General features: G+C 42.1%; 1 long non-coding RNA gene across 1 annotated transcript; it reads left to right on the top strand.

The window, feature by feature from the left end:
* The first annotated feature begins 40674 nt into the window (after positions 1 to 40674).
* LOC140730542 (uncharacterized) lies at positions 40675 to 58044 on the top strand. Its single transcript, XR_012099627.1, has 7 exons — positions 40675 to 40778; positions 43436 to 43593; positions 45454 to 45599; positions 49170 to 49212; positions 52315 to 52456; positions 53049 to 53227; positions 57193 to 58044. It is a non-coding gene; the product is annotated as an uncharacterized lncRNA (long non-coding RNA).
* The last annotated feature ends 14045 nt before the right edge of the window (positions 58045 to 72089 follow it).

Below are 72089 nucleotides of genomic sequence, written 5' to 3'. Positions count from 1 at the left end.
GTTTGGAGGAAGTGGGAGGAGCCAAAGGAGAAATTATTGAGAGTAAGAACTAATTCCGCTAGACGGAGGAGAGTGGTGGTAGAGGGGAATTGGTTAGGTCTGGAATCCAAAAAAAAAAGCGAAGAGCTTTGAGACCATCTTGGTGGGGGATGGAGGTATATAGGGACTGGACGTCCATGGTGAAAATAAGATGGTGGGGGCCAGGGAACTTAAAATCCTTGAAAAAATTCAAAGCATGAGAAGTGTCACGATCATAGGTGGGAAGAGATTGAACAAGGGGGGATAAGACAGTGTCAAGGTATGCAGAAATGAGTTCAGTGGGGCAGGAGCAAGCTGAGACAATAGGTCTACCTGGACAGGCAGGTTTGTGGATCTTGGGTAGGAGGTAGAAACGGGAAGTGCGGGGTGTGGGAACTATGAGGTTGGTGGCAGTGGATGGGAGATCCCCAGAGCTGATAAGGTTGGTGATGGTATAGGAGACAATGGCCTGGTGCTCCTTAGTGGGGTCATGATTCACTGCACATATTTCACTTCCCTGACACTCTTGAATGTCTGGTATACCGCAGATGTCTTCCACTGTGAAGACTGATGCAAAATACACATTCAGTTCCTCTGCCATCTCTGTGTCTCTCATTACAATATCTCCAGCATCATTTTTCTATTTGTCCTATATCTACCCTCAACTCTCTTTTACCCTTTATATACTTAAAAAAGCTTTTAGTATCTTCTTTGATATTAATCGACATATCATCTTGTACACCTCTATTAAGTCATCTCTCACCCTCCTTCACCCCAGGGAGAAAAGCCCGAGCTCACTCAACCTTTCCTTGTAAGACATGCTCTTTAATCCAGGCAGCATCCTGATAAATTTCTTCTGCACTCTCTCCAAAGCTTCCACATCCTTCCTATAATGAGGTGACCAGAACAGAACTCAGTACTCCAAGGATAGTCAAACCAGGGTTTTATGGATCTGCAACATTACCTCACCACTTTTGAACTCAATCCCACAACTAATGAAGGTCAACACACCATACACCTTCTTGACCACCCTATCAACTTGTGTGGCAACTTTGAGTAGGCTATGGATCTGGATCCCAAGATCCCTCCATTCCTCCACACTGCTAAGAATCCTGCCATTAGCTCTGTACTCTGCCTTCAAGATCAATTTTTCAAAGTGTATTGCTTCACACTTTTCCAGATTGAACACCATCCTCTACTTAGCCCAGTTCTGCTTCCTATCAATGTTCCATTGTAACCTATGGAAACCTTCTATACTCTTCACAACACCACCAACCATATATTGTCTCTTAAGAGAGTTGGGGGAGTCACGTTCTTGTTTAAGTTTATGTTGCGGTTTATGTTTCAAGACAGTGGTTCTCCACTATTTGAATCTGAAACTGTCAACAAAAAATACTGTGTAGACTGAATTAAAACTAGACAGCAAGACAATAGCAGATGTACCAAACATATACAACATTTTCATTTTCAAATTTGTGAAGAGGAAAATTTCAGTAATGCTGTTTCTGGAAAAAAAACCATGGACAGAAACTTGTTGAATATTTATTAAGCAAGTAGGTGGTTCTGATGAAAATAATAAGAAATATAGGAAAATCCACAAGACCCAATGTTTTGGACTCCTGATGTTGAAAGTAGAGTACTCTAGGGGAAAAAACCTCTTCTACTCAATAACTTGATTTGGAATGCACTGAAGCTTTGAGGAAGAAATAATTGCAACTTTTAAGAAAATGGAATGAACTAAACTGTTTTACAAAAGAGACTTCATAGTTTGATTAGGAGAGTGGTCATCTCTCTTGGATTCAGGATCTATATACTTCCATTGGAAAGTTGCTGATCTCACTCTGTAATCTAGGATTGGTGGACTGGTAAACCAGCTAACCACGGTTCGGTCAGATTAATTATGCCTGTCAGAAAGCTGCCAAATCAACCCTTAAGGAGAGAGTTGTTTAGCATTTTGGCATTATTTAGCATTTTAAAGGCTATGACTAATTTAGATGAATTTGTTGAATCCCTGATTAATAGAATAGATCCTGCTTCATCTCTGAATGTTATGATTTGGAACTTTCTGGTCTTTAATGAAATGTAACCTGCAGGATATTCACACATAGTCACATTTTTTGAAAAGTTGATGGCAAAGTCAAAGTCAACAAGAAAGCAGTGGTGAAATATGGTGTTACAGGTAATTAATTTTCATTATATTTATTAATATCCCAAATGAATAGAAACGTGTCCTGTCTATGTTGTAAATGAACATGCTAATAGAAAATGCACATTATACTTCTGATTTCTAAACCTGAGCTCCATTAAATGACTTGGAACCACATTTAATGGTCACAATAAGGGGAAATTTCTTACTAATGACAGTTAGTTAAAAAGGATTGTAAGTATAACTAGTATAAATTAGTAAGTATAAATAGATGCTGCCTGGCCTGCTGTGTTCCACCAGCATTTTGTGTGTGTTGTTGTAAGTATAACTGTTGACAAGAGGAGCCTTGAATTTGATGAAAATAGATGAACTGAGGTCAAAGTGATGACAAGTGAAGTTGCAGTGTGAATTGATCTACTATGGACTTAAGAAAAATAAATTGGAGTATTTACTATTTCTTTAGAAACTAAACAGCTGCAAAGAGATCTGAGCCAAAGTACATTAATCACAAAAACATTAAGAGCCACTTCCATAATCACATTAACATCTGAATGTATACCAAGGATGATAGATAGTGACTTGGGTAGCACAGGGGTCATATTTGGACTCCAATTTTTCACAATCTGAATCGAAATTTGACAGAAGGGCTCAAATACTATGCAAGTTTGCTGACAACACTGAATTTGGTATTGATAAGGACGCTACAAAGGGATATGGCTGAAACTGAGTTATCTGATCAAGAGCATGATAGAATATAATGTGAAAAACATTGTGGTCATCCACTGTGGTACACAATAGAAAACAGTATTTGCTCAGTAGCAAGAGACTGGGTCATGTTGATATTCAACAGTAGGAATGCATTTTGACTTTGCTGAAGATCAACATGGAGATGCAACAGACCATGGCAAATAGAATGTTAGCCTTGTACAGGAAGGGAGAGAGAATACAAGAGCTAGGAAGACTTATTGCAATAGTATAGGGCCTTGGTGAAGCTGCATCTGAGTGGAATGCACAGTTTGATCTCCCGAACTAAGAAAGGACATACTTGCCAGAGAGGTAATTTGCCTACCAACTCAACTGATCAACAGATGACACAGTAGCCACTGCTCTACATAACATCCTTACTCATCTGGAGAAGAAGGATGCTTATGTGTGAATGCTTGGACTACAGTTCAGCATTCAACACCATAATTTCATCCAGGCTCACTAGAAAGCTCAGAGACCTCGGCCTTGACCCTGCCTTGTGCAGCTGGATCCTGGACTTCCTGTCAGATCACTGGCAGGTGGTGAGAGTGGGCTTCCTTACCTCCAACCCTCCAACTCTCAATACAGGAGCCCCTCAGAGCTGTGCACTAAATCCCCTGCTTTACTCCCTGTATACCCATAACTGTGTCACCACCCACAGCTCCAATCTGCTAATTAAATTTGCTGATGACACTACACTGATTGGCCTAATCTCAAACAATAATGAGGTGGCCTACAGGGAAGAAGTAATCTCTTTGACACAGTGGTGTCAAGAAAACAACCTCTCCCTCAATGTCGCAAAAACAAAGGAGCTGGTTGTGGATTACAGGAGGAATGGAGATGGGCTAATCCCTATTGACGTCAATGGATCTGGGGTTGAGAGGGTAAACAGATTTAAATTCCTCAGCATCTACAGCACTGAGGATCTCATGTGGGCTGTACACATCGGTTATGTGGTGAAAAAGGCATAACAGTGCCTCCTTCACCTCAGACGGTTGAGGAAGTTTGGTATGGGCTCCTATATCCTAAGAACTTTCTATAGGGGCACAATTAAGAACATCCTGACTGGCTGCATCACTGCCTGATACAGGAACTGTACCTCCCTTAATCACAGGATTCTGCAAAGATAGCCCAGCACATCTGTAGTTGTGAACTTCTCATGATTCAGGACATTAACAAAGGCAAGTGTGTAAAATGAGCCCGTAGGATCATTGGGGACCCAAGTCATCCCAACCACACTCTATTCCAGCTGCTACCATCTGGGAAGCAGTACTGCAGCATAAAAGCCAGGACCAGCAGCTTCTTCCACCAGGCCATCAGACTGATTAACTCACACTGATTTGAGTGTATTTCTATGTTACATTGACTGTTCTATTTATTATAATTTATTACAAATTACCATAAATTGCACATTGCACATTTAGACAATGACGTAATATAAAGATTTTCACCCCTCATGTATGTGAAGGATGTACAAAATAAAGTCAATTCAATTCAAAAAATCATTAGATTGGTTCTAGGGATCATGGGCATGCTGCATGAGGAGAGACTGAGTGGACTAGGATTGCCTCCTCCAGTATTTAGATAAATGAGAGGAAATCTCATTGAAACCAACAATTCTGAAAGGGTTGTGCTGCTTAGGACCGAGATGAAGAGAAATTTTCTTGATTGGAGTTCGATGAATTTTCACAGGCCTACATGTGAGACCTGTGAAAGTTTATAATACAACTGCTGTGTCAAAGAAAAATTGGATAGATTTCTGGTTATAAAGGGGTAAAATGACAGTGCTTTAAAATAACTGCAAACTAGAAGATCATTCTTGATCTTGATACATGGCCCACTCCTGCTCCTGGCCCACTAAACAAAAGTGCTGCTGGGTGCCTTTTAGATATTAGGGCCAGTGTTTGCCCATTCTACCAATCAGGGTCTCCCTGAGAACTCTGAATATCTATGTGATTATTTGCAATACTTCTAAGCTTTGTGCCACATGCAGACATGAAGTTCTAGTTTATTGATAGGTTAAAATAAAACCATTGACCTCAGCATCAACTGATTGATATGCTAGTAAATGTTCAGTTCTTGTCTGGAAAACTAGAGCCCCTTGCCCAATTTCATATTCAGGAACCTTCGGTTTCTTCACTTCCTCTGGTTTTAAATTTGTTTGGTTGCTTAAGCAAACACTGTTCCAAAGTGCATCTTTTCTCTTTTTTTCCCCATCAAAAGATAAATTACAGACCAACAATACAAATCCATGTTGAGGGGAGGAAAAGCTGCAGATGCCTGAAATCCAAACAAAATAAAAAAGCTGGAGGAACTCAACAGGCCATCTAAGGAAAAAATACAGTTGATGTTTTGGGCTGAGACCCTTCAGCAGGACTGGAGGGGAAAAAAGATGAGTAGATTTAAAAGGTGGAGGGAGAGGAGGGAGAAACACAAGGTGATAGGTCAAACCAGGGGGGAGGGGTGAAGTAAAGAGCTGGGCAGTTGATTGGTGAAAGAGATATGAGGCTGGAGAAGGGGGAATCTAACAGGCGAGAACAAAAGGCCATAGAAGAAAGAAAAGGGGAGAATATCACCAGATGGGGGGGGCAAGGAGATAAAGTGAGAGAGGGAAAGGGGGTTGGGGAATGGTGAAGTGGGGGGATTACCAGGAAGTTTGAGAAATTGACACATACCATCAGGTTGGAGGCTACCCAGACGGAATAGAAAGTGTTGTTCTATGTTGTTTTGTTTTATTCATTAAGCCTAAATATATTTCCAAATGGCAATTTTCTGCAGTTAATTGTTAATTCACAGCTATTTGATCCCACTCAGTGAATAGGTGGGCCTATAAATTCGAGATTTATGTCACCAGAGCTCCCACTGGTCCCCACAGTTTCAACTTTAGATCCCTCGAGGTTTTAGTGTATCCCTGCTGAACTTGGATAGTTGATGCTCAGTTACTAACTTTTAAGTAACTTGTGTTCATCAACATTTATCTCATGAAAAATAACTTGAAATAATGTATTTTTTCAGGAGTCTGGTGTTGAGCATGCAACAATGAGCCACAGGCTTTCTGTTAATCTTTCCATTTTCCAGCTTTATCTTCTACTGACCTCACAGATTAACTCGTTCCATGCTCCCCCAAACCTACTTTCCCACCATTCATCACCCTCAGGCCGCTATTATAGGCAACGGCCTAGATCTGTACTTACCTGTCTTCTTCCATAAGTCAGAGCTCATGAGGATGGGGAAGTTTTCATTATTTAAGGCAAATGCCTCCAACACATCACATAGCTTTGTAGCATCAGCCCTTCAAACAAAACACTCATTAGCAGACCATGACTGCCTGTTTAGCATTGCATAAAATAGGTGTCAGTCAAATCCTACACGTGTGCAGTGAATAGCATGGTTAATAAAGTAGGTGAGTTACATATTTAGTAGCACCGACTGTACTCTTTTCCGTAGATGCTGCCTGGCCTGCTGAGTTCCTCCAGCATTTTGTGTGTGTTGCTCTGATTTCCAGCATCTGCAGTTTTTCTCTTGTTTGTGATATTTAGTGCATGGGTTATGATCTGGTCACACTTACAAACCAATTAACACTACTTTCTACTTCAGACTTGGTTCAAGCAAGGGGAGGAAATGCCACAAATTGTTTGGCTGCAATGCATTTAAGAAAGATGGATAACAGTGGGTGTGTGACATGATATGTCGGTTTTGAACAAAGAAACTATCTCAGCATTAAAAGGAGGTTTCAAAGTCAAAATCTATTTGGAAAACATTTAAGACCAAGAAGGAATGAATTAGTACTGCGTGCAACATTATGAGCTGAAGGGCCTGTACTGTTCTTTGTATTTACTAAAGGTCACAGCATAGAGGGCAAGAGAGGGGCAAATTTACATGAAAATTTCAGACAGCTGAAAGAAGTTTAGAATATAGTATTCTTTGTTGATTAGAGAAAAATAATTCAGAGGCAAAAAAGAACAAATATGAGTGTTTTATACTTAAAGGTGAATGAAGAAAGAAACGGTGTTAGATCTAATTTTTTTATTCTTATAACATAGAAAAAAGTCCTTTGGGCTATTGAGTCTCAAACATCCAATTGATTTAATCTCCCTACTAATTTTCTAATAACTTGGGAAATTTCTTTCTCACGTAACTATCAATTCCATTCCAACTTCCTTACCACTCACCTGCAGAAACGATAATTTACAGGAACCAGTTAACCTAATAACTAGTACATCATTGAAAAATGGAAGGAAGCTGGAGTTCCCAGCAAGGCCCATGGGGTCACAAGGAAAGAACGTGTGGTCTCCACAAACTGCTGGCCATAAAGTGCAGAATTGAACTCTGGTCATTAAAACAGTAAAGGACCTGAGGCTCCGCTGTACCAGCATAACTAGTCCTGGGAAATTAAGTAAAATAAGAGAATGTTTTCAGTGAGAGCACTTAGAAATAGCAATTCCTATTATCATTAGTTTCAATATGATTATGGAAAATGATGCTGAAAATCAAAAGTTCATTAAAATTCAGTGAGTTTGGTATCCTAAAATTAAAACAAAGAGAAGTGGAAGATCCTTATTGAGTGATCATGGCATAAAGATTAGAGGGGAAAAGGAAGGCCATATGAAGTTAGATCTCCTTGGATGGCTTGAGCCAAATTTAGTCATGATACATGCACTAAAGTTTAGCAGGCAGGTGTTGTACACTGGTTTATTCTGTGTGTGTTTTATGTATGGCTTTGAAGATGCAATCATAATATTTGCAAATTAATAGCAATTTCTGGAGCCCCATACACTGGTTAAAGTTAGTCCATATTCAGATTTTAAAGCTTTAAAGGGAGTGGATATCAGATGCACTGCTGAAAATCATTGTGCAACTTGGAGTCTCCTGACCAGGACAGGAGCACAGATCTGGAAACAAGCAAATTACTTCAGCAACAGCATTACTTCAGATGTTGGTGGAAATTGTTAAAATCAGAGATGAATCAGAATTAGGTTTAATATCACTGGCGTATGTCATGAAATTTGTTAACTTTACAGCAGCAGTATAATGAAATACATGATAAATATAGAGGAAAAATTACAGTAAGCATATATATGTTTATTAAATAGTTAAGTTGAAATAAGTAGTTGCAAAAAAAAAGAAATAGAAAAAATAGTGAGGTAATGTTTCTGGGTTCAATGTCCATTTTGAAATCAGATAGCAGAGGGGAAGAAGCTGTGTTATTTCTTCAGCAGTTTGAATGGGGCATGACTGCGCAGGCACGTGGAAGTCAGCTGGTAGAACAGAGGGAAGAGATTAAAAACAAGCAGAGTTGAAAAGGTGACGGTTATTTCTTCAGTAGTTTGAACAGGGCACGACTGAGTAAGTGTGTGGAGGATGGACAGAACAGCGGGAAGAGTTTAAAAAGGAGACAGCTTTATAGAGCGGGAGACAGAGTAGGAAGGCTTTGGCTCAACGGGGCTTAGGTGGTAAAGAGTCGAGGCAAGGTAGGTTGCCAGTTTAGAATACAGACAGAAAGAATGTGTGTGAGGTCGGTTTTCTGTGCTCGGTTTCAGGTGTGGGAGGTCCTGGAGACTTCCAGTCTCCCGGACAACTCCATCTGCACCAGGTGCATTGAACTGAAGTTCCTTAGGTACCGTGTTAGGGAACTGGAGATGTAGTTCAATGACCACCTTCTGGTCAGGGAGAGTGAGGAGGTGATAGAGAGGAGCTATAGGCAGGTAGTCACTCCGGGGCCTGGGGAGACAGATAAGTGGGTAACAGACAGGAAAGGGAAGGGCAAGAAGCAGGTGCTAGAGAATACCCCAGTGGCTGTTCCCCTTAACAATAAGCACTCTTGTTTGAGTACTGTTGGGGGAGATGGCCCTGTGGCTCAGATGGGTAGGGAAAGGAAGAGGATGGCAGCAGTGATAGGGGACTCTATAGTTGGGGTCAGACAGACAATTCTGTGGATGCAGGAAAGAAACACGGATGGTAGCTCACCTCCCAGGTGCCAGGGTCTGGGATGTTTCTGATCGCGTTCACAATATCTTGAAGTAGGAAGGAGAACAGCCAGAGGTCATGGTGCATTTTGGTACCAATGACATAGGTAGGAAAAGGGAGGAGGTCCTGAAAGCAGACTACAGGGAGTTAGGAAGGAAACTGAGAAGCAGGACCTCGTAGTAATCTCAGAATTATTGCCTGTGCCACGTGACAGTGAGTATAGGTTTAGAGTGAGGTGGAGGATAAATGCATGGCTGAGGGATTGGAGCAGGGGGCAGAGATTCAGATTCCTGGATCAAAGGGACCTCTTCTGGGGCAGGTGTGACCTGTACAAAAAGGATGGGTTGCACTTGAATCTGAGGGGGACCAATATCCTGGTGGGGAGGTTTGCAAAGGCTATTGAGGAGAGTTTAAACTAGAATTGCTGGGGGGGGGGAGGTAGGAGCTGAACTGAAGTGACGGAGGAAAGAGAGATTGGCTCACAAATAGAGAAAGCTTGTAGATAGTGCGAAAGGTAGGATAGGCAGGTGTTAGAGAAGGGACGCACTCAGACCGATGGTTTGAGATGTGCCTATTTTAATGCGAGGAGTATTAGGAATAAAATGGATGAAATTAGAGTGTGGATCAGCACTTGGAGCTATGATATTGTAGCCATTACAGAGACTTGGATGGTGCAGGGGCAGGAATGGCTACTTCAAGTGCCAGGCTTTAGAAAGGACACGATGGGAGGCAAAAGAGGTGGGGGTGTTGTGCTGCTGATCAGGGATAGTGTCACGGCTGCAGAAAAGGAGGAAGTCATGGAAGGGTTGTCTGTGGGTGGAAGTTAAGAATAGGAAGGGGTCAATAACTCTACTGGGGTGTTTTTTATAGACCATCTGATAGTAACAGGGACATTGAGGAGCAGATAAGGAGACAGATTCTGGAAAGGAGTAATAATAACAGGGTTGTTGTGGTGGGAGAATTTAATTTCCTAAATATTGATTGGCATCTCCCTAGAGTGAGGGGTTTAGATGGGGTGGAGTTTGTTGGGCGTGCAGGAAGGTTTCTTGACACAATATGTAGATAAACCTACAAGAGGTGAGGCTTACTTGATCTGGCATTGGGAAATGAACCTAGTCAGGTGTCAGGTCTCTCAGTGGGAGAGAATTTTGGAGATAGTGATCACAATTTTATCTCCTTTACCATAGCATTGGAGAGGGATAGGAACAGACAAGTTAGGGAAACGTTTAACTGGAATAAGGGGAAATATGAGACTATCAGGCAGGAACTTGGAAGCATAAATTGGAAACAGATGTTCTCAGGGAAATGTATAGAAGAAATGTGGCAAATGTTCAGGGGATATTTGTGTGGGGTTCTGCGTAGATACGTTCCAATGAGACAGGGCAAGGATGGTAGGGTACAGGAACCGTGGTGTACAAAGGCTGTTGTAAATCCAGTCAAGAAGAAAAGAAGAGCTTACAAAAGGTTCAAAAAATGATAGAGATCTAGAAGATTATAAGGCAAGCAAGAATGGGCTTAACAACAAAATCAGGAGAGCTAGAAGGGGCCATGAAAAGGCCTTGGTGGACAGGATTAAGGAAAACCCCAAGGCATTCTACAAGTATGTGAAGAGCAAGAGGATAAGACATGAGAGAATAGAACCAATTAAGTGTGACAACAGAAAAGTGTGCATGGAACTGGAGGAGATGGCAGAGGTACTTAATGAATACTTTGCTTCAGTATTCACTACAGAAAAGGATCTTGGTGATTGTAGGGATGACTTGCAGCAGACTGAAAAACTTGAGCATGTAGATATTAAGGAAGAGGATGTGCTGGAGCTTTTGGAAAGCATCAAGTTGGATAAGTCACCGAGATCAGATGGGATGTACCCCAGGCTACTGTGGGAAGTGAGGGAGGAGATTGCTGAGCCTCTGGTGATGATCCTCGCATCATTAATGAGGATGGGAGAGGTTCTGGAGGATTGGAGGGTTAGGGATGTTGTTCCCTTATACAAGAAAGGGAGTAGGGATAGCCCAGGAAATTATAGACCAGTGAGTCTTACTTCAGAGGTTGGTAAGTTGTTGGAGAAGATCCTGAAAGGCAGGATTTATGAACATTTGGAGAGGCATAATATGATTAAGAATAGTCAGCATGGCTTTGTCAAAGGCAGGTCGTGCCTTATGAGCCTGATTGAAATTTTTGAGGGTTTGAGTAAACATGTTGATGAAGGTAGAGCCGTGGATGTAGTGTATATGGATTTCAGCAAGGCATTTGATAAGGTACCCCATGCAAGGCTTATTCAGAAAGTAAGGAGGCATGGGATCCAAGCAGTGGCGTATCGAAGGTATGGCATGTGTCCTGGGCGCCACTTGAAGGGGGGCGCCACTGAGCAGTTTCTATTAAAGTCAGACAAGCCATCCTTGGATAGTGAAAAAAGAATTTTCTTCAGATGTATGATCTGTCTTTGATTATCATGGGTGAGAAGCACTAGGATGGCCTTATTTCAGAGCATTGTCTAAGAAGACCATGAAACGTTTCTTCATGAAGAAGAAGGGAAGTGGAGCTGAAGGATGGAAGAGACGAAAGTTGGAGGCAGAGGAAGCCAAGAAGTCGAGCAAGTTCTTCATGCCCTTCTTTGAAAAGCCCTGAACAATTGGTTCAACACGTTCCATGGAGTCACCTGCACCTGCTACACTTTTGTTAGAATCCGAAGGTGGATCAAGTACAAATGCATCGCAAGCTGAGGAGGAAGTCAAGTCAGATAAATCCGAGTATGACGAGATTAAGAGTGAGGCTACAGCAGAGAATGTGGACAGGACAGGAGGGGAAGACGATGGTGGTGCTGGTGATGTTGAGTTTATTGGCGAGATTTCACCTGATGAGATTGAGCCTGACGACACTGAACCTAATGAACTGGATGGTGTCAAAGAGCCTCGAACTGTCATACCAGAAGTGATTGAACAGCATGCCATTGGACTTCTGAAGTTCAACAAGGATACTGGAAAAGCAATTCTGCCTGATGCGTTGAGAACAGAAATAATAAAGCTGGGTTCGAAGTATTTCCAGAACAGCGAGGGTCCTTTCCTAACAACAAATAACCACTCAATGAACAAAACTTGGTTCAAGAGGAAATTGGGAAATGGTTGTGGTGAGGGAGTGACTCGCTCATGACTGCTCTATTCCCCTTCTAAAAAGTCTGCATTTTGTATCTGTTGTCTTCTCTATTCCCTGTCAGACCATCAATCCTCATTGGAGCAGGAAAGTGGATTCAACCAGTGGAAAACACCTGAAAGGATTAGTGTTCATGAAAATGCCAAGAATTATCGGGAAAGCTTCACACAGTGGAAAGAAATTTAGCTGGAAACAGAGGAGTTATTGACGTGGTATTTCAGTCACAGATTGAGAAAGAGAAGCAGAAGTGGCGTGATATCTTGACAAGAATCCTTCACTGCATAAAATTCCTTGTGACTCAGAACCTGGCTTTGCGAGGACACGGGAAGTCACTTCAGCTAGACGATGACTCCAATGTGGGATATTTCATTGGCTTACTGAAGCTACTGGCCATCTTTGACCCTGTCATAAAAGAACACCTCACTTATTTGGAAAGTCATCCTGGATCCACGTCTTATCTTTCACCGGGTGTCCAGAACGAATTTATCCACATGATGGCATCCACTGTTCACCAGAGTTTACTGAGAAGCATTCGTAAAGTCAAGTACTATGGTCTCATGTTCGACTCGACTCCTGATCAGGCACACCGTGAGCAGATGTCAGAAGTAGTCAGGTGTGTGGAAGTTGATTTTGAGAGGTAAACAGTCTGTGTCCGAGAGTCCTTCCTTAGTTTTATCCAGATAAGCCAGAAGGATGCTGAGAGCTTGGTTGAAGACATCTTGAAACAGCTAGAGAAGGATGAAATGGAGCTACAAGATTGTCGGTTACAGTGCTATGACAACGCTGCTGTGATGGCTGAACACAGAAGTGATGTTCATCAAAGAATAAGTGAGAAAAACAACCTGGCAGTGTTTGTGAATTGCAACACTCACTCACTCAACTTGGTGGGTGTACATGCAGCCAAGCAGGATACAATGATGGTCACATTTTTTGTAACCATTGAAGCTCTCTACGTGTTTTTCTCTTATTCAACACAGCGCTGGGAGAAACTCAAAAACGCTGTGCCTGTGTTTGTTAAGTCGGAGTCCGAAACCAGGTGGAATGCAACGACAGAAACAGTGAAGCCCGTCAACAAGTTCTTTCAGGATATACTTAAAGTTCTCCAGGACATGATAGACAATGAAAACAAGACCAGTGAAACAAGAAGTGATACAGGGCAGCTGTACAACTGCATGTTGAGTTACAATTTTCAGATTTTGCTAAGATTTTGGAACAAAGTACTCATTCGCATTGACCGTATTCAAAAGTGGTTGCAGGATCCTAGCATGAACTTCCACGATACTGCCCTGGATTTGAAAGCCCTCCGAGATCATTTTTATGATGAAAGAAGTGTTGGTCAGTGTCAGGGATCCCTCGCATGTGAGCGAGGTCCCTGGAACAGACGCATACGGAGTCTGTGTGGGGCACGGTGCGCGCGGAGTCACCTCGGGTACAGGGTGCATAGTTACCGTGGAGTGCTCGGGGTAGTGGTCTGCTGCTCCGGCGGGCGCCAGGTCGCGGACAGAGACCGTGTCCTCCCGCCCATCAGGCAAGACCACGTAGGCATACTGGGGATTAGCATGCAGGAGGTGAACCTTCTCGACCAGTGGTGAGTACTTCTTACTCCTCGCATGTTTACGCAGCAGCACTGGCCCCGGGGACGTCAGCCAAACTGGCAGGGTGGTCCCAGTGACAGACTTCCTGGGAAAAGAGAATAAGCGTTCGTGAGGGGTGGCATTAGTGGACGTACACAACAGGGAGCGGATAGAGTGGAGTGCCTCAGGGAGGACCTCCTGCCATCGGGAGACCGGCAACCCTTGTGACTTAAGGGCTAAAAGTATGGCCTTCCACACTGTGGCATTCTCCCTCTCCACCTGGCCATTCCCCCGGGGATTATAACTCGTGGTGCGACTAGTAGCTATGCCCCTAGCAAGCAGGAACCGGCGCAACTCGTCACTCATAAAGGAGGACCCTCTATCACTGTGGACATAGCAGGGATATCCGAACAGTGTGAAGAGCTGGCGCAGGACTTTTATGACCGACGTGGTAGTAGTGTCGGGGCAGGGAACGGCAAAGGGGAATCGCGAGTACTCGTCAATAATACTGAGAAAGTAGACATTGCGGTCGTTGGAGGGAAGGGGGCCCTTAAAGTCAATACTCAGTCGCTCAAAAGGGCGGGTGGCCTTGACAAGCTGCGCAGTGTCAGGACGGTAGAAGTGCGGTTTGCACTCAGCGCAGATCTGGCAGTCCCTGGTCATCGTCATGTCCTCCAGGGAGTACGGCAGGTTCCGGGCTTTAATGAAATGATAAAACCGGGTGACCCCCGGGTGGCAAAGTTGGGCATGAAGGGCATACAGCTGGTCAAGCTGGGCACTAGCACACGGTCCCCGGGATAGGGCATCAGACGGTTCATTGAGCCTGCCAGGCCGGTACAGGATATCATAAGTATAGGTGGAGAGTTCTATTCTCCATCGCAAAATTTTATCATTTTTGATTTTGACCCGCTGTTGGCTGCTGAACATGAACGCAACCGAGCGCTGGTCGGTCAGCAAGGTGAACCTTCTGCCGGCGAGATAGTGCCTCCAGTGCCGAATAGCTTCCACTATGGCTTGGGCTTCTTTCTCCACCGTGGAGTGCCGAAGTTCAGAGCCTTGAAGGGTACGAGAAAAAAACGCCACTGGCCTGCCTTCCTGATTGAGGGTAGCAGCCAGCGCGACGTCAGAGGCGTCACTCTCTACTTGGAAGGGAATGGTCTCGTCTACCGCATGCATCGTTGCTTTGGCAATGTCCCCTTTAATGCAGCTGAAGGCCGCGCGGGCCTCGGCAGAGAGGGGAAAGGTGGTAGACTTGACCAGGGGGCGGGCCTTGTCTGCGTAATGGGGAACCCATTGGGCGTAATAGGAAAAAAAACCCAGGCACCGCCGGAGGGCCTTGAGAGTAGTGGGAAGAGGGAGTTCTAACAGGGGGCGCATACGGTCGGGGTCAGGGCCAATGACCCCGTTCTCCACGACATACCCAAGGATAGCGAGTCGTGTGGTTCTGAACACACACTTGTCCTTGTTATAAGTGAGGTTCAAAGCATTGGCCACCTGGAAAAAACGTTGGAGGTTGGCGTCATGGTCCGACCAGTCGCGACCACAGATGGTGATGTTATCTAGATAGGGAAATGTGGCCGTCAGTTTGTACTGGTCCACCATCCGGTCCATCTCCCTCTGGAAGACTGAGACCCCATTTGTGACACCAAATGGGACGCGCAGAAAGTGATAGAGCCTGCCACCCGCCTCGAAGGCGGTGTAGGGGCGGTCCTCTGGGCGGATGGGGAGCTGGTGATAAGCGGATTTCAGATCAATTGTCGAGTACACCTTGTACTGAGCTATCTGGTTGACCATATCCGCGATGCGGGGTAGGGGGTACGCGTCAAGCTGCGTGAATCTATTGATGGTCTGGCTGTAGTCCACAACCATCCTATTTTTCTGCCCAGTCCGAACAACGACCACCTGGGACCGCCATGGGCTTGTGCTTGGCTCAATAATCCCCTCCCTGAGCAGCCGCTGGACCTCTGAATGAATAAAGGCCCTGTCCCCCGCACTGTACCTCCTACTTTTAGTTGCCACAGGTTTACAGTTGGGGGTCAGGTTGGTGAACAGCGATGGGGGAGGGATCTTGAGGGTGGAGAGGTTGCAAATAGTGTCAGCAGCACAGCTATCGGCATGGTGCTGGGCGGGATGTGGGGTTCGGGGTGTATGTGCGTGTGGTAACGGAGTATATGGCGAAGTCCCACCAAACTGAGGATTCCTGACAGTGAGTGGTGGGTGGGGCCCGTCATATGCCATAGTCACACTTTCGAGATGGCTCTGGAAGTCCAGCCCCAATAGCACAGGTGCGCACAGCCGAGGCATGACCAGGAACGCAAAGTTCCGATATTCTGTGCCCTGCACCACCAATGTCGCTACACAACCCACCCGGATGTCTGTGGAATGCGCCCCTGAAGCCAAGGTGATCTTCTGACGGACCGGCCGTGTCACGAGTCCGCAGCGTTTCACTGTGGCCGGGTCAATAAAACTCTCAGTGCTGCCCGTGTCAAACAGGCAGCTAGTCCTGTGCCCCTCCACCAGGATGTCCATCATTGACCTTGCGAGCTGGTGCGGAGCACTTTGATCGAGGGTCACGGAAGCCAGCGTTGAACGGGGCGTGTCGGGGGCGGGGCCTGGTGACGCCGGCAAAGTTGGCCGCTCACATCCGGGCATGCAAGATGGCGAGGCGGGGGCGGGGCCTGGTGACGCCGGCAAGGATGGTTGTCCACATCCGGTCATGCAAAATGGCGGCCCCCAGGTCTCAGACGCAGCGCTGCTCGACCCCGGGCGTGGTTTAGATTTACAGACCTTGGCGAAATGGCCCTTCTTCCCACAGCTGGAACAAGTCGCGTCGCGAGCCGGACAGCTGTTCCTGGCATGTTTCAGAAGCCCACAAAAGTAACAGAGTTTCATACCTGGCGAATTCGTGGGGTTTGAGATACCGCGACTGGCAGCGGCGTTGGCGAATTCGCTCGGAACCGGGGAATCGCTCGGCTGGACTTCTTCGGCGTACAACTGCGCAGCCTCTATCGTATCGGCCGTCTCTATCGCGGAGCGTAAGGTAAGATCAGCTTTTTCCAGCAGCCGCTGGCGGATACACACTGACCGAACCCCAGTCACAAAAGCGTCTCGGACCAAGAGTTCCTTATGCTGTTCTGCTGTGAGCGCTTGGCAATCACAAGCCCGCGCGAGTGCCTGTAGTTCGCGGAGAAATTCAGCAGTCGACTCCGTAGGCCGCTGTTTTCGTGTTGCCAAGCGGTGCCGTGCATAAACTGGATTTACTGGCCGCAGGTACTGTCTTTGGAGGGCGGCAAGCGCCTCCTCGTAGGTGGATATGTCCCTGATGAACGAATAAACTTTTGGGGCGACCCTCGAGAAGAGAAGTTTGTGCCGAACAGCCGAGTCGGTGGCACGAACCTCCTCTAAGTACGATTGGAAGCACACCAGCCAGTGTTCAAAGGCAAGAGCTGCTCCAGGGTCTTGGGGGTCCAAGTCCAGGCGTTCTGGGCGTAAAGCGGTTTCCATGTTGTAACTTTCAGTCAATAAAATTGATGCACCATCAATAACTCACGCCGAGACTTAGGAAGTGAGATATCGGCTTTTATTGACTGAAGAACAACACTACATCCTGGGGAAAATGAGGGAGAGCAGCAGGCCACAGTCGCCTTTATACAGGGGTCTGTGGGAGGAGCCACAGGGGCAGTCAGCAGGGTCTTGGGAGGAGCCACAGGAGCAGTCAGACAGGTATATCTAGTTCACCACAGTCAGTGAGTCACTAGAAGAAGGAGTCGGTCGCTTTCAAGAATGGAATATTGAAATTGAGAGACGACAGAGACAAAAGAAACGAATGGCTGATGAGAACTTGAGAGATGCTGGGTTAACAGCTAAGGAGAAAATGGGAAGAGTCATGAAGGGAACACTCGACCATCTTCACAGAGAAATGGACGAAAGGTTTGTTCGTTTGCATGACACTGACCCAAGTTTGGGTTCCTTCTCGATGTCGAGGGACTGTGTTACGGTGTCAACAGTAACGGCCTAAAGAAGAAGTGCAAAAATTTTGGTGAATTGTACAGCTCTGATGTTGATGGACAGCAACTATATGAAGAAATTTTGGATTGCAGAGTGTTGTAATGTCAAGACCTGAAGAACTTCTTGAATTTATTGTTCAGTATGGAGATGAGAGCATCTTCCCCAATCTTCACATTGCTATTCAAATAATGCTAACCATCGCAGTTTCTATTGCCAGCTGTGAGAGATTATTCAGCAAGTTTAAACTAAAACTTCCATATTTGAGAGCCTGTACGGGTCAATGCTCTGTGATCTTATTCTGCTGAATGTAGAAAGAGACAAAACTGAAAAAACTGACTGATCACATCATAGACCAATTTGCATCAGTGAAAGCAAGGAAGGTGCAGTTATAATTTTCATGTAGTGCCATAATTTGTTAATTAAAAGAGTAGCGAGCTTGACTTGTATTTTTGAGCTGATAAAGTTATCTAAAAGATGGGTGTCAGATGTTTGGACAGGGGTGCAATTTCAGTGCTTGCCATAGGTGCTATTTTCCGTAGATACGCCCCTGGATCCAAGAGGGCAGTGCTTTGTGGATCCAGGACTGGCTTGCCCACAGAAGGCAAAGAGTGGTTGTAGATGGGTTATATTCTGCCTGGAGGCTGGTGACCAATGGTGTGCCTCAGGGATCTGTTCTGGGACCCCTACTCGTTGTGATTTTTATAAAGGACCTGGATGAGGAAGTGGAGGGATGGGTTAGTAAATTTGCTAATGACACAAACGTTGGGGGTGTTGTGGATAGTGTGGAGGGCTGTCAGAGGTTACAGCGGGACATTGATAGGATATAGAACGGGGCTGAGAAGTGGCAGATGGAGTTCAACCCAGATAAGTGAGAGGTGGTTCATTTTGGTAGGTTAAATATGATGGCAGAATATAGTATTAATGGTAAGACTCTTGGCAGTGTGGAGGATCAGAAGGATCTTGAGGTCTGAGTCCATAGGACACTCAAAGCAGCTACACAGGTTGACTCTGTGGTTAAGAAGGCATATGGTGCATTGGCCTTCATCAATCGTGGGATTGAGTTTAAGAGCCAAGAGGTAATGTTGCAGTTATGTAGGACCCTGGTCAGACCCCACTTGGAGTACTGTGCTCAACTCTGGTCGCCTCAGTACAGGAAGGACGTAGAAACCATAGAAAGGGTGCAGAGGATATTTACAAGGATGTTACTTGTATCGGGGAGCATGCCTTATGAGAATAGGTTGAGCGAACTCGGCCTTTTCTCCTTGGAGCGACGGAGGATGAGAGGTGACCTGATAGAGGTGTACAAGATAAAGAGAGGCATTGATCATGTGGATAGTCAGAGGCTTTCTCCCAGGGCTGAAATGGCTAACATGAGAAGGCATAGTTTTAAGCTGTTTGGAGGTAGGTACAGAGGAGATGTCAAGGGTAAGTTTTTTACTCAGAAAGTGGTGAGTGTGTGGAATGGGCTGCCAGCGGCAGTGGTGGAGGCAGAAGCGATAAGGTCTTTTAAGAGACTCCTGGCTGGATACATGAAGCTTAGAAAAATAGAGGGCTATGGGTAAGCTTAGGTAGTTCTAAGGTAAGGACATGTTCGACACAGCTTTGTGAGCCGAAGGGCCTGTATTGTGCTGTAGGTTTTCTATGTTTCTAAGCTGTCCCTGAATCACTAATTCAGTGATTCTGTGACTCACTCCTGCTGCACCTCCTTCCTGATGGCAACAGTGAGAAGAGTCATGTCCTGGCTGGTGGGAGTCCTTAAGTTTTCGAGTGATTTAGTTGACAAACCAAATCTCCTCAAATTCTTAATCAAATATGGCCACTGTCTTGCCTTCTTTATAGTGGCATCAATATGGTAGGACCAGGTTAGGTCCTCAGAGATATTGACACCCAGGAACTTGAAATTTTTTGCTCTCTCCATTTCTGATCACTTTGTGAACTGGTTTGTGTTCTCTCTTCTTACCCTTTGTGAAATCCACAATCAGCTCTTTGGTCTTGCTGTGACACCACTCAACTAGCTGGTATATCTCGCTCTAGTACGCCCTTTCATCATCCTCTGAGATTCTGCCAACAATGGTGTATCATCAGCAAATTTATAGATAGCATTTGAGCTTGGCCTAGCCACACAGTGATGGGCATAGAGAGAGCAGAGCAGTGGACATCCCTGTGTTGCACCGGTGTTGATCGTCAGCGAGGTGGAAATGTCATTACCAGTCCGCGCACATTTTGGTCTTCCGTTCATGAAATCGAGGTTCCAGTTACAGAGGAAGGTACAGAGGTCAGGACTGTAGAAATTATGATGTTAAATGCTGAGCTGTAGTCAATAAAAAGCATCCTGACATAGGCATTTGCATTGTCCAGGTGATCCAAGGCTTCGTGGAGACCATTAAGATTGTGTCTGCAGTAGAGCCAATGTGATGAAAGGCAAATTATAGTGGGCCCAGGTCCTTCCTGAGACAGGAGTTAGTTCTAGCCATGACCAACCTCTTGAAGCATTTCATCACCATAGATATGAGTGCTACTGGATGACAGATATTAAGGCAGCTCATGCTGCTCCTCTTGAGCACTGGTGTAACTGTTGCCTTTTTGAAGTCTGCATAATTTTAAGAAATGACAGAGATGGCCAAAGATACATCTCCAGAGTAATGCTCAAATACTCATTCTTATGGCTGGGAAATATCAAAAGCATTTAGTTAAGGTTCAAGGAAACAGTTTTGTGCTTGTTGCACTGTGATATACAGAGACAGGTTACCAACCCCATACACATCCCACATTAGGCACCCTCAGTGGCCGCTGTATTAGGTACAGGAGTGGAAGACAGTGTGATCTTCTGTTGCTGTAGCCCAACTACTTCAAAGTTCAATGTGTTGGGCATTCAGAGATGCTCTTCTGCACACCACTGTTGTAACACATGCTTATTTGAGTTACTGTTGTCTTCCTGTCAGCTTGAACCAGTTTGCCCATTCTCCTCTATCCTCTCTCATTAACAAGGCATTTCTGCCCACAGAACTGCTACTCTCTGGAGTTTTTTTGATTTTTGAACCATTCTCTAGACTCTAGAAACTGCTGTGCATGAAAATCTCAGGATGTTAGCAGTTTCTGAGATGCTTAAACCACCCTGTCTGGCACCAACAATCATTCCACAGACAAAGTCACTTAGATCACATCTCTTCCCCATTCTGATGTTTGGTCTGAACAACAACTGAACCTCTTGACCATGTCTTTCTGCTTTTATGCATTGAGTTGCTGCCACATGATTGGCTGATTATAGATTTGCATTAATGAACAAATGTACCAAATGAAATATATGTCATATGCAACACGGAAAGCCCAGTAATTAATGAGCTCACAAACAGAGATGGCCAGAGATACATTTGGACTAATGCTTCAAAAAATCTGTCTCATGGCTGAGAAATATCAAACACATTTCATTAAAGTTCAAGTGCACTACAATACTCACCAACAAGTTACCAAACCAGTACACCTCCCACATTATGAGCTCATTTTTTTAATTTAAGGGATTTTGACTATCTTGGGAAGTCATGTGGAGATTTTGTGAACTACATGGGCTTCTGTTGAACTAAATGGCTGGTCAGTGATGGTGTAGCTGCTTGGCATTTCCAGAGAACCAGATGGAATATTTGGCTTCAGCATGAATTTTTTAAACTTTATGAAGTAAAGTTGCTTTTTTTAAGTTTCTTTTTGGATTACAAAATAAATTGGCTATGGAACAGGTCAAGAAGTCAATATCAATGGCTATTTTAACATAAAATTTAGTTTGCCCATGCTATTTTTCAAGCTGGTATATATTTAATTTCAATAAAAAATCAAATATAATGTGGCAAAGTTTCCACTGTGAATACAATTGGCAATTCAGGTGCAAACTGTGCCTAAAAATGCACTGGCTTTGAAAATTACTTTTCTCCTTCTCAAATTTCTTCTCAGTTTCATTTGGCTATCAATATACTGAAAATCTGTCCTGAAGCAGCACTATGGGACCAACATTTTAAAGCATTATAGTCTTGGAAACAGCCTTGGAAATATTTATTTTATTTAAAACAAGAAAATAGACTTTTAAAAGATATACACATTCAATTACCTGGAATAATAGAGTGTGCCTACAGGTCACCCTTGGTTAAGGTGTAGCATCTGCTCAGCACCTGATGCACCATCAATAACTCTCGGAGACGTGAGGCGAGATATAGGTTTTATTGGCTGGAAGAAAGACCAAGCAGCAAATGACCACCACACTACATCCTGGAGACTGAGGCCGGGGCTGTGTCTCCAATCGCCTTTATACCGGGTTCCATGGGAGGAGCCACAGGAGCAGTCAGCGGGGGGGGGCGTGTCCAGACAGGTATATGTAGTTCACCACAGCACCACCTCCCCACTCCCCAGATCATGGTCACGTGAAGCCATGGGAGCAGGCAGTGGATGGTCATATGAGCAGTTGGTACATATCACAGGTTCTGATTGTGCAATCACTGACACCAGGCAGACCATCTCTGAAGAGTATTGATAATGTCTGGGGTCACCTGTCTTGTAAAGGCACTGCCCAGAAGAAGGCAATGGCAAACCACTTCTGTGGAAAAAATTGCCAAGAATAATCATGGTCATGTAGACCATGATTGTCTGTGTCATACAACACAGCACATGGTGATGATAGGTAGGGTTTGTAACATTATCACACCAGATCTATAAAAAGCAAAGGCCTACTTATGTTTGATTTTCTTGCATATCTTCTCAGAGATTTACAAATTTGCAGTGATCTGTAAGTTTGCAAATTTTAATCAATTCAAATATGTTTAATCACTAGATTGCCATAAGATGGGCAGAAAAGGTGAAGGAGAATTAGGAATTCAAGATTGTTTAATGTCATTTCCTGAACACAACACAATACAGGCACTTTGGCCCACAATGCTCTGCTGAACATGTACTTACTTTAGAAATTACCTAAGGTTACCCATAGTCCTCTATTTTTCTAAGCTCTGTATACCTATCCAGGAGTCTCTTAAAAGTCCCTATCATATCTGCCTCCACCACCATTGCTGGCAGCCCATTCCATGCACTCAGCACGCTCTGCATAAAAAAACACCCCCAACCGCAAATTTACTAATCCATCCCTCCACTTCCTCATCCAAGTCATTTGTAAAAATCATGAAGAGTAGGGGTCCCAAAACAAATCCCTGAGGTACACCACTGGTCACCGACCTCCATGCAGAATATGACCCGTCTCCAACCACTCTTTGCCTTCTGTGAGCAAGCCAATTCTGGATCCACAAAGCAAGGTCCCCTTGGATCCCATGCCACCTTACAATAAGCCTTGCATAGGGTACCTTATCAAATGACTTGCTGAAATCCATATACACTACATCTACTGCTCTACCTTCGTCAATGTGTTTAGTCACATCCTCAAAAAATTCAATCAGGCTGGTAAGGCATGACCTGCCTTTGACAAAGCCATGCTGACTGTTCCTAATCATATTATGCCTCTCCAAATGTTCATAAATCCTGCCTCGCAGGATCTTTTCCATCAACTTACCAACCACTGAAGTAACACTCACTGGTCTATAATTTCCTGGGCTATCTCTACTCCCTTTCTTGAATAAAGGACAACATCTGCAACTCTCCAATCCTCCGGAACCTCACCTGTCCCCATTGATGTAGCAAAGATCATTGCCAAAGGCTCAGCAAACTCCTTCCTCGTCTCCCACAATAGCCTGGGGTACATCTCATCCAGTCCCAGAGACTTATCCAACTTGTTGCTTTCCAAGAGTTCCAGCACATCCACTTTCTTAATGCCTATATGCTCAAGCTTTTCAATCCGTTGTAAATCATCCCTACAATCACCAAGATCCTTTTCCATAGTGAATACTGAAGCAAAATGTTCATTAAGTACCTCAGCAATCTCCTCTGGTTCCATACACATTTTTACACTGTCACATTGATTGGCCCTATCCTCTCAAGTCTTATCCTTTTGCTCTTCACATACTTGTAGAATGCCTTGGGGTTTTCCTTAATCCTGCTCTCCAAGTCCTTCACATTGCCCCTTCTGGCTCTCCTAATTTCATTCTTAAGCTCCTTCCTGCTAGCCTTATAATTTTCTAGATCTCTATCATGACCTAGTTTTTTGAACCGTTCATAGGCTCTTCTTCTTGACTAGATTTTCAACCGCCCTTGTACACCATGGTTCTTGTACCCTACCATCCCTTCCCTGTCTCATTGGAACGTACCTATGCAGAACGCCACACAAATATTCCCTGAATATTTGCCACATTTCTGCCGTACATTTCCCTAAGAATATCTGTTCATAATTTATACTTCCAAGTTCCTGCCTGATAGCTTCATATTTCCCCTTACTCCAATCAAATGCTTTGCTATCTTGTCTGTTCCTATCCCTCTCCAATAATTATGGTACAGGAGATAGAATTGTGATCACTAGCAGTTTCAGCGACAGGTTACTATCAATGCAATGCTCCTCAGACAGGATGAAGAGGTCAATACTCCCCAATGCCATTAGGCTTTACAATTCTACCGCCAGGACTTAAGAACTTTTTAAAAGCTATTACTAATGCTTTTTGAGATAGTGATTTAGATGCATATCATATTTTTTACTGAGTTAAGTATTGTATGTAATTAGTTTTGCTACAACAAGTGTATGGGACATTGGAAAAAAGTTGAATTTCCCCATGGGGATGAATAAAGTATCTATCTATCTATCTATCTATCTATCTATCTATCTATCTATCCATCCATCCATCCATCCATCCATCCATCCATCCATCCATCCATCCATCCATCCATCCATCCATCCATCCATCCATCCATCCATCCATCCATCCATCCATCCATCCATCCATCCATCCATCCATCCATCCATCCATCCATCCATCCATCCATCCATCCCTCCATCCCTCCCTCCCTCCCTCCCTCCCTCCCTCCCTCCCTCCCTCCCTCCCTCCCTCCCTCCCTCCCTCCCTCCCTCCCTCCCTCCCTCCCTCCCTCCCTCCCTCCCCTGACCAGGTTCATTTCCCAATACCAGATCAAGTGCAGCCACTCCTCTAATAAATTTATCTACATATTTTGACAGGAAACCTTCCTGAACACACCTAACAAACTCCACCCCATCCAAACCCCTTGCTGTAGGGAGATACTAATCAATATTTTGGGAAATTAAAATCTCCCACCACAACAGCTCTGTTATTATTACACCTTTCTAGAATCTGTTTCCCTATCTGCTCCTTGATGACCCTGTTGCTATTGGGTGGTCTATAAAAAAAGCACCCAGTAGAGTTATTGACCCCTTCCTATTTCTGACTTCCATCTACAGAGACTCTGTAGATAATCCCTCCATGACTTCCTCCTTTTCTGCAGCCGTGACACTATCTCTGATCAGCAGCACCACACCCCTACCTCTTTTGCCTCCTTCCCTGTCCTTTCTGAAACATCTAAAGCCTGGCACTCGAAGTAACCATTCCTGCCCCGAGTCTCTGTAATGGTACAACATCATAGCTCTAAGTTCTGATCCAGGTTCTAAGCTCATCCACTTTGTTCATGATGCTTCTTGCATTAAATTAGACTCATCTCAAACCATCAGTCTGAGCGCAGCCCTTCTCTATCACCTGCCTATCCTCCCTCACACACTGCCTACAAGCTTTCTGCATTTGTGAGCCAACCACCCCTTCCTCCATCTCTTAAGTTCGGTTTCCACCCCGCAGCAATCCTAGTTTAAACTCTCCCCAATAGCATTAGTAAACCTCCCCACCAAGATGCAAGTCCCCCCCGGGATTCAAGTGCAACCAGTCCTTTTTGTACAGGTCACGCCTGCCTCAAAAAAGGTCCCAATGATCCAGAAATCTGAATCCCTGCCCCCTGTTCCAATCCCTCAGCCACGCATTTATCCTCCACCTCACTCTATTCCTATGCTCACTGTCGCATGGCACAGGAGTAAGCTGAGGGTAGCAGACACCAACAGAATCAACAAACACATTCGTAAGGCCAGTGATGTTGTGAGGGTGGAACTGGACTCTCTGACAGGGGTGTCTGAAAAGAGGATGCTGTCCAAGTTGCATGCCATCTTGGACAATGACTCTCATCCACTCCATAATATACTGGTTAGGCACAGGAGTACATTCAGCCAGAGACTCATTCCACCGAGATGCAACACTGAGCGTCACAGGAAGTCATTCCTGCCTGTGGCTGTGGTGAACTACATATACCTGTCTGGACACGCCCCTCTGCTGACTGCTCCTGTGGCTCCTCCCACAGACCCCTGTATAAAGGCGATTGGGGCACTGCTCCTCCCTCAGTCTTCGACATGTCATGCTCCCTTTTCGCTGTTAATAAAAGCCTATCGTTCACTTCCAGTCTTCTAGAGTTATTGATGGTACATCAGTGGCCATCAAACTTTACAACTCCTCCCTCAGAGTGTCAGACACCCTGAGCCAATAGGCTGGTCCTGGACTTACTTCCACTTGGCATAATTTACCTATTACTATTTAATTATTTATGGTTTTATATTGCTATATTTTTACACTATTCTTGGTGCGACTGTAACAAAACCCAATTTCCCTCGGGATCAATAAAGTATGTCTGTCTGTCTGGCTGTAATCCCAAGATTGTTGCCATTGAGGGCTTGCTTCTCAACTTCCTTCCTAACTCCCTTTAGTCTGTCTTCGGGACCTCCTCCCTTTTCCTACCTATGTCATTCTCTTGAAGTCAATAACCACTCCATAATCCTTTAGGATGGAATTGTAGAAATACTTGAAAAGACAATGCTTTTAGTGTTAACTCAGAATTCTGACCTCTTTGTGCTGGAAAAACTTGAAATAATATTGGTTCACAAGTTAACATTCTGACTTCTACTTGTGAAAGGAAAATAGAACCAAGATGAAGAGAGCCCATTCCAAAAGATATTTTCTTAACTGTGGATATTAAAAGCAAGGGTTACAATATTGGAAAAAGAGGTAGGCCATTGAAAGATTGATATAGGGATTTTTCCCCAGTCGGGCAATTATAAACGCTTGGAATTCCCAACTCCAACAAGCTGAATAAATTCAGTCATTGTGTTCATTCTATAGAGATACTAGTAGATTTTTAGATATTGAGGGAATCATGGAATAATAGGGACTGTACAAGGATGTTTAGCTGTGGTAGAACATCAGACATGTTCTTGATGAATGGCAAAATCTGGATGAGTGAAATGGTCTTTTCGTGCTCATAAGCTTTGTGTTCTTCTGTCAGAGTGATCACCAGTGACTCAAGTATCACTTGTGTTGTTTCTGTACAGATATGCACAGAGAGATTGTACTATTCCTCTGGTGGTGCCCAAGGTCCTTCCAAGAGTTGAATCTTTCTCAGAAGGATGATCAACGTCATATGCTGTTAATTTACTTTGTTTTTTAGTGGGTTTGGAAATATATAAAACAGCTTATTGGGACTTGCACCAGCTCTCAGCTGCCATGAATCATGCCCATACCTTGTAAAGGCATATAGGATGAAATTCCTGGAGAGGAAAAGTGGAATAAAAGGTTTAGCAATAATCTCTTTGCCAGTAATTCTTTCAGAAAATTCAGCAGAAGTTAATGTGGAAACTGCACTGAGGTAATACTACCTGGAAGGGTGAAAAATATACTGTTATTTGAATTATGTCTACATTTCCATTGCAGTGGAAAACAAAAAAGACTTAGAATTGCAGAATGAAATTGTAACTGTTTGGGCATAGGATGTGGGCATTATTGGAAGCCTAGCGTATATTGACCATCCCTGATTACTTTTGAGAAGTGGTCATTGTTTTCTCTTTATGACTAGAGCAAGGAATGGCAGAAAAGGCACTACTAAAAGTGTATGTAGGATTAAGACTCATATGAACCTTTGGGAACAACCCCTTCCCCTCCACTGTCAGATTACTGGATGGTCCATGAATGTTACCTCACAACTCCTATTTTGCACTATTTTTTATTTTATCTATCTATGTATTTATTTATTGTGACTTAATAGAGGTTTTTATTTCTTGCACTGCATAATTGCCACAAAACAATATGTAACAACAACATAATAAACCTGAGTCTGATACTTGGCTTACTTCTGGATTGCTTCATCCCCCTTCTCACTAAATAAATTCAGCAGCTTGAAACTGAATTGAAAATTGACTGCATCCACAGATAGAGATCTTGGCAGGCCCAAGATATCCCAAATACATTAAGAGATATGGGAACACTGGCCTGGTCCCTTAGCAATGTAATTTGTTTGTCCCAGGTTGTCCTTTCAGATACAATCAGCTGTTTTATAATTTGGTAAGTACTGTTGAGCAGACTATATTGAATGGTGGCCAGAATGCCCTGGTGCAGGGTGTGAATATTTAGGATAACAGATGTGCTCAGTGTAGTGGTCACTACTGCCAGTCCTGTCTGAGACAGATGCATCTACGGACAGGTGGGCCAGTAAAGGTCAATCCTTGAGCTCAGGACTGTACACTGTGTAACACCATCTTTGCTGGTCCAGGACAGGCTGTACTTCGAGGTAATCCTGGGACATTGCCTCAAATGCTAATTTTGTTAACTATGCCTGTGTCAACCTGATAATTAACTAGACTGTGGACAGCGTCAATTTAGGCACAAACCTTAAGATGATATTATGGAGCAATTTGTCATGCTGAATAGCCTGAAAATGAACAACTTTTCCACTGGGCATAGGAAGCCCAGAGCTCTGACTGGAATGGTCATTGGTGAGCTGGCAATCAATCAACGAACATGACAGGAAATGAGCAGCAAGATCGTAAGACATAGAAGCAGAGTTAGGCCATTCAGCTCATCGAGTCTGTCCATTCAATCATGGCTGCTTTATTTTCCTCCTCAACCCTTTTTGCCTGCCTTCTTCCTGTAACCTTTGACACCCTCACTAATCCACAGATTCACCACCCTCTGGCTAAGGAAATTCCTCCTCATCTCTGTTCGAAGTGAACTCCTATTCTGTGGCTGTGCCTTCTTGTCTTAAACTCTCCCGCTATTGAAAACCTCCCCTCCATGCTCATTCTGTGTGTCCTGATCCTATTTGCCATTTGGGAGCCATTTTATAAAAACATGGATCAGTAGATCAAGGAACAAGCTCTTCGACCCACAATGGTGTGTGAAACTAATTAGCAATCAAATGAACATTAAACTAGCCTCTTCTGCCTGCACAATGTACATACAGTTCTATTTCATGCACATTCATAGGTATCTAAGAGCCTCCTGAACATCTCTATTGTATTTGCATCATCACCATTCCTGGTAGCACGTTCCAGGCACTCATCACTCTCTGTGTCTTAAGAAAAATTACTTGCCCTACACGTCTCCTTTGAACTTGCTCCCTTTTATCTTAAATGTATGCCCTCGGGTATTAGCCAATACCACCACAGGGAAAAAAAACATGTCTATTCTGTCCATGACTCTCATAATTTTCTAATTCTATCAGGTCTCTCATTGGCCTCCGCTGTTCCAGAGAAAACAAGCCATATTTGTCGAGCCTCTTTTTATAGCACACACTGTCCAATCCAGGCAGGATCATGGTAAACCTCACAAAGCCTCCATGTCCTCCCTAAAACGGGGCAACCAGAACAAGCATGCCGTACATGTGCTTTACTACCCTACCAACCTGGCCAGTTACTCTCGGGCAACTATGAATTTGGACCTCTGGATCCCTCTGCTCATCAACACCATTAAGGGTCTTACCATTAAGTGTCTCTATATTTGATCTCCCAAAGTGCAGCACTACATATTTCGTCGGCTTAAATTTCACCTGACATTTCTCCACACATAACTGCATCAGTCTTCTATGTTATTCACAATGCCATCAAACTTCGTATCATGGTTTGTACCGGTCTTGACTGGCTTGGGCCAGTCCCAAATGGCTCAGACTGGTCCCAACTGATTTGATCCAAACTTGATTAATTTGCATCCAATCTTAGTGGTTTAGACTGGATTTGACTAGACTCTACTGGCTGGGATACAACATACCAGTATGGGTCAAAATTGACTTGTTTGAGCCAGATATGATTGGTCCTGATTAGTTTGGACTGGACAGAATCAGTCTGGACCAGAGCTTACCACTTTGGTCTGGATCTGGGTTTGAATTCGACCCAACAGGTTCTAATAGGTTTGAATTGGACCTAAGGTCCCAGAATCCTCACCTCACAGAATTCAGTCTCCAGCTGAGCTAATTCACTCCACATTATCAAAGAATGGCTGATGGCACTTGATACAGACATTATCCCACAGCAGAAGACCTGAACTTCAGAGATAAATGCACCTACTTAAGCTGCTCCAGTGAGCTGCAGTATTGGGACCTACCGGATAATGTGGAAAATGGCCCGGGGACAGCAGGGCAAATTTAGTCCAGATAATTACGGTACAAATTGATCAATGTATTCTTAATAATCGGCAAAGTGACGGAACCTGCCATTGACAATGCTATGAAATGACACCAATGCTCAGTTTGGACTTGTCCTAACAATTATAGACCAGACCAACTTGGTCCTGACTGATTATAATGGTCCCAACTAGACACTTCCCCACTCGGTTTCATCTGCTCATCATTTCAAGAAAAGACCCAAGCAATTTGGATGAGGTCTAATTGGCTTAGATTTGACCCAATTAGTTTGGACCAGTTCACAACAATTTGGACCGGATTTGACCAGTCCCAACCAGCTTGGACTGAATCAGGCTCAACCTGGCTGGTTTGGACAGGTCCAGAGTGGTTTTAACCAGTTTCAACTGGCTTGGGCTGGTTACAAATGTCTTGGTGATTCCAACTAGTTTGGACTGGTCCTGTCTGATAAGGACAATCTTCATGGTTTTGACTGCATTAGACGACATTCTTCCTCCCTCACTGACCCCACCAATAGCCTTCTTCCACCATCTCCATGGAGTCGTTGACCTTTCGCACTCTGATTCCAGTATCCACTCGTGGACCTTCTGTTCTCAACACCCCTCACCCTGCCCATAACAAATTAAATTCACATTCTCTTCCAAAAGCCTCTCACCCTTATAATACTTGATGTTCCATCATGCACAGAAACTTCCTGTGTTTTGACTAGAATGGTCATGAGCGGGATGCCCAACCACCGATGAATTTGTCTTGGCAGGCGGTAAGGAAATTCGAAGCAATAATATCACAGCTATCAAGTTGATGCTTGGAAATGCTGGCACATGTGTGTAAAAAGAATGTTCTGGACTTCTGCTGAGATTCTGAACTATCTTGCCATTATTTGGAGCCACTTTATGTTGATACATTTGCAGTAGCTGCTCATGGAGTCCAGCAGTAGTGCTGTATCACGTGAGAACTGGGTTGTAGATTATCTCAGCTCCTGTCACAACTGTAGACTTGATGCTAGATCTCTGACCATCATTGATTGCAATTTGGCAAAGACCCTGAAGGAGTAAATTCACCTTGTTAAAATTTATTTGTGTTTATTTCCATTGAAAAACACAAAACATTCACTCTAAAGTGCTTCAGGTATTTTAGTTAATATTTTACATAACACATTTTCTTAAATTCTTCATTTTATTTTTAATGTTTCTTAAATATTTTCTTAAGTTCTGACAGCCAGCAGATCTAATTATTAACTCATATTTTGTGATGTTAACTATCAGTCTTCTGTCATCTCATCCAAGATTATTGTCACTACATTTCCACAACTTTCTGAGTGTCAGAAGCTTATCCAGGTGGAAGAACGTGTTTCTCACTTTGATTTATCCCAACCACATACAGGAAATGATATTTATGTTGTATATGTTGCATGTCTCTTCCAAGAATGATATATAGTAATTGAAAAATACTCCTTAGTTGATATGGTGGTGCTTCTAACACCACCATATGGTTGTCCAACAGTGGTGGTTCTTGCACCTTGTGACACCTGGAGTTTGGATGTGTTTTTCCTCCATTATGTAGATACTGAATCCATTTATGTGTTTACTGTGAAGAGTCTCAGCATCATTTCTGATTGCCTAGCACTTACATATAACCAAATTCAAAACATAAAACTAGCAACATATCAATAGGGCTTTAAGCCAAGTATTGCCAAACTTTCAATGGAGACATTTTTTTTAATTCCAAATGTCTACACAATTAACCTTTCATTTGAAATATCTACTGTAAAACAAGGTGATTTCATAAAAGCATTTTCATTTATTTCAAGCCATCATCCAAAGTGCAAGTAGGGGGTCACTAAGTATATTTTTATCAGCTGCAATATCTTGACCCAATTCTTGATCCAAAACAATTAGCACCAATTAGCCAAAGGTGAAAGAGACCTGCCAGGAGCTATGTGGGAACTCCAACCTGCGCTGCATAGTTTGAAATATAACTGCTACTTAAAGAGGCAGAACACCAGGTAAACCACATGATGGTAAACCAACATAATCTCACAATTGGCTACATTTCATGTCAATCATTTCAGCTCATATACGAAAAAAGACCAATGATGATAGACAAAGAGTTTTTGAGATTGGAGAAACTGAACATAAACAGAAAATATTTCAGACTGACTGAAGTGAAAGCAAGGTTTCGTCAGCAGGAGTAAGATATTGTTCACTATGTCTCCTGAGTTTGAATTTCAAAACCTAGTTCCTGCGGATTGTGTGCTGTCCTGGTACGATCAAAAATATACTTCGGGAAGTATTTTACAGAATCATGTCTTTGCATTAAAAAAGATACAGATGCAGGAGTAGAACATAGAATTGTACAACACAATATACACCTTTTGGCCCACAATGTTGTGCAGACCTCTATAAACATACTCCACAATCAATCCAACCCTTCTTTTATACACAGAGCATAACCGTCCATTTTTCTTACATCCATGTGCCTATCCAAGGATGTCTTTTTAAGTGTTCTTATAGTATCAGCCCCTATTACCACCCTCCACCCTCCCCCCCCCCCCCCCCCGGCAATGTGTCCTAGACATCCACCAACACTCTGTCTGCAAAACAACCTCTGGCATCTCCCCACAATTTTTATCCACTCTGCTTAAAATGATGTCTTCTGGTATTGGCCATTACTACTGAAAAAGGTGCTGGTTGTACATTCAACCTATGCCACTCATAATATTTTATATACTCTCTCAAGTCATGTCTCTGTCGTTCCATAGAGAAAAGCCCAAGTTCCCTCAACCTTTTCTTATAGGCCAGTCAGTTCCACAAATCTACTTCACTATTCGGTAATATTATGGCTGGTGATTAATGGCAGCATCAGTTTCCTGTGTGGAACCCTTATCGAAAGATCTGATACTAATAGTGGTTTATTTTTCTGTAAACTCTGATGGGTCACAAGTGATTTATAACCAGCACACTGAGCAGAGAGGCTGGAAAAAGGGAGATATTTGAACTTAGCCGAGAAACAAATATAGCAATGAAATCAGTAGCCATTTCAACTGACCTCCTGTGTTTAGCAATAGCAGGGAAATAATATGCACTCAGCTGGTTGAATGATAAGCTTCTCTGCATTTGAAGTTGAACATCTGAATGAAATATAATTGAGTTCAGGAACTGAAACCATTTGATTCATATACAGATACCGAATGTACGAAATAGATTCAAGTACTATGCCTGTGATGTACTGTTCTATGATTCCACATTTACATTAAGGAAAGCCATTTTAGCACCGATAATAAATAATCTTCCAGTTGCCATGCAAGTAAAGGTATTTTCTTTCCAGAAGAATGGAAAATGTGAACAAGGTTTAGAGGTTTGGAATGCAATCAAAACTTTTACTGAAACCAAAAGAATTAGTTCAGCACTTATTGGTTATGCCAAGTTGATTTTGCAGCCATGCTGATCAATCCATCACTCACTTTAATACTGATATCCATCATCGTCTCAGAGCTTTATCTGGCATGAATTAGTGAAATGTATTTGCTCCTCTCAGTACATCAGGCAGCACTTGAAAATTTTGCTGAATTTGGTACAAAACTGTAAAAGTTCCATGAAGGAAGTTGTTCATTTGTTGTGGAAAACATGAGAACAGTTTCAAGCAGGGGGAGCTTGCTTTATATTTAAGCTGTAAAATATATGATAATAACCTGGTGGAGGAATCAAGCACAGATATGTTAGAGAATAAAATACATTTCTGATTTCACTGTGGAATCAGATTGAATTCTGTGATCACATTTATCCTCAAGAAAGTGGAAGATGGTTCAAGGAGACTGTAATAGCAATCATAAGCATAATAGCTGCTTTGGAGAAACAAGGTGACAGGCATCAATATGACAAGGCATTTGGGTGTGTTATTGCCCCTGATGAAACAGGAAAACAAAGTGAGGAAGGAGATGAGTAATAAAATTCTATGGTGTTTGGGATGAGCATCTGAAACTACTCTTAACCACTCTATTTTCTCCATGTCCAGAAATTAAAGTTGGAAATTGGAATGTTATACACTCATACTTGACTGGGTATTTTGGTGTTTTTGCACAACTCCTGTGGGATGAGAATTGAATTAGAAAGTTGTAAGGTTGCAGAATGAAGTGCAAACTCTTGTATTACGAAAACCAGTTGCTTTGTATGAAAGAAATGGAATTTTCTGTATTGCTGCTATTGCAGGTACCGAGTCATAGACACTCACTCCAGCTGGAACAGTAGCACTGGTGGCAGCACTGTCCTTTCCTCAGTAGATTTGAGGAAACAAGGTCCTTTAGTATCTGAGAGAATTTCAATTGACTACAGTTCCTCATTTCCTCTGAGCTATTTTTCCACATACTTTGTAATCCAATTGAATGAGTTCTGCAGATATTTCCACAGTTCACCATCCATGCTACCACACTGAGCTGACTGACTTACATTCATTTCACTGAAAGTAGAGGCTAGGGGAATGTTTAAACTGTTTATGAGCTGCTGATTTTCCCAATACTCTACAACCCTTATGCCCAGTATTCCATGGCAAAGCCATGAAGGATATGTAGTTAATGCTTTGTTGCCAGAATTGCTGAGATAATCATTATATTTGCAGCCAAGAGCTGACATATTCCAAATGTCTATAAAGCAAGTCCATTCAAGTTTCTTTATCCTCTACTTGTGATCAGTGTGTGAATGTTTCCTGATCTTCCTCGATATAGAGGTCTACAGTTTTTGCTTATTGTGGTTCTTCCCACTTAAAGCATTTTCTGACAGTAAATAAATGACCCACATGAGTAGTTTCCTGTGTAATCACAAACAAGAGAAAATCTGCAGATGTTGGAAATCCAAGCAACACACACAAAATGCTGGAGGAACTCAGCAAGCCAGGCAACATCTGTGGAAAAGAGTACAGTCAATGTTTCGGGCTGAGACCCTTCATCAAGACTCATGAAGTGCCCTCATGAAAGGTCTTGGCCTGAAATATTGACTGTACTCATTTCCATAAATGCTACCTGGCCTGCTGAGTTCCTCCAGCATTTTGTGTGTGTTCCTGTGTAATCACCTACTTTATAGAAGCTATTATCAAAGTGAATTTAAAACATACACTTCTACCAGCCTCTGCAAAGCCACAATGATGATTTTACCATTATCTTTTTGCCACAGGCTAGAGCCAAATGTTTTGTTGCAGTGTTAATCAGCTGATGAATGTACAGTATTCCCTCCCTGTGTTTCCGTGTGTACAGTATTTTTCTGCAATTTCAATTTAAACAACTCTAGATTCATGGATTAAATGGCATTGTGTGGTATGCAGAAAGCATCCAGAATCTTCCATCTCTGGGCATGTGGCACTAGATGCTGCTTCCTCAAAAAGGTACAATAATAGAGCCCGAAAATCTTGTGTGGAGTTGGCAGTGCTGGTGGTCACGTGATGTAGTGTGAGATGGTTTGACTGCTGGGCGCAGGTAATGTCTCTTTTCTTTACTGTTTCATTGCTCTGTCATTCATTCTGTTAAAAAGCATCCATGGAAGTGAAATTTAATAACTTCCTGATGCTACTGGATAAGAAGCATCATCTTCTTCACGATCCCAGATGATATTTTCTGATTGATAACATCATTTGCACTCCATTTTTTCTAAGTTGAGACACCAGAGCTTCAACAAACTTTAACACCTTGTGTTTTCTCCCTTATTACAGATGTTTATTTTATTTCCTATTGTAGAAGCCCATTGTGTGGCTTTAAATTGTAGTCCTTGAACTTCCTTAGAATCTTTTGTTGAATCCCCATATATTACAGAAATATAGGCCTTGCTATAGGGACAACTCAAGCTGCATCGTGAATATTAGTCATCTGAAGTATATTTTTTTTGCTATTTTGTAATTTACACCATTTCACCACTACATTCTAAATGTAGTACAGCATCATTCCACGAGTCTCCCACTAACATTTAAGTAAGAGCTAGAGAGTGCCGGAGAAGTTGGCTAACCCCAAATAATGGCATGGGGCTATTTTTTAACCCTGGACCCGTTATTATATGAGCGACAGCATATGAAGTTTGTGCTGTCTCGCATTTTTAAATGATTGCTTTGCATATCTGTTTTCCCAGCACTGTTCATTAGCTGCATACATGAGGAGAAGTGTTGTAAGTGGATGTTGTTATTAAAAAGTAGCCTGTTAAAGGCAGGCTTTCTTCAAGTAACTATATGAATCACAGCTTTTAAAAGCTTGTGAAGGAGTTCTCAAGTATTCAACTTGAATATATTCTACAGTCCTCTTCAATGGCCTTCTTCGCTCACTACCCATCCACCAATAATCTCTTCCAATCATCATCTCCTCACCTCAGCTTTCCTTATTTATGTTATGGTCACAGTTTCCATTCCAGGTATTTTTTTTTAAACTGTGATATCTGGGTCAGTGTTGTTGTCACTAACACAAGTTGTAGAAACATAATGTCAATGATCTTCAGTGAAATGCCCTTTCCTCACAAATCAAAGTGTGCACATAACAGCAGGATAGAGCTGAAGGAGAGTAAGTGTTTCTCTGTGTATTTCATGTCAGTCAGACAAGAAGTCGTTTTGCTGAGGCCATGACAAGCATCCATAGTGATCAAGAACGAACATTGTTGTATTCCTAATTCCTCCCTCCTCCCTCATCCATATTCCCCTCTAACTCTTGGTGTCCTCTAATGTGGAAGTTGCTGGCTCATGCTATAGCATGTACTTCTTACTTTAGCCTCTCTCTTCAGCAATTTAGCCCTCAACTCAAATGCAGTGGTGAATGATGGCTGAGCGCACAGCTGAGTGCCATGTTTCAAACTCGTGCAGATGCCCTTGGTTTGAAAAAGCACCGTGGAATCACATCAGCTTTACAACTGTCATTCCCTGCCTGTTTTGTATGGTGTTGGTGATTTTTAGCCACATAGTCCTTTTGGTTATGCTGCTATGAATGCTCTTAGGCAGATGCACATACACACCTTGGACTTTCTGAGCATTGGGATCATAGCATTTTGCTCAAGAAATTGGCACTCCTCTGCCCTTTTTTTATCAGGAACCTTATCATCTGTAAAAGATTCTTAGACAAACCAAAGAATCCTAGACAAACAGTACATAGTGTACTGTCCTGGGGTTTAAAATACCCAGCTTATGGATATCCAGTGCATATGAACATGCTTCCATAATGTTAAATTCAAAATTCTGTATCTCTCTTCCCTTAAAAAGGCTGTATATTTCAATGAGATCACTTCCTGCTCTTTCAAATTTAAGAATCCATTCTGCCTTCATACAACATAACCTCACCCCAGGAGATATCACTAATAGTCCCTTCTCACATAACTATCCTTCCTTAGGTGGGAAGTGCAGACCTGTACACAATATGCTAGATGCAACCTGAATCATGTTCCATATAATCAGAGAGGGTGCCTCTACACAAATATTTAAATTCTCCAGGAGAATATTTCTTAGTAATTGCTAGCTGTACTGGTATGTTAACTTAGGGCTGCTGTCATTGTTAGGACAGAAGTAACTTAGGCAAGACATTCTTTATGAGCTAAGGACAATCAGGAGAACTAGGGAAGTTTCCAAGCCTTCTCAATCTTCTTCAAGCTGCAGGCCCCATTCTGTGCCTATGCAGTCCCATTCAGATATCACTTGCTATCACTTTTACCAAATGCATATACAGATTCTCCAACCTTTCCTATTAGTATACCTTCCCCAAAGACAGCTGAACATTCACCATTTGGAGCCTGTGGCATGAGTTGTCCATCTTCAGTTGACACAGAATTAATAGATGATTTGCTAGAGACCCTGTAATGTTACAACTTTATCAGAGACTCCGAGGTCAACTCAAGAAACTTATGGATATTTGCTGAAATTAGATTGACACATCAACCTACTCTGATTTTTGTCAATGTAAAGTGTGAGAATTGAAAAGGAGTGATTGCACTCACTTAATGTGAATCTCTGGTTTTTGTGCTATTCTAGAAAATGTGATGCTTGTCATAAATTGGCAGGATACTGATTAATGAAACAATAGTCTTGGCCCAGCGGCATTCTAACACTTTGCACTGGATCCTGGCCATATAACCCCAATGGGTTTATCTGTAAGGAATCCAGTGAAATCTAGAGAATTAAGTTTTAAAAGAAATTGACTATAATCTGGCTCATGCAAGCATTCCTAGTCCTCAGGGAGCCACAAAGGAAAACTTAGCCTTCACTGATCCAGGCCTCCTTTGTTACTAAACTATGCCAAACTTTAGAGTGGTCATCCAACTGTAGATGCCACTTTGCCAGCTGTACTTTGATAAAGGCAGGCTCCTGCCTTCTCCCTGACCAAATGCTGATTTCTGCTTCCAGTATTGCAATTAAATCTGCCAGATCTTCAGCTCAATCACATTGAGCATATTGGCTCTCACAGGATTCTGACTCTGAGTTAAAACTGACTTTTTAATCATTCATAAGCTGTAAGACACAATCATGATTACTTTACATTCCTTAGGAATCGGGCACTGTTGGACTTAATTTGCATAAGAAACATTCTCACATGTTTTCATTTTAAGGTTCCAGACATGTGGAATTAGCAAGTGAATTGGAGTCCCGTGATTAAAAACAAAAAATGCTGAAAATGCTCAGGCAGAGTCTATGGAGACAGATGCAAACTCAAAAGTTTCCGCAAATGCTGGAAATCTTGAGTAACGTACATAAAATGCTGGAGGAACTCATCAAATCAAGCAGCGTTTATGGAGGGGAAGAAACAGTGGACGGTTCTTGGCCCAAAACATTGACTATTTATGCCCCTCCATGAATGAATGCTGCCTAACTTGCTGAGTTCTTCTAACATTTTGTGTGTAATGCAAAAATGACCTTTATGAACTTAAATCATTCCTTTCTGCACACACAAGCCGGTTGTTGATTTTCTTTGATGTTCTTGGCATGGTTTTAAAGTACAAACTGGAAATTCTCACCAACCAAAATTTGCATAATGTTCTGCTGTTTTATTTTTTAACCTTAACATTATTCTTGAGATCTGGGCATTGAAGGCAAGGCTGGCAATTTTTGCCCATACGTAGTTTCTCTTGAATTGAGAAGATTTGGTTGATCTTTTTAAGAGTCTGCAGTCATGAATAGTCAGATTGAATATGGATGGCAGATTCCCTCCCAAAAACAGGCATGGTTCTTACAGCAACCTGATAGTTTTTGAACATCAGCATTAATGACATTTTGTTGTATTATTAAACTTAAGCTGCCATGATGGAATTTGATCTGGAAGTGTCCCTTCCACTGTCCCTCAAGCTCACTGTGCCAATCACTATGATCACAGTTGATCATTTATCTCAATTCTCAACATCTCTCACAAGTCTTCAAAACATTTTAACTTGATTTCTATAGTTATTTGTGGGAAATGATTCCACAGGTTCACTACATTCTGAGTGAAGAAAACTTTCCTCATTATGAAATACATAAAGTTTTGCCTAACCTGGAAGGGCTGAAAGTAACTGTCTGGGAAAAGAAGGATGTTTCAGGAGTCCTAGAATGGAAAGCCTCATCTTGAGAACAGATGTGGGTGGGGAGGGTGGAGAACAGAGAAAGGAATGGTGTCCTTACAGGAGACAAGGTTGGAAGAGGTGAGGTCAAGGTAGCTTCAGGGGAAGGTTGTTTTAAAGTTGACACCAGACAACTCTGTGAAGTCCTGCAATAGAACATGCTATTTTCTGAGTCAGATGAATACACTTTGTCTTTGGAAATAGATATACTTATATCTTTCTCCTAGCATCTACATCTGAAGTCTAGTCATCAAAATACATCAAGAAGGTCATCAATGGTCTTTTGGTCATGGTCACCCCCCAAAGCTTTCCCACTGGGCAGGAGCAGTCAAATTGAAAGTTCCCAGAGAGTTGCTGCAAGGTATGTATCCTTTACAAAAAGTTACAATCATCAAAAACTACTGGACACTGCCTGAAAAAATTATATTAATAAATGATCTCATTCCATCAATATACAGCTGGCTATAAAGCTTTTTGATGGAATAATGTGGATTTCTTTAAATTCTTCAAGAATAAGAAGAGAAAATGTAGGAAGTACTATGACACTGAGTTCTGATGGAAGATCATCAAAATGAAGTATAAACTCCAATTCCTCTCCACAAACGTTTGCTGAGTAGCAACATCATTTTAAATGTTATTTCAGTTTTCCACCATTGTGTTTTATTTTTGGTTTCCATTTTTCCAGATAGCTGTCACAATTCCTTCATCCAGTACCAGTCAAGCATCCTCACACATTTCTAATGGTTAAGGAATATTCGAAGATGCCTAGAAGGGAGCAAAATCAATCTCTCTCAAAGAAAACTTCAAGGTTGCTTTCTAACCTCAGCTTTCTGTGTATGTCATGGTTGTGATAACTGCCAGGATTGTTGCACATGGAAAACACAGGAAAAATCTTTATATTTGACAAGGAAGAATTGGACAAAGGGAAAGAAGGAGGTAACATCTCATCTTTCAGCCAGAGATGAGATGGTAAGAATGGGGTAAAAGCACAACATTATGTGGTCCAACAAGTCTCCTTGCATTAAAGACTTTATATCATGACTTTAGCCTTACAATAAAGAACACTGAAATACTTGGAATCTGTCATTGCAAAGCTGGCATTTTGACAGTTTTGATTAATTTTCTGGTCTGCATGTGTTGGCACAGGGAAGAACAAAGGCCAAGTATCCAGGTGAGAAGAGGCTTGGAAAAAGGAAAGATCAGAAAGGCACAGCGAATGGAAGACTGTGACTCACAAAGAGGTTTCTCCATCTTGCTCAGGAGCCTAATGTAAGCTGCCCCTGTTCTATTTGCTTGTTTTGTGAGCCATTATTTTGCTACATCAAAGGTCAAGAGATTTAATAGATGGGCATTGTTCATGAATGGGTGTTCTTCCTATAATGCTTACATTGAGCGTGAGGAGAATTGAGTTGGAAATAAGAAAGGGAGTTGCTCAGCTGTAGGAATGTGAATTGAGAGACATCAGACTGTTTGGTAACTGCTGCCAGGTAAAAGCAGAATGCTGTATGTACCCATTGTCAATGTGAAGATGTGAAACGTGCAGGATGGTGAGGGGATTGAACAGGAGTCAGAGGGAAGGCGTTGTTGTTGCATGTCATCTAAAACTTTGATAAACGTCCACAGATGGAGAGTATATTGATTGGTTGCATCATGGCCTGGTATGGAAATATCAATGCCTTTGAACAGAAAAGCCTATAAAACATAATGGATAGAGATTAGTCCATCATGGATAAAGTCTCCCCTTCCATTGGGTACATTTACATGGAATGCTGTTACAGAATAGCTGAATCCTTTGTTAAGGAGCCCACCATCCAGGCCACACACTCTTCTCACTGCTGCCACTTCTCCTTGTGTCTTAGAGTCATAAAGTCATAACTAGCCCTTCAGCCCCACTACAGCTCTCTGATTGACAGCTCAGACCAACACCTACTGCTGCTATACCAACCCCACACAGTTTGTCCTGGACTTGTACATCTGTAAGAACTAGAGAAGCCCCAGTTTCAGTTGTTTCAAAGTTCAAATTCAAAGTAAATTTATTATCAAAATACATATATGTCACCATATACAACCAGGAGATTCATTTTCTTCCAGGTATTCATGATAAGTATAAAGTACAATAGGATCAATGAAAACTACATGTAAACAAAGACAGGCAAACAACCAATGTGCAAATGTTAACACACCGTGCAAATACAAAAAAAAAACAAATTAGTAATAAGTGATAAATAACTAATAAATACTATTGAGAACAGGAGCCGTAGAGTCCTTGAAAGTGAGTCCATAGGTTGTGGAATCAGTTGTGACCTCAGTGTGAGAGAAGTTATCCACTCTGGTTCAGAAGCCTGATGGTTGAATGGTAATAACTATTACTGAACCTGGTGGTATGGGACCTAAGGTACCTATACGTCCTTCTTGATGGCAGCAGTGAGTAGAGAGCATGGCATAGATGGTGGGGGTCCTTGATGATGGACGCTGCTTTTCTGTGATGGTACTCCAAAGATGTGCTCAGTGATGGGAAGGGCTTTACCTGTGATAGAGTGGGCTGTCCACTAACTTTTGTAGGCTTTTCTGTTAAAGAGCATTGGTGTTTCACATACCAGGTACAACCAGTCAGTATAGACTCCCCGTGCATCTATAGAAGTTTGTCAAAGTTTCAGATGATATGCTGAATCTTTGCAAATATCTAACAATGTAGAAAGATCAAAGTAAAGTTATCAAAGACATGTACATACATGTCACCTTATACAACCCTGATATTCATTTTCTCATGGGCAATAAATCCATAGTCAATAAATCCAAACATAATCGAAACAATGAAAGACTGCACCAACTTGGGCATTCAACCAGTTTACAAAAGACAACAAACTGTGGAAATTCAAAAAGAAGGAAATAATAATAATAATAATAATAAAAAATAAAAAAGCAATAAATATCAAGAACATGAGAAGAGTCCTTGAAAGTGAGTCCATAGATTGTGAGAACATTTCAATGATGGGCAACTGAAGTTGAGTGAAGTTGTCCTCTTTAGTTCAAGAGCCTGATGGTTGAGGATTAGTAACTGTTGCTAATCCTAGTGGTGTGAGTACTGAGGCTCCAGTACCTTCTTCCTAATGGCAGCAATGAAATGTTCTGGATCATGGGGGTCTCTGATGATAGATGCTGCTTTGCTGCAACAGCATTTCACATTGATGTGTTCAGTGATGGGGAGGGCTTTACCCACGATGAAGTAAACCATATCCACAACTTTTCGTAGGATTTTCCATTCAAGAGCATTGGTGTTCCCATACCAGGCTGTGATGCAGCTAGTCAATATACTCTCCACTACATCTACAGAAAGCTGCTGTGCTTTCTTTGTAACCCACTTATGTGCTGGGTCCAGGACATGCCCTCTGAAATGATAATGCCAAGGAGCTTAAAATTACTAACCCTCTCCACCTCTGATCTCCTGCTGAGTACTGGCTCACGGACCTCTGGTTTTCTGCCCCTGAAGTCAAGAATCAGCTGTTTGATTTTGCTGACAATGAGTGAGAGATTGTTGTGACACCATTCATCCAGATTTGCAATCTCCTTCCTACAAGCTGATTCATCGGCACCTTTGATCTGGCCAGCAGTGGTGTTGTCAGCAAAATGAAGTATGGTATTGGAGCTGTGTTTAGTATCACAGTCATAACTATAAACTGAGTAGTAAAACGGACTAAGCAGAAAACCTTGTGGTGCACCTATGGTGATTGTGGAGCAGACATTGTTGACAATCCAAATTGACTGAGATCTGTAAGTGAGGAAATCAAGAATCCAATAACACAAGGAGGTATTAAGGTCAAAGTCTTGGAGCTTATTGATTTGTTTTGAGGGGATGATGGTGTTGAATGCAGGGCTGTAGTTAATGAAGAACATCCTGAAGCATGCATCTTTACTTATTGTTATAGTTGGCAAATATGAGTGGATCCAAGTCGCTCCCCAGGCAGGAGTTGATATATTTCATCACCTTTCATCACCAGCCTCTTAAAGCACCGGACAATTGTCATTGACGAAAATTACCACGTTCTTCTTGGGCACCGGTATAATTGAAGACTGCTTGGAGCAGGTGGGTACCTCAGGCTGACAGAGTGAGAGGTTAAAGCTATCAGTAGACAGTTAATTAGCACAGGTCTTCAGTACTTGGCCAGGTACACCATCAGGGCCAAATGCTTTGCTTGGATTCACCCTCCTGAAGAATGCTCTCACGTCTGCTTCAGAAACTGAAATCACGGTTTTTGGGGGCGTTGGCAGTTCGTGAAGGTGCCTCCATGTTCTGTCAGTCGAGATGAGCATAAAAAGCCTTGAGCTCATCCGGGAGCAAAACCTTGTTAACACATATTTTGCTTGGTTTGGCTTTATAGGAAGTGATATCATTCAAGCCCCATTACACCCGTCAAGCATCCTTCTACGAATCAAGTTTGGTCCAGAATTTCCACTTCACATGTGAGATGATTTGTTCTGGACCACTAGTACTTCCCTTGGTTGCCAAACCTGAACGCCACCAATCTAGTCCTTGGCAGATTGAGGGTCTCTTGGCTCATCCAGAGCTTCTGGCTGGGGAAACAGCTGAATGTTTTTGTGTGGACACAGTCTTCATTGAGTGTCTTTATAAAGTCTGTGACAACCATGGTGTATTCATTCAGATCCTCTGATGAGTCCTTGAATATGCCCCAGTCCACTGACTTGAAGCAATCCTGTAGCAGCTCCTCTGCCTCCCATGACCACCTCTTTGTTGTCCTTTTGAAAATGTGCCAGGGTTACCTAATAGGCATAGAGTTGTACAGCATGGAAATAGGCTCCTCAGCCCAATTCATCCATGCCAACCAACTTGCCTAACTGAGCTAGTCCCATTTGCTTTTGCTTGGACAGTATCTCTCTAAAGCTGTTTAAATGCACTTTGAACATTGTATTTATCTCCAACTTACTACTATCTCTGGCAGCTAATGCCATATACTTTCCATGTGGGAAAACTTGTTGCTCAAGTTCTCTTTAAATCTTTTTTTTCTCACCTTAAACTCATATCCTCTAGTTTTAGACTCCCCTAACCTGCAAAAAGGACTGTAACCATCCACCTTATCTATGCCCCTAATGACTTTATAAAACTCCTTGGTGTCTCCCTTCAACCTTCTTCGCTCCAATGTGAACCTTTCCAGTGAGTCCTTATGAATCAAGCCCTCCAGCTCTGGCAACATCCTTATGAATATTTTCTGACTCTGCACCCTCTGGTTTAATTTCATCCTTTCAAACATGGGAATCTGAACTGCTCACAGTACTCCGGGTGTGATTTCACCCTTGTTTCGGACCGTTGTAGCATGATATTCCAATTTATGTCATTGAGCCCCCGACTGATGAAGGTGAGCATGTCATATGCCTTCACCACACTGTCTAACTGTGTTGGCACATTCAAGGACATGAGTACTTGTACCTTGAGGTCTCTGTTTTAATACACTCCCTAGGGCTTTGCCATGATTGTGATTAGCTTCTTGCTGGGGATGTGCACAGCGTCCAGTGACCAGTTCAAGCTCAAGAAGAGTTTTGAATGCATTTCAATCCCAATATGAATGACCTGTGGCCTTCATTCACGTGCTGCCAAAAGGTTTCCCATTCGTTTCAGAAATGAGTTACAACACTGCTCGAATTTAAAGTATTGTTTGCATACTCAAGGGAACAACAGCACTGGAGAAACCCATAAAATGAGACATTGCATCATGGACATTCTATTCCAAATACATTATCACCCTCAGTTTCTGTTTCCACTTTGAGTAGCGACTGTATGAATGCATATGCTTTTAAAAGAACAAAAGCAATAATCTCTGTCTTTAATCATTGACATAAATGCTGATGCTGTGTATACACAACTGGAGCATGATACAATGACCACAATTTAATTGTTTTACACATCTCTACCATTCCCTTGTACTTTAAGACCCAATTCTCTTAATGGCACTGAAGGATCACAACATCTGAGATTTCCCAGTACGCTGCAGTTATGGAGCATGGTCAGAGAACTGGTTAGACATGACACCTTCTGAAAGGTTAATATTGCATGGACAGGAGTCTGGAATGCTTAAGGTTGGTGTAATCAATTACAAGTAAACTAGTAAACAGTATTGTTCATCATTATGCTAAGTCACGTGTTTGTTTCCACAGTGCTCACTTGACAAAATAGATAACTGTAAACCAGTTGCTCATGGCAGTCTGTGTGCTAACTTTCCAAATAACACAATGGCAGCTGTAAGCAGCTTGCATCGTCTTCTGTCTACTGTACTTTCAACCTTCCCGTAGGGATCTCCAGATGATTAAGGCAGTCTGTATTAGCTGTGCTGTCGTTTGTTGTTCGGAGACCTGCCGATGTTTCCAGTCGATACTCCCAATGTTGATTCATCCATATTTGTACCTGCTGGAAGCTAAACTGTGACTGTTTCTCACTGTTCTTTGACTCCTGGTGAGTCTGCTCTCACTGCCACACTGCTCATGGGTCTCCTGCAAATCTAAATGATCTGCTGTAACTAGAAATGAAACACTGAATCCGGGGAAAAAAGATACTTAGTGAAATCCTGCAATCTTGTTTTTTAAAGCAAGGAAAGGAGGCATGAATGCTGTGGCATTATGATGGTTTGTGAGCACAATCTCTGTTTACAGTTTGAAATAAATTATTGGGTGCATTGAAGTCACAACATTTATATTATTTTCCTTATTTATTTAAGAATGTTTTCATACTATGCATGTTTTTGATTTCTACTGAGGATATATTGATTTATATTAGACTGCTCTGCAGTCTCTAATTCAATAAACTTGTTCATGAAGGATTATTGATTTCCTATTTTCTCCACTGTTAGTATAGAACATGGAAATCTACAGCACATTACAGGCCCTTCAGCCCAAAATGTTGTGCCGACCATGTAACCTACTCTAGAAACTGCCTAGAATTCCCCTAGCGCATAACCTTCTATTTTTCTAAGCTCCAGGTACCTAACTAAGAGGCTCTTAAAGACCCTATTGTATCCACTTCCACTATCGCCACCGGCAGTGCATTCCACGCACCCACCACTCTCTATGTGAGAAACTTACAGCCATGGGAAAAAGTCTTCGGCTATCCACACGATCAATTCTCCTCATCATCTTATACACCTCTATCAGGTCACCTCTCATCCTCTGTCACTCCAAGGAGAAAGGCCAAGTTCTCATAAGGTGTGCCTTGCAATCCAGGCAACTAAATCCCCTCTGCACTCTCTCTATAGTATCCTCATCCTTCCTGTAGTGAGGTGACCAGAACTGAATGCAGGACTCCAAGTGGGATCTGACCAGGTCTTATATAGCTGTAACATTACCTCATGGCTCATGAACTCAATCCCACAGTTGATGAAGGCCAACACACCATATGCCTTCTTAAAAATACTGTCAACTGTGCAGCAGCTTTGAGTTTCCTATGGACATGGACCCCAAGATCTCTCAGATCCTCCACACTGCCAAGAGTCTTACCGTTAATATTATATTCTGTTTTCAGATTTGACCTACCAAAATGAACCACTTCACACTTATCTGGGTTGAAGTCCATCTGCCACTTCTCAGTCCAGTGTTTCATCCTATCAATGTCCCGCTGTAACCTCTAACAACCCTCTGGACTATCCACAACATTCCCAACCGTTGTGTCATCAGTAAACTTACTAACCCACCCTTCTACTTCTGCATCCAGGGCATTTATAAAAATCACAAAGAGGAAGGGTCCCAGAACAGATCCCTAAAGAACACCACTGGTCACCGACCTCCATGTAGAATACAAACCATCTATAACCATCCTGCCTTCTGTGGGCAAGCCAATTCTGGATCCACAAAGCACTATCTCCTTGGATCCCATGTCCCCTTACTATCTGAATGGGCCTTACATGAGGTACCTTGTCAAATGCCTTACTGAAATCCATACACACTACATCCACTGCTCTACCTTCGATGTTTTTTGTTACATCCTTAATCAATTCAATCAGGTTCATATGGCAAGACCTACTCTTGATAAAGCCATGCTGATTATCCCTAATCAGATTATGTCTCACCAAATGCTTATAAATCCTGCCTCTCAGTATCTTCTCCATCATCTTGCCCACCATTGAAGTCAGACTCACTGGGCTATAATTTCCTGGGTTATCTCTACTCCTTTTCTTGAACAAAGGAACAACATTTGCTACCCTCCAATCCTCTGGTACTTCTCCCATCCCTATGGATGGTGCAAAGATCATCTCAAGAGGCTCAGTGATCTCCTTCCTCACTTTCCACTGTAGCCTGGGGTATATCTCATCCAGTTCCAATGACTTATCTAACTTATTGCTTTTCAAAAGCTCCAGGACATTCTCTTTCTTAATGTCTATAATTCTCAAGCATTTCAGTCCACCGTAAGTCATCCCTACAATCGTCAAGGTCATTTTCCCTGGTGAATACTGAAGCAAAGAATTCATTAAGTACCTCAGCTACCTCCTCCAATTCCATGCACGCGTTTCCACTATCACACTTGATTTGTCCTATTCTCACACGGCTCATCCTCTTGCTCTTCACATACTTGTAGAATGCCTTGGGGTTTTCCTTAATCCTGCTCACCAAGGTCTTCTCATGGTCCCTTCTGGCTCTCCTAATTCCATTCTTAAGCTCATTCCTAGCAACCTTGTAATTTTCTAGAGTTCTAACAATACCTAACTTTTTGAACCTTTCATAAGCTTTTCTGTTCTTCTTAGCTCAATTTTCTACATCCTTTGTACACCATGGCTTTTTTTACCTTACCATCCTTTCCCTCCCTCAATGGAACATCCTTGTGCAGAATGCCACATTTCTGCCATGCATTTCCCTGAGAACATCTGCTCCCAATTTATGCTCCCAAGTTCCTGCCTAATAGCATCAGATTTCCCCCTACCCCAATTAAATGTTTTCCCAAATTGTCTGCTCCTATCCCACTCCAGCGCTATGCTGAAGGAGATAGTGTTGTGGTCACTACCTCCAAAATGCTCTCCCACTGAGAGAGCTGACCCTTGACCAGGTTCATTTCCCAATACCAGATCAAGTACAGCCTCTCCTCTAGTTAGCTTATTTCCAACTTGCATCAGGAAAACTTTCTGAACACACCTTACGAACTCCAACCCATCTAAACCCCTTGTGCTAAGGAGATGCCAATTAATACTAGGCAAGTTAAAAATCTCCCATCACAACAACCCTATTATTTTTGCACCGTTCCAGAATCTGCCTCGCTATCTGCCCCTTGATATCGCTGTTACTGTTGGGGGGAGTCTTTAAAAAAAAATCCAGTAAAGTTATTGCCCCTTTCCTGTTCTGACTTCCACCCACACTGACTCAGCAATGAACAGTGGGAAAATGAGTTCTTATTTATAGTGGGTCCATCAGGAAAACCGTTGTGCATCGTTTGTGAAAACACTTTGTCACATAATAGAAGACATGATCTTACTAGACACTATAAAACACAACATCAGACTGAAATAGAAGGAAAACTGAAGCTAGCACTTGGATCTGAGTTATGGAAAGAATATGTGATTAAGATAAAGGAAGAAATCAAAAGAAGACAAAATATTTGTTAAAAGTCTCATTAAGAAATGTTTATCTTGTTTTTATATTAAATCAATGTCTATATTAACATTTTTACAGGAATTGAATGGGGGCACAAGAGTTGTATGGCGCATCTGAACTCGTGAGTGAAAAAATTGACGCATGGAATGTAAAGGGTTGGCCAGCCCTGCAGTAGACAATCCCTCCATGACTTCCTCCTTTTCTGCAGCCATGACATGGTCCCTAATTAGCAATGCCACACCCCCCACCTCTTTTGCCTCCTTCTCTGTTCTTTTTGAAACATCTAAAGCCTGGCACATTCCTGCTCCTGAGACATCCAAGTCTCTGTAATGGCCATAATGTCATATTATCTCTGACTTCAGCTGTAGTTCAGTATCATTTTATATTTTTTGTTAGTTTTCTTTTTTCAATGTTAATATGACAAAGGCAGCTAAATGAAACAAAATGTAAACTGGGCTAGTCTTCAGTAGTTTGTGGATCCTGATTACTGTCCAGAGTGAGATACTGAAAAATGCATTTACTTGGCAAGCTGGGGATCAGGAAACTGGTGATACTTGACAACCCTTGGATCAGAATCTGAGAGAATATTGGAATAAACCAGGCAGGAATGAAGCTGTGATGAAAGATTGGCTGATTCTAAGACAAACTGATTTGATAACAATTACAGTGTGGCATTCCTATGGAAATCATACTCAGGCTCCACTGGGCTGAATTTTTGCCAATCATTAGACAAGCCATGTTTTTACCACAAACTGCATTGTAAGTTATCATATGAATTGCTCACAACTTTCATTCAGAAAATTCTTCTCTACATAAGCCACAAAATAATTTCACATTTATTTTAATTGATTTTACAGTTCCCAAAATTTAGCAAAAGATATGCCGAACAGGCTCTCTTTTTGCAAAGTATGTACATTGTTTAAGAGCATAAGAATGCAAGAAATAAGAACAGGAGTAGGCCAACTGGCCCACCATTCATTAAGATCATGGCTGATCTGTCCATGGACTCAACTCCACCTACCTGCCTTTCCCCATAATCTTTAATTCAAAGTTCAAAGTAAATTTATTACCAAAGTACATATATGTTACCATATACAACCTCGAGATTCATTTTCTTGTGGGCATACTCAATAAGTCCAATAACCATAATAGAATCAATGAAAGAATGCGCCAACTGTATGTACAACCAGTGTGCAAAAGACAAAAAATTGTGCAAATACAAAAAGAAAGAAATAATAATAATGAATGAATAAATAAGCAATAAATATTGAGAACATGAGATGAAGAGTCCTTGAAAGTGAGTCCAGAGGTTATTGGAACAGTTCAATGATGGGGCAAGTGAAGTTATCCCCTTTGTTTCAAGAGCCTGATAGTTGAAGGGTATAACAGTCCCTGGACCAGATGGTGTGAGTCCTGAGGCTCTTGTACCTCGTATCTGATGGCCGCAGCAAGACGAGACCTTGACCTGGGTGTGGAGGTCCCTAATGATGGATGTTGCGACAGTGTTTCATGTAGATGTGCTCAAACGGTGGGGAGTTCTTTGCCTTTGATGGATTGGGCCATATCCACTACATTTTGTAGGCACTAAAGGCACTAATGTTTCCATACCAGGCCGTGATGTAACCAGTCAATATACTCACTACTATGCATCTATAAAAGCTTGTCAGACTTTTAGATTTAATGCCGAATCTTCGCAGAATTCTAAAGAAGTAGAGACATTGCTGTTCTTTATTTGTAATTGCATTTACATGCTGGGCCCAGGACAGGTCCTCTGAAATAATAATTTAAAGTTGCTGACCCTCTCCACCTCTGATTCCTCCGATGAGGACTGGCTCATGGACCTCTGGTTTCCTCCTCCTGTAGTCAATAATCATCTCCTTGAGTGAGAGGTTTCTGAGTGGCACCACTCAGCCAAGTTTTCAATCACCCTCTTATATGCTGATTTGTCATCACTTTGATTCATTCTACAACACTTAGTGTTGTCAGCAAACTTGGAGCTGTGCTTAGCCACACATTCATACGTGTAGAGTGAGTAGAGCAGGGGGCTAAGCACACAGCCTTGTGGTGCACTTGTGCTGATGGACATTGTGGTGGAGGTGTTGTTGCCAATCCAAATTGACTTGGTCTGCAAGTGAGGAAATCCAGGATTCAAATACACAAGGTGGTATTGAGGCCAAGGTCTTGAAGCTTACTGATTAGTTTTGAAGGGATGATAGTATTGAATTACCCTGCTATGCAAAAACTCTATCAAACTGTGTCTTAAGTATATTCAATGAGGTGACTTCTACTGCTTCCCGGGGCAGAGAATTCCACAGATTAACTATTTTCTGGGAAAAGCAGTTTCTCCTCATCTCTGTCCTAAATCTACAGGCCCCACCCCCAAAATCTTGAGGCTCTATCACCTAATTTTAGTCTCATCTACCAGTGGTAACAACTTTCCTGTGTCTACCTTTCATTATTTTATAAATTTCTATGTAACCCCATCTCTTTCCTCTGAATTCCAGTGAGTTTAGTGTCAGGTGATCCAATCTCTCCTCATAGTCGAAACACTTTCATCTCCGGAATCAACCCAGTGAGCCTCCTATACACTGCCTTCTAAGGCATTTTGTCCTTTCTCTAGTAAGGGTATTAGAACTAAACTGCTTGGATTCAAGGCTTTCTTTTTTTTTAAGCAATAAAATATGCATTGCTGTATATTTTAATAGTATTAATGATAGTTGTTTTTCATAGTTTCAGAATATTTTCTTGTCAGTTGTTCTGCAGGTTTTCCACACTCAAATTAACACCCATCTTCCAATGTTTGTGAAGGTAGTTAACTTTCTCTATTTGAATCTGTGGTATTTACTGACGCAGCTGGCATGAACATAAGACAGTCAGAAAATCATAGAATCAGAATGAAAAGGCTGTGGGTGTCTCTTCAGCCCATCGTATCTCTGGTGGATTATTGAAGGTCTTCCCAATTGGATCATCTCTATTAATCTTTTCTCATTTCATGCTCCCCCCCAACTTTTTTAAACTTTAATAATCTAATTCAAGTTGTCAAGGAGATTGTTTCTTTCCTTTATTTTCAATTACGTATATATCTTTCCTTCAAATACAAATATAACTTTTCTTCAAAACCATTTCCCCTTCTGAGTTTATTTGTGTGCTTTACTCTCGATGCCCTGCTGGAGAGCAGCTTGATGATGACTCTTGAAAAGCTGACATTTAATCCAACGCACAGGAGACTGAAGACACCTGAGCGGCCATTGTTTGCAGGGAACTGTCTGAAGCTGATTGGAACTGTGATCCAGGTTCACAGACATAACTGGAGTCTTGATGGAAGATTGTGTGGCAACAAAAGGATGGACGGTTCCTAACAGCAGGTATTGAATAAATTTAAACATGGGCCATGTAATTGAAACTACACTTGATCTGAGCCAAAAGGCCAAGAAGTGAAAGCCATATTAGCTCATACCCCACCACCAGGTCTTGAGTTCGACATTTCTGCCAAGCTAAACATAGCTCATTTCGACTAATAAACAGGCCACAGTGGCACAGTTATTACTTTGGTAATGCTCAGTTCTGTTGTGTTATTTGCATATTCATATCCAGTCTAACAGCAATGAAGGTCTCACTGAAGTGCTGTATGTTGCCACCACATCTGCACTGTGTTCTCATCTGGAATGATGTCAGCTCGTGGTCCCTGAGTGATAGCATGAGATATGATTATGACTGAGAAAGTATATGCTGCTAATGTTAAAGTAGAAATAATTAAACAACCATACTTGATAAAAATCTGAACTCATTTAAGTTGACGCTTTGCGTTGGGGAATTAATATTGTCAAATATTTCAATGTCTAAATAATTCCATTGTTTGCTGCACATATATCAAAACCTCATCCTCTGAGGTTTAAAATTGGCCAGGTTTTGGTGTTTGCATACAATTCTTGAAGTGTTCTAACTCTTCTCTTGCAGACTACCTGGATGGACATTGAAGAACTAGCTCTGTCCACATCCATTGGATGTGGTAGACATGCAAAAGGGATAATCATGCACAAGGATTAAACGTAGCACAGACATCCATTTGAGAACCCTCTTAAAACTGCCATTGATGGCCGTCAGGATCCTTGAGTCAGTATCACGTCAGGACTGGGGTGAGTGTCATGGTGGAGACAGAAAGTTGATTCAGACATGTGGGAGAATGATAATGATTCTGTGTGCATTAAATTGGCATGACTAGTGATGATGAAAGTAAAGATGTGTGCAAAAGGAATTGCTTGCATTAGAGAGGACATGGGGCGGATGTCTACACAAGATGTCAATGTATCTAATTTTGTTCCTCATTCCTGACTTTGAGATTTCTGATGCAACGTGATCTGCGGTCACCCATCATTTAGTGCAATGCTATACTGTGCCTGAGGTGAAATATTAAACTGATCTCCTGTTGGCATTGTCACGTGCACATAAAATATTCCAGGATACAAGTTTTCAAATCAGACAGAAAACTTTTTGGTATCTGAGCCCATATTTATTCTGCAAATGCTTGTTCATTATGTGCCATGTCATACGACATGGGGATCATGGTTTTTCCGTGATCATAATTGGTCTTGACAACTTTTTCTACAGAAGTGGTTTGCCATTGCTTTCTTGTGGGTAGTGTCTTTAAAAGATGGGTGACCCCAGCCATTATAAATACTCTTCAGAGCTTGTCTGCGTAGTGTCCGCAGTCACATAACCAGGATCTGTGATATGCACTAGCTCATTTAAGCATCAGCCACCTGCTCCCATGGCTTTGCATGACCCTGATTGGGCAGAGGAGGTGTGTTGGCTAAGCAGGTGCTACACCTTGCCCAATGGTAAGCAGTAGGCTAGTGGAGGGAAGGAGTGCCTTGCAGAAATGATCTGGCAAGTGTGGATTGGGACAGGCTCTTTTCTGGCAAAAGTGGAAGGCCTTCAAAAATGAAATTTTGAGAGTACAAAGCTTGTATATGTCTGTCAGAATAAAATGTAAAGATAACAAAATGTAGTGAACCTTGGTTTCCAAGAGATTTTGAGGCTCTGGTTAAGAGAGAAAAGGTGGTGCGTAGCAGGTATAAGCAAGCAGGAACTAATGAGGTGTTTATAGAGTACAAGAAATGTAAGAGAACACTTAAGAAAGAAATCAAGATGGCTAAAAGAAGGCATGAAGGTGCTCCAGCAGACAAGGTGAAGGAGAATCCTAAAGGATTCTACAAGTATGTGAAGAGCAAAAGGATCGCAAAGGACAAAATTGGTCCTCTGGAAGACCAGAATGGTAATCCATGTATGGAGCCAAAACAGATGGAAGATCTTAAATGCATTCTTTGCATCTGTATTTACTTGGGAGATGGATGCAGAGTCTATTGAAGTGAGGCAAAGCTGCATCAACTTCATGGACCCTGCACAGATTACAGAGGAGGAGGTGTTTGCTACCCTGAGGCAAATCAAGGTGGATAACTCCCCAGGGCCTGACAAGGAGATTTCTCAGACCCTGCGGGAGGCAAGTGCAGAAATTGCTAGGGCCCGATAAGAGATTTAAAACATCCTAGTGACAGGAGAGGTACCAGAGGATTGGAGGATAGCCAATGTTGTTCCACTGTTTAGGAAAGGCTCTGAACAGAAACCAGGAAATTAAAGGCCAATGAGCCTGACATCAGTTGTGGAAAACTTATTGGAAGGTATACTAAGGGACTGGATATATAAATTTTTGAATAGACATGGACTGCTTAAAGATAGTCAGTATGGCTTTGTGCATGGTGGGTCATGTCTAACCAATCTCAGAGATTTTTGAGGAAGTTACTAGTAAAGTTGATAAGGCACGGCAGAGGATTTGACAAGGTCCTACATGGATACTGGTCAAGAAGGTTTAGTTGCTTGGTATTCAGGATGAAGTAGTAAATCGCATTAGACATTGGCTTTGTGGGAGAAGCCAGAGAGTGGTAGTAGAAGGTTGTCTCTCTGGCTGGAGGCCTGTGACGAGTGGTGTGCCGCAGGGATCAGTGATGGGTCCTCTGTTGTTTGTCATCTATATCAATGATCTGGATGATCTGAGGTTAACTAGATCAGCAAGTTTGAGGATGACACCAAGATTGGGGGTGTAATTGATAGTGAGGAAGGCTGTCACGGCTTGCAGAGAGATCTGCATCAGCTGGAAAATGGGCTGAAAAATTGCATTTGGAATTTAATGCAAGCAAGTGTGGGATTTTGCATTTTGGTAGGTCCACCAGGGCAGTAAATGGTCGGATATTGAGGATTGCAGTAGAATAAAGGATTCTTGGAATCTAGGTACAAAATTCGTTGAAAGTGGCATCACAGGTAGTTAGGGTTGTAAAGAAAGCTTTTGGCACATTAGCCTTCATAAATCAATGTATTGAGTACAGAAGATGGGATGTTATGTTGAAGTTGTATAAGACATTGGTGAGGTCTAATTTGGAGTATTGTGTACAGTTTAGTCACCTACCTACAGGAAAGATGTAAGCAAGGTTGAAAGAGTGCAGAGAAAATTTATGAGGATGTTGCTGGTTAGGACTGTTTTCTTTAGAACATGGAAAATTGAGAGGAGATTTGATAGAGGTATACAAAATATGAGGAGTATAGATAGGGTAAATTTAAACAGGCTTTTTCCACTGAGGTAGGGTGGAACCAGAGGTATGGCTTAAGGGTAAAAGGTGAGATATTTAAGGGGAACATGAGCAGAAACTCCTTCACTCAGAGGGTCATGAGAGTGTAGAATGAGCTGCCAGTACAAGTGGTGCATGCTAGCTCGATGTCAACATTTAAGAGAAGTTTGGATAGGTACATGGATAGTAGGGATCTCGAGGGCTGAGGTCACTGTGTAGTTCGATGGGAGTAGGCAGTTTAAGTGGTTTTAGTATGGACTAGATGGGCCAAAGGGCTGTGCTGTACTTCTCTATGACTCTATAAAAGTACTGTATTGTCTACTAAGAATAAAGCCAAGGAAAGCAGTCTGCAAATGCAAACGTGTCTTGTCTATTTTTTTGTTATTGGTAGCAGGTTTACTTTTCCTATTGGATAGTGAGGAGAATGGGTCAAGAGGTGGCAGATGGAATCAAGTGTAGTGAAATGTATGGTCATGTACATTGCTAGAAGGAATAAAGGCATAGTCGATTTTCTAGGTGGTGAGTGTATTTGGAAATCAGATGTGCAAAAGGGACTTTGGAATCCTAAAGGTTGACTCGCAGATTGCGTAAGTAGTAAGGAAGGAAAATTCAATGTTAAAAGAGGAAAAAAATCATTGTTACAATATTTCTGATAAAATCAATACGAGTAGCTTTAGTAGCTCTAGGCCTCTACTCTCTGGAGTTTAGAAGAATGAGGTAGTAGTGGGGGGGGTGGGGGAATCTCATTGAAATCTCCTGAATATTGAAAGGCCTAGATAGAGTGGACATGGAGAGGATGTTTTCGATTTTAGGAGAGTCTAGGACCAGAGAGCACAACCTCAGAATACACAGATGTCCCTTTAGAACAGAGATGGGGAGGAGTTTCATCAACCCAAGGATTGGTAATCTCTGAGATTTGTTGTCACAGGTGGCTGTGGAGGCCAAGTCATTGGGTATATTTAAAGTGGAAATTAATAGGCTTTTGATTAATAAGAATGTCAAATGTTATGGGGAGAAGGCAGGAGAATGAGGTTGAGAAGGAAAATACATCAGCCATGAGTGAATAGTGGAGAGGATTTGATGGGCTGAATGGCCTAATTCTACTCCTGTGTCCTTTTATTTTAATTTCAAGATACATCACAGAATAGGCCTTTCCAGCCCTTCAAGCCCCACCACCCACCACCCAGTGCCTTTTGCTGGGAAATAGGGCTCTTGGGTCTTATTACATACTGCAGAGAATAAGGTGACAACTCATACTGATTTTATCAGAAATAGCAACAGTTTTTTTTATTTTTTTAAACAGTGCTGATGCTTTTTCCAAACTGCCTTCTAGATGTCATTTATGAATTTGACTTTGAAGTAGTTGAAATGAAATCATGTCATGTCTGTCTGGTGTATGCCTGCTTATGTTCAAAGTTCAATGTACGTTTATTATCAAAATATGTATACAGTATACAACCTTGAGATTTGTCTTCTTGCAGGCAGCCACAAAATAAAGAGACACAATAGTGGCAATGGTTGCAGTTCAGCACTGAAATGTCTTGATTGTGCAAATAGTAAAAAATAGTGAACAAAAACACATGGAACATGATCTGCCAAGTCCCCGAAAGTGAGCCCACGTCTGCAGATCATGTTTAGCTCTCAGGCAAGTGAAGCCCATCCCGATGGCTGGAGGGCAACAACAGCTCCCGAACTTGGTGGCGTGGGGCCCAAGACTCCAGCACCCCCTACCCAACGGAAGCGGCGAGAAGAGAGGGGGGACTGACCAAACGCGAGCAGACAGCACTGAGCTCCTGTCCGTTTCCACTCTCACCCTCAATGCCGTTCAACACTTTCACCCTGCGCAGAGTAATGGAGCGGCCACAAGTTTCTGTTCCACCATCAAGAATCGATGCAGCCACGCCCTGTGAAGGACACCCCAGCCTTCGCTGCACTTTCCACTCGCATCCTTGCCGAATCCCCCAGGAGAACGCTGAAGGAGAAGATTGTTTAGTTGGCTTAAAAATACATCCTTAAAAGGAAATTACAGCTGCAATCAATTGCAGTTCAGAACTCGTAGTATATCTGGAAGAATAAGAGTATCTAGTTTTGTGTGTTGTCTTCAATGTGTTGCCATTGGTCACTGGCAGTATTTTGCCACTGCGTATGATGGAGACATCAAACCACAAATAAAAAAGCTAATTGGGTAACTCCCTCCCCCTCCATTGAAAACTGACATTGTTATTTTGCCTGTGATCTTTCTCAAGTTAATTCCAAATTCAAATGTAAGTGAAGTTCTTGCTGTTTACCAAAGCAGACACATTGAAGCAGTTCAATGCAGGTTCAACATTTCAACACGCTGTATTTGAGGTTAAGGTCTGTTCTGATCAGGCAAGTTTATTTCAAGAAGGAATATGTCTTAAAATCATCTTATTTTTGTAAGTGAGTCTCTAATTCAGTCATTCTGTAAGACATTTTATGATCTTCCACAGTTTTTATTGGCCAGTCCTCATGCAGGAAATGTGTGCAGCAGAGATTTCCTGTCTTTTGGCACTTAGTACATTTGAAGACGTGCACAATGTGGAAAAAATCCAGTCATCAAATACTGCAAGGTCTTTGTCAAATGTCTACAATCAGCACATTCCATGTGTGTGATCATCAGAAACAATTAGATAATGTGCCACATAGCCTTTCACTTCATATTCTACTCCAAGAAGTTCAAGATGAAAGGTCTTGTATGTTTAATGTGTCTTTCCTGTTCTCAAGCTTATTCCATAAGACCGTAAGACACGGGAGCAGAATTAGACCAATCAGCCCATCAAATCTGCTCTGTTATTTCATCAAGGCTGATCTATTTCCCTCTCAAACCCATTCTCCTGCATCTCCTCGTAACTTCTCATGCCCTGACTAATCAAGAACCTATCAACCTCTGCCTTAAACACGTCCAATGACCAGAACTCCACAGCCACTTGTGGCAACAAATTCCACAGATTCACCATCCTCTGGCTAGAGAAATTCCTCCTCATCTCTTTTATAAATCGACTACCCTCTATTCTGAGGGTAGGCCCTCTGGTCCTAGACTCCCCCACCATAGAAAACATCTTCAGCACATCCACTCCATCTAGGCATTTCAACATTTGATAGATTCCCACGAGAGCCCCCTCATTCTTCTAAACTCCGACAAGTACAGTCCAGAGCTGTCAATCGCTCCTCGTCTGATGAGACTTTCACTCCTGAAATCCTTCTTGCGAACCTCTTCTGAACCCTCTCCAATGATATACAAATGATTCACAATTTTTAAAGTTAAGGTAGTGCAGATAGGGTCAGTTTGGCCACCATTTGCATAAACAACACGAGTGAATCTGAAGATGCTGGAAATAAATAAAAACACAAAATGCTGGCAGAACTCGGCAGTCAGACAGCATCTATGGGAGGAGGTAGTGACGACGTTTCGGGCCGAAACCCTTCATCAGGAAACCTTCGGGTTTCGGCCCGAAATGTTGTCACTACCTCCTCCCATAGATGCTGTCTGGCGTGCTGAGTTCTGCCAGCATTTTGTGTTTTTACCATTTGTATAAACAACAGTTGTGGTTTATCATCTCATTCAAAAGGCAGTACTAAAAGCAATGCAGCAGTCATCAGTGTTGTCCAAATTATCTAAATGGTTATATGCAGAGAGTGGGAAATATAATTGGTAACTAGCTTCCCAGAGTAGGTGAACTTGGATGGAAGACTAGACAGCTAAACATTGAAAATAAGAACTGATATGACCTTTGTGCTTGATATTGAGGGAGAGTGCAGAGCTCACCAGCACGCAGAATATTCAATTGAACTTGACTGATCCCCCTACTTGTTCGATAAGTGAACTTCTCCCATGTGGGAGCGGCTAACTGAGTGACTTAGGAATCACTATTAACTACCACTACAATCCTGATCCTAAACATCTCACCTTTACATAAAATGCAGGATAAAGGTGGTCAACTTTCTTGCTCTTTAAGAATGAAGTAGCCATTTGAATATATTGAGGCTGGTTTTATTTTAATAGTGATATTAGGCTCTTATTTTGCTGGGATCTCTTCAGAAGACCAAGTTGGCAAAAGGAGGCCAGAAGGACAGAAACTATTACTTTTTTTTCTGAAGACTTTGAAAGGTACTTATACATCATCTATAAGCACATACTGTATGATCAGAAGAGATTTAAAACTATCCACTTCCTCCAATTTTTTGCTGCTTTAACTTTAGCAACAGCGGCACATGACCAATTCTTTCGTGGAGACCGTTACTATAATCTGCCTAATGATCTAGCCGCACACATCCTAATTACAGGCTTAAACTGCAGCACTTTGCCAAGTGGTCAAGCTGTTAATTATGTTAATTGCTTAAAATGCATCCTGAATTAATACTGCAGGCCGCCTGGGATTTTGGGGACTTAAGTTTTTCCAGAATGGTGCATTTATTCAACACAGAAACTACAAGAAATTCTGCACAGATGCTGTAAATCTTGAGCAACACACACAAAATGCTGAAGGAACTCAGCAAGTCAGGCAGCATCTATGGAGAAGAATAAGGACTCAACATTTTGGGCTGAAGACACTTCATCAAGCCTGGAAAGAAAGCGGGCAGAAGCCAGAATAAGGTGGTGGAGGGGTGGGGGTAGTACAAGCTAGCAAGTGATAGTTGAGAATAGGTGAAGGGGAAGGTGAGTGGGTAGGGGAAAGAGGATGAAGTAAGAAGCTGGGAGGAGATAGGTGGAAGAGGAAGAAGAGGGAATCTGGAAATGGACCGGAAGAAAGAGGAGGAGGGGAACCAGAGGGAAGTGAAAGGCAGGGGAAGGACAGATCCATCTTGGGGAGAGGAATCTCTGGGTTTGGATGGGGCAGAAATTTCAAAACATTAGACCTAGAACTGGTCATTGGGGAAGAAGGAATGGAGATGGTTTCAATGTTTGGGGAGAGTTGTGCTTGAAGAGCAGGAGAAGATTGGAATGGATGTGAGGATAAAGATCAAAGAATGTATGGAGGTGGGTGGTGGGAGTGTGAAAAAGATTTGTGAGGGATCTCACAAGTAAGGGACCTTCCGCATCCAGGGCATGCCCTTTTCTCACTGTTACCATCAGGTAGGAGATACAGAAGCCTGAAGGCACACAGTCATTGATTCAGTAACAGTTTCTTCTCCTCTGCCATTTGATTCCTAAATGGACATTGAACCCTTGGACACTACCTCACTTTTTTTAATATACAGTATTTCTGGTTTTGCACTTTTAAAAAATCTATTCAATATATGTAATTGGTTTATTTGTTTATTTGTTATTTTTATTTAATATATTAATTTTTTTCTCTGCTAGATTATGTATTGCATTGAACTGCTGCTATTAAATTAACAAATTTCACATCACATGCCGGTGATAATAAACCTGATTCTGTTACTCTTGAAGCTGAAGTGGATTCCAAGCATTGGGTCCAGAACTAGGATCCCTTGAAGTAATGTGACAGGAGGCCTCCCAATGAACGTGAAAGTATGCATCTGTGTACATTGGTTTAGTGTGCACATATCAAACTGAGGAAGTGTCATCCTTCTGTATAGGTATGATATTGAAGATGTTGGTAGATCTCTAATCTTGTTCTGAAATTTTTTTCCCGCTGAAGTTTGATTGCATTGCACATGCAGATACTGCACCCATGCCCTGTAAAGGCAGTACCAGATATTGTACCCATGCCCTGTAAAGGCGGTACCAGATATTGTACCCATGCTCTGTAAAGGCGGTATCAGATATTGTACCCATGCCCTGTAAAGGTGGTACCAGATACTGCACCCATGCCCTGTAAAGGTGGTACCAGATATTGTACCCATGCTCTGTAAAGGCGGTATCAGATATTGTACCCATGCCCTGTAAAGGTGGTACCAGATATTGTACCCATGCCCTGTAAAGGTGGTACCAGATATTGTACCCATGCTCTGTTAAGGTGGTACCAGATATTGCACCCATGCCCTGTAAAGGTGGTACCAGATATTGTACCCATGCTCTGTTAAGGTGGTACCAGATATTGTACCCATGCTCTGTTAAGGTGGTACCAGATATTGCACCCATGCCCTGTAAAGGTGGTACCAGATATTGTACCCATGCTCTGTAAAGGTGGTACCAGATATTGTACCCATGCCCTGTAAAGGTGGTACCAGATATTGTACCCATGCCCTGTAAAGGTGGTACCAGATATTGCACCCATGCTCTGTAAAGGTGGTACCAGATATTGCACCCATGCCCTGTAAAGGTGGTACCAGATATTGTACCCATGCTCTGTAAAGGTGGTACCAGATATTGCACCCATGCCCTGTAAAGGTGGTACCAGATATTGCACCCATGCCCTGTAAAGGTGGTACCAGATATTGCACCCATGCCCTGTAAAGATGGTAGCAGATATTGCACCCATGCCCTGTAAAGGTGGTACCAGATATTGCACCCATGCCCTGTAAAGATGGTAGCAGATATTGTACCCATGCTCTGTAAAGGTGGTACCAGATATTGTACCCATGCCCTGTAAAGATGGTAGCAGATATTGCACCCATGCCCTGTAAAGGTGGTACCAGATATTGTACCCATGCCCTGTAAAGATGGTAGCAGATATTGTACCCATGCCCTGTAAAGATGGTACCAGATATTGCACCCATGCCCTGTAAAGGTGGTACCAGATATTGCACCCATGCCCTATAAAGGCTGGAGTAGTCATGCTTGTTGCCTCTTTGCTTCAATGTTCAGAGTGACCTGATGCCTGCTTGGGTGTGGAAGGTTCACAGTGACTAAAAGGTGCTGTCCTGTCTGGAATGAGCATGAGTTTGGGTGTTCATTGCCACAGGCTCCTTTGGTTTGCGCTGCTATAGAGCAGAAGGGGAAGGTAGCAAGAGTTTGCAAGTACAGTACAGGTATGTGCATCAGATCTCAACAGGATGGGGCACTGCTTGTACTCCAAAATGAGAAGTCATGTCCAGAGCAAGTATGATGCAGGTGTTTAGTGTTCAACTGGGTTTGCACAGTGATATGATATAACATGGAAATGGCCATTATCACATTTACTTTGACAAGTATCAGTCTCCTGTTCCATGAAACTGAAAACCTTTGAGTAAAATTTCTCAGCAATTCTGCCTTTTAACATTAGGCACGTTGTACTTTGATAAGCACCTGAATATGCAAGGCAAAGAAGATTAGCTTGTAAGTTATGGTAATGGGATAAAAATAGATCAGTACTTAGAGTCATAGAGCAGTAAGGAACAGATTTAGGTCACTTGGCCCATCTAGTCTCTGCTAAACTGTTGATCTGCCTAGTCCCATTGACCCACACGTAGACCATAGCTGTCCATACTCATCCCCTCCATGTACTTCTCTTAACCTCTCTTAAATCTCGCAAAACAGAAAACACATCCACCACTTCTGCTGGCAGCTCGATCTATACTTGCACCACCCATTGTGAAGAAATTCCCCTCAGGTTCCCCTTGAATATTTCACGTTTCACCCTTAACCTCTCGTTCTAGTCTCACCAAACCTCAGTGGAAAAAGCCTACTTGTGTTCACCCTTTCTCTACCCCTCATAATTTTGTATACCTCAATCCAATCTCCTCTCATTCTCTTATGCTCTAGGGAATAAAGTCCTAGCCTATTCAACCTGTCCCTACAAATCAGGTTCTCAAGTCCTGGCAACATCCTTAGAAATTTTGTTTGTAGTCTTTCAATCTTATTGATATCTTCCCTGTAGGTGGGTTAACAGAATTACACACAATATTCCAAATTTGGCCTCACTAATGTCTCATACAATTTCAAAATATCATCCCAACTCCAGTACTGAATATTCTGATTTATGAAGGCCGAAGTACCAAAGCTCTATACATCCCTATCTACCAGTGCCGCCGCTTTCAAGGAAGTATGATCAGTATTCCCAGATGTCTTTATTCTATGGTGCTCCTCAGTGTCCTATCATTCACTGTTTAAGTCCTACCCTACTTGGTCCTCCCAAAGTGCAACACTTCACACTTGTCTGCATTAAGTTCCATCTGCCACTTTTCAGCAGATTTTTCCAGCTAGTCCAGATCCTGCTGCAAGCTTTGGTATCCTTCCTTGCTGTCCACCACACTCCCAATCTTGGTGTCATCTACAAATTGCTGATCCAATTTATCATATTATCATCCAAATCATTAATATAGACAACAAGCAACAATAGATGCAGCACTGATCCCTGCAGCACACTCCTAGTCACAGGCCTTCAGTTAGAGAGGCAACCATCTACTACCACTTTCTGGCTTCTTCTGCTAAGCCAATGTTGCATCCAATGTGCTACTTCATCCTGAATGTCAATCATTCCTAAACCTTTCCTAAAGTCCATGTTAACATCCATGGTCTTTCCTCCATCAATTTTTCTGGCAACTTCCTTGGAAAAATTTATTAAGATTGGTTAGACATGATTTGTCACGCACAAAACCATTTTGACTTGCCCTAATCAGTCCCTGTCTATCCAAGGTCTTATAAATCCTGTCCTTTAGAATACTTCCCAATAATTTACCCAGTCCTATCATCAGGCTCACTGACCTGTAATTTCTCATCTAATTCTTAATCATCTTCGATCTTAAGATGTAAAGTAGAAATAGTTAATGAAAAAACTTTGAGCCACCTGAGATTATCTTAGAGCACTTTGACCACTGACTTGTTCATAGAAGTGAGACCATAAGATATAGAAGCAGAAGTAGGCTATTCAGCCCATCGAGTCTGCTCTGTCATTCAATCCAGGGCTGATCCAATTCTTCCAGTCATTCCCACTACCCTGTCTTCTCCCCATACCCTTTGATGCCCTGGCTAATCAAGAACCTACCTATTTGAATACACCCAATGACTTGGCCTCCACAGTTGCTCATGGCAACAAATTCCACAGATTTACCACTCTCTCATTAAAGTAATTTCTTCTTACCACCCTCTCACTAAGATAGATGTTGGGCTGCAGTGCAAGAGAAGAGCTTGATAAAGATTTAGTATAATTTCCTTGGCTCTTTTTATAAAGGACAGAACAATATATGTGGTTTTAATATACCCTGTAAATTTCAAATCTTTGTGCATGTACATTCTATGACCACTCTGTTTCTGCCATAGTACTTTTGAAATTGTATTAAATTGTTTATGCCCTTTCTCTTCATTTGCTCTGCCAGTAATATTTAGTTTTGCATTTATTTATATTAAATGTTATTTTTCATCGTTATCTTCTTAGCACATTCCCCACTGCTTATTTTATTTCCACATTTTATACCATCTGTCCTCATACCTTCTCACAGTCAGTCTATCCTCATTTTAAGGCACCTTCCCCATCCCTCATGCCTGCTCACAATTTTCCTCTGGCGATAGTCCCATTGCCTCTGCCTGTTACGATTTCAGAAATCCAGTGATAGATCAGATTATGCTTCACCCACTAATACTCTCTGACTTACACACTCCCACTGACTGAATACCAGTCATCTTCAGCTTCCTGCACCCATTTTAATTCTACTTCCCAATCCCATTCCGACATGTTAGTCCATGGCCTCTTCCACTGCTGCAGTGAGGCCACACTCAGGTTGGAGGAGCAACACCTTATATTTTGTCTGGGTAGCCTCCCACCTGATGGCATGAACATCGATTTCTCAAACTTCCCTTCACTTCTCCTTCACCTTTCCCTCTCTCACTTTATCTCCTTACTTGCCCATCACCTCCATCTTGTGCTCCGCCCCTTTTTCTTTCTTCCATGAGCTTCTGTCCTCGCCTGTCAGATTCCCCCTTCTCCAGCCCTTTATCTCTTTTGCCAATCGACATCCCAGCTCTTTACTTCACCCCTCCCTCTCTCCCAGTTTCACCTATCACCTACCACCTTGTACTTCTTCCGCTCCTCCCCTCACCACCTTTACACTCTGACTTTTCATCTCTTTTCTTCCAGTCCTGATCAGTGGTCTCGGCCTGAAACATCGCTGCTTAGTTTTTTTTTCATAAATGCTCTCTCCAGCATTTTGTGTATAAAATATTGGCTAGGCCACATTACAAATGTTGTGTGCAGTTCCAGTTTCCCAATTCCAGGAAGGATGTGCAGGCTTTGAAGGGGAGGTTCACCATGATGTGGCCTCGATCAGAGAGTACTACCTATAAGGAGAGATTGCACGGACTTGGATTTTCTTTGGAATGTTAGAAGGAAGACCTGATAAAAGCATATAAAAAGCATAGATAGTTACTTTCTTTTCCAGGATAGAAACATAAAAGAGGGCATAGTTTTAAGGTGAGATGTTGAAAGTTTAAGGAAGATGTGAGGAGCAAGTGTCTTTGTGCAGAGTGATTGGTGCCTAGAATGTGCTGCCAGGGGTGGTGGTGGTGGAAGAAGACAAGATAGCTGTGTTTAGGAGCCATTTAGGCAGAAACCTGAGTATGACAGGAATGGAGAGATATGGATCATGGGCAAGAAGATGGTATTAGATTCATTTGACATCATGGTCAGCACAGATATTATGGACCAAGGAGTCTATTCCTGTGCCTTATTGTTTGCTGGAGAAGTTATGGAGCAAGTTGAGAAGAGGACATGTTAAAGTGGGAAGTTTGAACTGCTGTCCTTGCAGGCAACACAAGGTAACACTTGGGGAAACTGCCATATAATTAGGACACTCAAGTTTAAGACAATCAAACTTGTAATTACTAAACTTAATCTGGACTATCGTGTTCATATTTGTCACCAAACTTTATGAAGGGTAAACAGGATTTTATTTCCTAATATAGTTATGCGTTGCTTAACGTCCACAACACGTTCTGTGAAATCGGACGTCATGTGATTTGGAAGTTGTGCGAACACTCATATTATATACTTAGAAAACCTATATGGAGTACTGTAGTGTACCTGTATTTACTAAATAGCCAAGAACAAACTAAAACTGTATATTGTACACTATAATACATACATACACTATAATTTTTTATTTCATTTTAAACTTTTAATTTTTTTTCACTTTTTAAACTTTTATGTAAATACTTTCTTAGCCTATATCACACACAATTTATCATTGTGTGACATGCCTAAATCCCGAGCAGTAGCATTCACTGGTTTTCCACCTTCGTATTGTTTAATAACCTTTTGTTTCACTTCCAAATCAATACTTTTCCTTTGCCTCTTGCTGCTGCTATCACTAGGAGTGGCTTTGCTGTGTTTGGAAGGCATGATGCACTTTACGGTAACATTTTCGAAAGAAAATTAAACAGAGAGATAACACTACTACACTCAAGAGACGCGCGATACACGAGATTGGCTACATCCGCTACGTCACGTTCTCCGATCGGGACTACAGACGTATATGCAGTCGGATGTTGTCTGAATGGATGTTAAACGGCGCACACCTGTAGTTATCGATGGAGAAATTTATCTAGTACGTTGAAGTGCTTTTTTGATTGATTGTAAACAAACAAAATCAGCACAGACACCTACTGCAGATAATGACCGCCTTCATACAATGGTTCAAATCTTCACTTTCATTGTAATATTCAAGGTAATTGTTGATATCTTCATAGTCCAAAACTTGTTGATGCAGTGGCATTGGTTCATTTTCACTCCTGGCTGTTTCTGGCATTTCCAAGTCTGAATGCTTGCAACCGCAACGAGCAAAACAGATTTGAGTCGTCTTGCTGCTTATTTCTTGCCACTGTCGGTGACAAAATGACTGCTTTTTGAGCATAAGTACATGCAACTGACACTATTTAAAAAGTATTTGCTCTAAGCAGATTGTATTGCCCAAAGGCCACACAAATGGATGCAACTAATGCTAGGTAGAAGTTGTTCGGCAACAGTCTCCTGTTCTAATTAAGCAGCACAGTGTCCCAAATAAATTAAGGGAAACCTGGTAATATTTGGAATTAGTTTTTGTTCTTTAAGAGTTGTCCAAAATAAGCAACTACCCTGATTAACCAATGGCTCAATTAACTGGAATCCTGTGTACTAACTTTGTGGGTGGAGAGCAGCTTCATGAGCAGGATTGTAGGTATTAAGGGAATAGGTTACATTAACTCAGTTTGTGTTCTCTTGAGTATCAAAATACTATAATGTGGGACTTTGAACCTACTGAAATAAGAAAAGAGAAAAGTAAAATTATACTTTATTAAAAGCAAAGCACATATACTCTAGGTTTGGGAAAATTTAGCTGGAAAAAAGATAACAATGCCAAGAGTTATGTAGGAGGTACGAATTTCTGTTAATTGATAACAGAAGGTTGCAGATTTTAAGGAATGTTGAATGATTGTTCTTTTTCCAAATGCTGAGATATGTTAGAAACTTTCAAGTATTAAATTTCAGCTATTTATTGGAAGGTTATTAGATCCACAAAAACATAACTATGAAAAAGCAAACTAAGTTGGCAAGAAGTATCAGCGGTTTTAAGGCAGTAAACACAAGATATATTTATGACATAGAAAACAAATCACTGAGAATAATCATAGTGTCTATGAGACTTTTCTACAAAAAAGATTGCTGAAATTGTGATTTTGCAGCAGGTGAGATTTTCGAGTCAGTGCAATACCTACACTGACAAGTCTATAAGCAGCAAGGTAATTAACAACAAGTATTTTGAGTGCTAGCACAGAACCAGCAGAGATATAATGACCATTATGTTTTGGAGGCTTCAGAGATTTAATCTACATTATGATTTAGCTGTTTGTTGATAACTGTTATTCCATTGTTTTAGGCATTCTGAAAGGATGCAACATCTGAGTCTTCCTTTGGATCCCCTGTACTAGCTCCTAACCATATCATACCTTTCCAATCACTATAGGAGATCTTGCAGTTGCCCTTTTACCTCCTGCCTCCCCCTCCCCCCAGGGTTGCAAAGTTTATCGTAGGCAAAATTGTGAGATGTATATTTCTGACTTTTGAGGAGAGATCGTTTCAAGATAACGAGCCATGCTTTAAAACCAAAGTATATGGAAACTTTGAAAATCCAGGCTTGGTGCAAGCTTGGCTTTCTTTTACTTTGTACATTCAATATTCATTCCTTACCCTTTCAAGAGCTGCATAAACTCAATTTTTTTTTGCTGCACTCATAATGTGGCTTCTTGTCATGAGTTGGATGAAGCTAAATTGAAGGAATGGCAAAGCATCTTGCAAGAGTCTCAGGCCCTGGAGTTCATTATATTATTTAATGATGTAATAGCTGACCTGATAGCCACCTATACTCTGCATCCCTCCCTGCCCATGGTGACTTTCAACTCTATTGTTTATTCAGTATTAATGCATTTTTAAGACCATAAGATATAAGAGCAAAATTATGCCATTTGGCCTATTGAGTCTGCTCCACTATTTCATCATGATGATCCATCTCCCTCTCAGCCCCAATCTCCTGCCTTCTCCTGTAACCCTTCATGCCCTGACAAATCAAATATTTATTAATATTGTCCTTAAATATACCCAATGATTTGGCCTCCGCATCCACCTTTGGCAACAAATTCCACAGATTCACCACTTTTTGGCTCAAGAAATTCCTCCTGATCTCTGTTCTAAAAGGACATCCCTTTTTTCTGTGACTGTGTTCTCTGGTGGTCTTAGACTCCCCCACCCTATGAAGCATCCTCTCCATATCCACTCCATCGAGGCCTTTCACCATTTGATAGGTTTCAATGAGGTCACCCCTTATGCTTTGAATTCCAGTGAGTAGATGCCCAGAGTCAGCAAATGGTCCTCATATGACAGGCCTTTCAATCCTGGAATCATTTTCATGAACCTCCTTTGAACCCTCTCCAATGACAGCACATCCTTTCTTAGATAAGAAACCCAAAACTCACAATACTCCAAGTGAGGCTTCACCGGTGCTTTATAAAGCCTCAACGTTACATCCTTGCTTTTATATTCTAGTCCTCTAGAAATGAATGCCAACATCACATTTACCTTCCTCACCACCAATTTCACCTGTAAAATTAACCTTCAGGGAATCGTGCATAAGGACTCCCAAGTCCCTTTGCACCTCAGATTTTTTAATTTTCTCTCCATTTAGAAAATAGTGAAAATGCTTTGGTAAAATAAATAAAATTCTTCTATTTCTTCTACCAAAGTGCATGACCGTACACTTCCCAACACTCTAATCCATCTGCCACTTCTTTGCCCATTCTCCTAATCTAAGTCCTTAAGTAGCCTATCTGCTTCCTCAAAACTACCCGCTCCTCCATTTATCCTCATATCATCCACAAGCTGGCCATGTCATCAATTCCATCATCCAAATCATTGACATATAACATAAAAAGAAGTGGTCCCAACACAGACCCATGTAGACCACCACTAGTCACCAGCAGCCATCCAGAAAAAACTCATTTTATTACCATTTTTTGCCTCCTGCCAATCATTCAAAGCCCTATCCATGCTAGTATCTTTCCTGTAATACCATCGGCTTCACTTATTAAGCAGCATCATGTGTGTCACCTTGTCAAATGACTTCTGAAAATCCAAGCGCACAATATCGATGAATTCTCCTTTGTCTATCCTGAATATTATTTCTTCAAAGAATTTCAATAGATTGTCAGGCAAGATTTTCCCTTAAAGAAACCATTCTGTTGATGGCCTATTTCATCATGTGCCTCCAAGCACCCTGAAACCGCATCCTCAGCAATCGCCTCCAACATCCTCCCAAACACTGAGGTCAGACTAACTGGCCTATAACTTCCTTTTTTCTGCCTCTCTCCCTTTTTGAAGAGTGGAGTGACAATGTAATTTTCCAGTCCTCTGTAATCATGCCAGAATCAACTGATTCTTGAAAGATCATTACTGATGCCTCCACAATCTCTTCAGCCATCTTTTTCAGAACCCTTGGGCATAGACTATCTGCACCAGGTGACTTATCTACCTTCAGACCTTTCAATTTCCAAAAGCCAGATTCCTTGTAAAGGCAACTTCACACACTTCTGCCCCACGACACTCTTAAACTTTCAGCATATTGCTAGTGTCTTCCACAGTGAAGACTGATGCAAAATACTTAGTCAGTTCATCTGCCATTTCCTTGTCTCCCATTGCTACCTCTCCAGCATCATTTTCCAGTGGTCCAACATCCACTCTCACCTCTCTGTTACACTTTATATATGTGAAGAAACCTTTGGTATTCTCTTTGTGTTTATTCTTTTCCTTCTTTATAACTTTTTTAGTTCCCTTCTGCTGGTTTTTAAAAGCTTCCCATCCTCTAACCTCCCACTAAATTTTGCTCCATTATATGCCCCTGATTTGGCTTTTATGTTGGCTTTGACTTCTCTTGTCAGCCACACTTGCGTCATCCTGCCTTTCAATTACTGCTTTTTGGAATGTATATATCTTACCTTATGGACTGTTCCTGGAAATTCAAGCCATTGCTGTTCTGCCATCATCCCCACTAATGTTTCTTTCCATTTAATTTTGGCCAGCTCCTCTCTCATCCCTTTACTCCACTGTAATACCAATACATCTGACTTTAGCTTCTCATTCTCAAATTGGAAAGTGAATTCTATCATATTATGATCACTGGCCCCTGAGGATTCCTTTATCTGAAGTTCTCTAATCAATTCTGCCTCATTGTACAACACCCAATGCAGACTAGCTGATCTCCTAGTGAGCTCAACCACGAGCTGCTCTAAAAAGCCGTCTCATAAGCATTCATGAAATACCCGCTGTCTTGGGATCTAGCACCAACCTGATTTTCCCAATCTACCTGTATCAGCCATGACTGTCGTAACATTGGCCTTTTAACATGCACTTTCCATCTCCAGTTGTAATTGGAGTCTGTATATAACTTCCATCAGGGTCTTTTTACCCTTGCACTTTCTTAGCCCTATCCACAATGATTCTTCGCCGATATCACTTCTTTCTAATAATTTGATTCAATTTTTTACCAACAGAGCCACACCACCCCCTCTGCCTCTGCCTGTCCTTTCAATACAATGTCTATCTTTGGGCATTAAGCTCCCAGCTGTAATCTTCTTACAGCCAAAATTCAGTGATGACCACAACGTCATACATGCCAATCTGTAACTGTGCTACAAGTTCATCTACCTTTTACCATATATCGCTTGCATTCAAATATAACACCTTCAGTCCTGTATTCACCCTGTTTGATTTTGTCTGCCTTTTACATTGCAATTTATCCTGTTGGCTGCAATTTTGCCTTAGCACCAGCCTTTCCTTGCTAGCAGTCTCACTACACACTGCCTCTGATTGTAAACCAACTACCCCATCCTGAGTGTTATCACTCCAGTTCCCATCTCCCAGCTTAGTTAGTTTAGACCCTCCCAGACAGCTCTAGTCAACCTGCCTACAAGAATATTAGGCCTCCTCTGGTTCAAGTGTGGGTACACTTTTATACAGGTCGTCCCTTCACTAGAAAAATCCCAATGATCCATAAATCTGAAACCCTCCCCTCT

This window comes from Hemitrygon akajei, chromosome 7, assembly GCF_048418815.1.
Source record: "Hemitrygon akajei chromosome 7, sHemAka1.3, whole genome shotgun sequence".
Classification (NCBI taxonomy): Eukaryota; Metazoa; Chordata; class Chondrichthyes; order Myliobatiformes; family Dasyatidae; genus Hemitrygon; species Hemitrygon akajei.
Note: the sequence above shows the minus strand (reverse complement) of the source record. Positions and strands in the feature narration are given on the sequence as shown.